Source organism: Carcharodon carcharias, chromosome 19 (genome assembly GCF_017639515.1).
Source record: "Carcharodon carcharias isolate sCarCar2 chromosome 19, sCarCar2.pri, whole genome shotgun sequence".
Taxonomy (NCBI): Eukaryota; Metazoa; Chordata; class Chondrichthyes; order Lamniformes; family Lamnidae; genus Carcharodon; species Carcharodon carcharias.
In genome coordinates, this window is record NC_054485.1 from 60,869,322 (window position 1) to 60,940,294 (window position 70,973).

Sequence of the window (70,973 nt, forward strand, 5' to 3'; positions counted from 1 at the left end):
CCAAGTTAGTGCTGTTATGTCGACTTTCACTTCCCAGGACGAACGCATACAGGCTTCACTGCTGACTTCCCAGAGATCATGGCCTGATGAATCCTGAGTGTTGAGGTGCGAGTCTAAATGCAGAACTTGCCGTCGATGTGACTGGTTATAAATCCCTTAATGCGCAAAGTGACAGGAGGGATGTGGCTGTCTCCCACTGTCTGCACCTTACTCCTTCTGGAAACTTGTGGCTACCAATGTGTCACGGGCACATCTTCCACATTGTGCTTCTCCCATGGCTTCATCATGTGGAAGTTGACCCTCATCTCCCAATGGTCCCCTTGATTATGGACCGTGTCGAGCTATGCACCGTGTTATATCTTTCCTCCAAGGAACCCTGAGGATTTCATGAGCCACCGTTTGAGCAGGTACCCCTTATCCCCAAGCAGCCAGCCCTGTACTCACTGAGGCCCTTCGAATATGTGAGGCACCCAGGAGTGATTCATGATGCATGAGTCATGGCAACTCTCAGGGTACCTGGCATAAACGTGAATGATGTGCTTCCGATGATCACACACCAGTTGAACATTTATGGAGTGGAACACTTTCCTTTTAATGAACACCAGGGGCTGCTGCCATGGAGCTCTCAAAGCTATAAGGGTGCAGTCGATTGCATTCTGCACTCTCAGGAAGCCTGAGATAGCTGCAAACCCATTAAATCTAGCAGCCTGGCCATCCTCATCAACTGTGAACCTCACCATAATGATGAGCCTTACTGTCAAGGCACCTGTCGCCTCCTTGATGTATCGATGTGCTGAGGGCTGTGAGATGCTGCGCATGTCCCCTGTAAATTTCTGGAACAATCTACAGGCAAAGAAATTGAGCATGGCAGTGACCTTCAGGGACACTGGCAGGGGATAGTCTCTGACTCCACAAGGCATTAGATCCTCCTGCACAATGTGTTGGGTGTGATCCACCAGAGCTCTGGACAAGTTTAGATGTACACCTCATTGTCTCTCACCCATTTGCAGACCCTGGGTCTAGCGAGTTGCCTCCATGGTCTGGGCCTATCCTCCTCATCCTCTGGTTGTTGCTGTGGCTGCCCTGAACCCTGAACCTCAGGTGGGGCTTCCTCCTGAAGCTGTGCTTGGCAGCGCTAGGCCCTTCTCCTCCTCTATTCCACACGCACCATCAAAAAGGCAATATTGAGCCCAGGATCCATTCTTGTATCCTCCTCCTTTCTGTGGAATGACAGAGTAATAAATAATGGGGAAATATAGTCAAGCTTCCAGTTGCAAACAACATGCCACTTTCATCACATCTAGCTGCAGTTGCACTTCTAGCCTTGTCGCTGATATAACCTTGTAGCAGAGGCGCAAACTCAGAGTGTGGTGACCAGCATACCAACTCTGACACATAACATCTCAATCCCACAGAGTTTGGAAAAGGTTTGACATAATGACATGTGCCACCTTACCAAACTCACTCCTCCAATCTCAGAAGTGACATACTGATTAAAGGTTACTTGCACATGAGTTGTGACTGGATGCCCTTTGGCCCCTTATCCATGACAATTGGAGAAAGCCCATTCAAGGCTTTCGTTGAATATCTGCCATATCTGCAGCAGCTGTGCCTCCTGAATGGTTGCCTCTATTCCCAATTTTCACATCCCCGTGTGTTTAAGACTAAAATGGAGCGATTGCTTTGTGAGGCCAGTCAGTCCTTTAAAGCACTGCAAATAGCAATGGCTCCAATGGAACCTTCTCAAGGAGATTTTCAATTTTTACCTCAGCTCCGAATTCATTTTAATGTCTTGAGTTCAAGCAGGTAAGAGGCTGTCCCATAAAGTGGGGTCACTAGTGCAGCCCTGGGCTCCTCCCCCACTGGCTCCAACACCTCCTGTCCAAATTCTCTTACAGTTTTAATTTCTGACTGTGCCATAACTTCAATTGGACAAGACGGTGGTACTCAGATTCTATTTCGAAACTAGCTTCAACACTCCTTCTGTTACTGTCACTAACCCTCCAATCTTCCTGGAACGCCACGGTGTGCAGGTTAAGTTCCCTCCCGTTGTTCTCCAGCCTGCCCCCAGTAATCGTGGATCCCATTGTTATTGTGGCAGATATTCCAATCCTCCCACCTGAACCCATTACTGTAGATGTCCCAGTGTCCACTGTGGACCACACCTCACCCCATCTCAAGGCTGTGTGGATGGTCACATTCGGAGGAGAAGTCCCCCCCCACCCCCCCAGCCACAGGAAAGTTTCACATACCCTCCTCTATATTACCTCTTCCCCCTTTACTTGCTGCAGATGCTTTCCCTAACCCTGACCCTCCCATCTGCAGCCCAGTACCAAGACAGACATGACCATGGGCAGTAACATTAAAACCATGACCACACACAGCATACCAAGCTGTGTCTTTTCCCAATTGAGCACACAGGCCTTGTCCCTCCCTGGCTGAAATCATTTACAAGACTGGTGGATCGTATCAAACAGCATGTCCCAGCCGCTGTTTGCAACGGGCAGGGTACAGACCATACACAACCAGCCCGTGCTTGCAAAACTCAAAACAGTATCCAACATCAGATGTGATTCTGCGATTGGACAGCATTTGCTAAATAGTCCTCAGTGTGCTAAGAATTACGCTGACAACCAATTAAGATTGTCAGTTGGGCTCGCAGTGGCACATTTATGTGTACTGGAAGCGACATACATTAATACACAGAGCCCTTTGCAGACAGAAAGAATATTGTGCTGTTTCAGCTAAACCAAATAAGTGACAGCCTTTCGCTGACTCATTCCTCAGGGCAAAGTTCAGGGTAATGACCAATCAGGGTCAAGATGCCTGGTTTAAATTTCCAAACAATGCTTGGCAGTTAACTGTCAGTCACCATCAGTGGTACATTCTCCATGGCAGTGCCACTTGCCAACCAATCAGCACTCTCTTTACATACAGTATAAATTGTTGTTTTCCCCCTTATGTCAGTATTCTTGCGAGTGTCCTGATGAGTGCAAGACGAAAAGCCTAGAGTGTCTTTTTTCAGCAATACTCAAGTTCTGTACTATCAAAAGACTAAAATGCAAGTTCTTGTAGAATGATTAAATTATGTAAATAAGCATCAATTATTCAAAATAATAATCCTTTTAAGTAATTGAAGTAAAACTTTCAGCATTCTGCCAACCTATCATCAAAGCAGGTGAGGATAATCCTGTGGAATTTCCTTGTCCTTTGATGCTATGACCTAATTTACATTGGATGCTGTGCTCACCTTATTTACATTATTTAACACTTTAACACATCCTCCCCTTTAATCTCTCTCTAAACTACAATTTCAATCTTTCTTCAATCCCTTTGTATGTGGGATCGCTCTTGTGTTTACTGTAGGTCAATGGCAAGTAACATTTGTGCCACACTAGTGCCAGGCAATGACCATCTCCAACAAGAGAGAATCTAACCATTGCCTCTTAACATTCAATGGTATTACCATCACTGAATCCCCCACTGTCAACATCCTGGGGGTTACCATTGACCAGAAACTGAACTGGACTAGCCATATAAATACTGTGGCTACAAGAGCAGGTCAGAGGCTGGGAATCCTGCAGCAAGTAACTCATATCCTGACTCCTCAAAGCCTGTCCATCATCTACAAGACACAAGTCAGGAGTGTGATGGAATACTCCCCACTTGCCTGGATAAGTGCAGCTCCCACAACACTAAAGAAGTTCAGCACCATCCAGGACAAAGCAGCCCGCTAGACTGGCACGCTGTCCCTCACCTTGAACATCCTCTCCCTTTACAGAGTGGCAGCAGTTACATACCATCTACCAGATACGCTGCAGCAAATCACCAATCCTCCATCAACAGCATCATCTAAACCCAGGACATCTACCATGTTAGAAGGACAAGGGCAACAGGTGCATGGGAGCACCAGCATCTGCATGTTCCCCTCCAAGCCACACACCAACCTGACCATGTGCCTATATCACATGGACTGCAGCAGTTCAAGGTGGCAGCTCACCAACACCTTCTCAAGGGTAATTATGGATGGGCAATAAACACTGGCCTAGCCAGTAAAGGCCACATCCTGTGAAAGAATAAAACAGAAATGGCATGATAAGGTTGTGGATTCAAGGCTCAGTCCTGAGATTTGAGAACATAATCTAGGTTTGACAGCTTGGTGTAGCACTCAAGAGTACTGCACTGTTGGAGCTTTCAGATTGAATGTTCAGCTGAGGCCCTGCCTGCCCTCATAGCTGTTTAGCTCATATCTGTCTGTGGGATCTTGTTGTGCAAAAATTGGGAACACAATGCTGAAAAAATAATGGTAGAAGTGAAGATGGGAGAGGTAATGGGTGGGATCTTACACTGATGGGTTTTAAAGTCCCGCCGAAGTGAATGGAGTTTTGAACAGCTCGTCACATTTTACATTGTGCCCTTGCTGCGATGGGATCATAAAATTCCACCCAGTGGATATATGGAAAGGCCAAGTGGGCTGAGAAAGGATAAGTCGCTTGGTCCGGATGGCTTGCACCCCAAGGTTGCTAAGGGAAGCAGTGGTGGAGATAGCGAAGGGCTTGTCATAATCTTCCCAATTTCCTTAGATACAGCAGAGGTGCCACAGGATTGGAGAGCGGTAAATGTGACACAATTATTCAATAAAGAGTTTAAGGACAGTCCTAGTAACTACAGATCAGTCAGTTTAGAAACAATATTCAGGGGGAAAATATAACAGGCACTTGGAGAGGTTTGAGCTAATTAAGGATTCAGCATGGATTTGTAAAAGGCAGATCATGTTTGACTAAGCTAATTGAATTTTTTGATAAAATTACACAGAAGGTTGAAGAAGAGAATGTAGTGGATGGCACCAATATGGACTTTAAGAAAATGTTTGACAAGGTACCACATAAAAGGCTTGTTAACAAAATTGAGGCTATTGGAATAGGAGGTTTAGTGTCAGCTTGGATAAAGAATTGGCTTAAGGACAGAAAACAGCAAGTCATGGTAAACGTTATTTTTCAGGCTAGAAGATGGCAGTGGTGTTCCCTAATGGTCAGTGCTTGGACCACTGTTTTTTGATATATGTAAATGACTTGGATATTGGAACACAGAGTAAAATTACAAAATTTATTGATGATATGATCCCCGTGGAGACCAACGACCTGAAAGAACTGAATGTCCCAAATGACCCAACAAAAAAATGTTTAAACTTTTACTTTAACAATCTGACCAAAATCACCTTAAACTAAACAAGTTAACCGGCAAATTGTATTCAATAGAAACCATAAATTACCCTTTAAGTAGCTGATGCAACAAAGATAGATCTCAGATTTACTGGCAGTCCCCTTGGCAAAGATATGGCACCACACACAGTCCCAACTTCGCAACGTTATCTCCCTCCATTAGGGCTCTACTGCTCTTCAGTATATAGGGTTTAATCCTCAAGTTGCCTCTGACAACAGCTTTACTTTGAATTCCACAGGTACGGTTATCACCAAAAGTGTACACTTCTGCAGAACCTTTTTAGCTCAGTCCTGATGGCGTAGATTCCCAGAGTCACCTTCCTTCAACCTCTCAATAACACCTTGGTACATGGTAAGGTTGGTTCTAATAAAAACTGAAGCAGCAGTTTCACTATCCCAGCTGCCGAACCCAGTCTTCAGTTTTCATTCTTTTCAGCTGCCTCACACACACAGCTCTTACTGTACTGTTCTACCGGCTGAAATATGACATCTCAGCTTTCTGTTTTATTCCCCTGCGCACCCCCCCCCCCCCCCCCCCCCCCCCCCCCACCAGCTTATGTATCCTTAGCAACCTAAGCCACAGTCTGATGTCACAGTCAGGGATCCAGGGTTATATATCATACCACACAACTGCCATCTTTCCCAGAAACCTGAGATTTTGGGTTCTCTTTCAATTAGGGACTGTCTCAAAAAATACAGGCTTTGAAACCAAACCTAGTGCAGGGAACAGCTTGCACACATTTCTCACTGATCTCAAACTGGATTTCATCACAATACCAAACTTGAACGTGTGGCTGACAATGAAGATCAACTACAACAGGAGTTAGATAGGCTAGCACAATGGACAAATGACAAATGGAATACAGAGCAGAGTGAGATGATGCATTTTGGCAGAACGGATAGGGAGAGGCAACATAGGCTTAACAACACAGCTCTAAAAAGTGTGCAGGAGCAGGGGGACCCAAGAGCTCATGTGAGTGGATCTTTAAAGGTGGCAGGACACTGACAGAGCAGTTAGCAAAGCATATGGGACCTTGGGCTTCAGAAGCTTTGAGTACAAAAGCAGGGAAGTTATGCTGAACCCTTATAAAGATCTAATTAGACCAAACTAGAGTATTGCATCCAGTTCTGGAGCACACTTTAGGATGCGAAGGTCCTTGAGAGAGTGCAGAGATTTACCAGGATGGTTTTCAGGATGAGGGAATTTAGCTACAAGGTTAGGTTGGAGAAGTTGGGTTTTTTCTCCTAGGAGGAAAGGAGTTTGAGGGGAGATTTCTTGGAGGTATACAGGATTATAACAGGTTTAGAAAAGGTAAATAAAGAAAAGCTGTTCCATTAGCTGATGGTGCAAGGACTAGAGGATTCAGATTTAAGGTTTTGGGCAAAAGATGCAGGGGAATGCGAGGAAGAATTATTTTTTATGCAGCGACTGAGAATGACCTGGAGCTCCCTGCCTATGAGGGTGATGGAAGCGGTGACAATTAGTGATTTCAAAAGGAAATTGGATGGGCACTTGAAGGAAAGAATCTTACAGGGATACAGGTTGGGTGTGTGACTGACTGGATTGCTCTACACAGATGTGATGGTCCAAACAGCCTCCTTCTGTTCCATATTGAATCTATGATGACACAGGATAAGCACAAGTGATGATCAAATAGAGTTGCTGAGATTTGCAGAGTTCAACAATGTGAGGTCATGAAGCCGTAGGCTCTATCACCAAACATGGAGTTTGGGTGCACAAGTGTGTAGAGTGGAAGGTGGTTGTAGTGCTACACTGGGGTAGGTTGCAGAGGTGAATTCAATGCACTGGGGAGCCAATGGAGATTGGCAAAGTTAGGGATAATATAAGGACAGGAAAGGAAGCAGATGTCGGAGTTTAGCCTATGGTTGGGTTTATACAGGGTGAAACCCAGGTGGTCAATGAGGAGAGCTCAGGGTTAAGCAAAGCAGCAAGTCTGCGTGTCATTATTTCAGCCCGAATGCTGCATAAACACAGCTCCCTCAAGCTCGTCATGCGGGGACTGATCACAGGGTTCTACAACTGTGGTGGATCTTGAACAAAAACAAAAATACCTGGAAAAACTCAGCAGTGGTGGATCTTTGCTGCCCCAGTGACTGTGAGAGTTTGCATGGATCAGTTGTCTTCACCAGTGGAACCATTGGTACTAACTAATGGGTCAAATCCCTACCAGAGATGTTGGAAATCCAATGACCACAGATTTGTCTTCACATTATATCCTTATTATTGCTGTGGTGAACTTTCACTACCCAGTTAATTCATTCCGACTGTTGCTGAGAATGTTATTCCACTGGGTTTCTGCTGTGTTGCCCGAGTTTACCCTGGATTCCAACACAACATCCAAACGGATGCAACCTCCTAGACACTGAGGTAAATCGCTGCTCTGATCTGATCTTTGCGGTTCTATGATGTTCTATTGCTTGGGGGTGTCATGAAAATATATTATTGTGATAATATTGTGATTTATTGTAAAAGTGGGTTAATAGTGGGGTTTGGATAGTATTTGTGTTTACGTGTGGGATTTAATTGAAGTGGAGACAACTGGTCTGGAGTCTGAGTTATCAAAAAGAAGCTAAGTTTGAAATGCTAAATACGTAAACATGGCTGAAGTTTTAGAAGGTGAGGTGAGATGAAAATTAGTATTTATAGATAAATTAGGTTAGTTTAAATTTCAAAGTGATGTTAAGATGCTACACCCAGCCAGAAGAAGCTAAGCCAAACAGTGTGTTTATTTTTCCCAAAGGTTATTGATAAAATTAGTACTATGAAAATATTTATATTATGAGAAAGGTTAAAGTTCCAAGGACATGTCCGAACAATGGAATTTGCATTAAAAAAGAAACATGTATAAAGGAGATGAGGCTATGTGTAAGGAGAAAAGAATTCTAAGATCTAACAAATGTGAAAAGCCTCCAGCCTCTGTGCATCAAGTTGCTGCCTACAGGAACTGAAGCTGAGAAAATTCACTTTGAATTCTCCTGTCCAGGGTAATTGTGTTGCTTTGCCTGGATCTGTTTAAATCAATTTGTTTTTACTGTTGCCTTAACGGGGGTGTAACTGAGAGCCCAGATTAATTAGGGGTTTTTAGGAGTTATTATAGTAGTAATTTGTAAACCTATGTATGTGCTTGAAAACTTTCCTTTTGTTATTAGATGTTTAATTTAGTTTTCTAAAAACCTCAAGTTGTGGTAGTCTTATTACTTCTGAATTCAGGGCACGCATCTCAAAATAAAATACAAATTGCAAAACAGTTATGACCGTGTGATCAAGTTTCCTTTGTGGATTTGATCTGCCTGACACACATCATCTGCCAATCATAACAGTAGGAAATCAGAGAAAGAGCCAGACTGATGGCAATTACGGCTCAAGATTGAATGAGAGGTTACAGCAGGTCAGAGGGAGTCAGTAAGAGTTATCCAACTCCATCGATCTGGGGAAAATGAGCATCAGAAGAACCAGATTCGTTCATTGACATCAGAGGGCTGCAGTTTACTCATCTCAGGATGATCAATATGATTTGGTTTTCTTCAAGGAAGTTTTAAATAAAAACGCAAAGGAGTTTTAAAGAGATAAATATTTATTAATCTGACACTAGAGTTTCATTGCCTTCTCTTAAAATACAGTGTCTGTGCACAACACGTATACTCAGCCCAGCAGTGTATGCTCCACATGCACTTCTGATCACACTGCTGTACCTTCATTCACCTCCTTATTGATAGGCTGGGCTTTCTCTGCAGCTGCTGCTTTCTGCTTGTGTCGTTCAGCAGCACGTAGTTTCTGTACCTCTTGGAACACCTGAAACAAAGCAAAAGGCCACTGAGTGTGTGATTTTGTGGAAGTGTGCACATCTAGCCCGTCCTCTCTCCGACCTTTCACTCAGCTTTTAACTACATTGACTTCCACTATTTGCACTCTCGACTTGGACCAGTTCTGCTCCCCTTTTCGCTTCTGTCAGTCTAGATAGGATTTTCCTCATTGCCCAGATTGGTCCTGATGAATGATTTCCACTCAAAACACTAATCTGTTTCAATAAGAGCAAAAAAACACAACACAACATAGGAATGGAGGGCATCCGGTCCCTCGAGCTTGCTCTGCCATTCAATATGATTATGGCCAAACTGATCATGGCCTCAGCTCCACATTCCTGCCTGTTCCCCAGAATCCTCGACTCCCCTATGGTCGAAGAATTTGTCTACCTCAGCTGTGAATATATTCAATGACCCAGAATCCTAGTGCTCTCTGGAGTACAGAACTCTAAAGATTCACGATGCTCTGAGAGAAGAAATTCTTCCTCTCTATCTTAAATGACTATCCCTTATTCTGAAGCTGTGCCCTCACCCCCCAACCCAGTTCTGGAATCCCCCAGGGGTAGAAACATCCTCCCAATATCCACCCTGTGAAGTCCCCTCAGAATTTTTCATATTTCAATCGATCACCTCTCATTCTTCTAAATTCCGAAGAGTATAGGCACAACCTGCTCAACCTTTCCTTTCATCCCAGGGGTCTAATGAACATTCTCTGAACTGTTTCCAATGCAAGTACATCCTTCCTTAAATGAGGAAACTGCAACTGTACACAGTACTCTAGGTGCGGCCTCACCAACACCCTGCACAGTTGTGGGAAGACTTCCCTACTTGAATACTTCATTCTATTTGTAAAAAGTGAACATTCAATTTGCTTTCCCAGTTACCTATTCTGGCATGCTAACTTTATGATAGTCATGTACGAGGACACCCAGATCCCTCTGTGCTGCAGCATTCTGCAGTCTCTCTCTAAATAATATTCTGCTTCTCTATTCCTCCTTACAAAAGTGGATAATCTCTCAATTTCCCGCATTATACTCAATTTGCCAATTTTTTCCCCACTTCACTTCACCTGTCTATATCCCTTTGCAGGGATCTTGTGTCCTCCTCATAATTTGCTTTTCCACCTATATTTATGTCAGTCAATTTGGCTACAATACCGTTGGCCCCTTTATCCAAGTTATTAATATAGATTGTAAACAGACCTCAGCATTGATCCCTACGGCACCCCAATAATTACAGTTTGCCAACCTGAAAATGACCCACTTATCTCAACTGTTTTCTGTTAGTTAGCCAATCTTCCATTCATGCTAACATATCACCCCCAACACCACGAGCTCTTATCTTGTGTGTGGCACCTTTTCAAATGCCTTTTGGAAACCCAAATACACTTACATCTACTGGTTCCCCTTTACCCACCCTTCTTGTTGCATCCTTAAAGAATGCTAATAAATTTGTCAAACACGATTTTCCTTTCACAAAATCATGTTGACTCTGCCTGATTGTATTATGATTTTCTGTGTGTTCTGTTACTATTCCCTTAATGAATTTCAGCATTTTCTTAATAACAGATGTTACGCTAACTGGTTGTTGCCTGCTTTCTATCTCTCTCCTTTCCCGAATAGGAGTGTTACATTTGTGGTTTTCCAATGCATTGGGACATTTCCAGAACTTAGGGAAATTTGGAAGGTTAAAACACAGCCACTATCTCTGCAGCCACTTCTTTTAAGACCCTACGCCATCAGGTCCAGGAAATTTATCAGCCTCAAGTCCCACAAGTTTGTCCAGTACATTTTCTCTAGTGATTACGATCGATTCCTTCCCCCCTTTTGCTCCCTGATTTTCTACTATTATTGGGATGTTTTTAGTGTCCTCTACCATGAAGACAGATATAACATTTTGTTCAAAGTCTCTGCTATTTCCTTGTTTCTCATTAATTCCAGTCTCACCCTCTAAGGGACTAATGTTTACATTAATTCTTCTCTTCCTTTTTTACTGCCTGATTTTCCATTTCTTGCTAGTTTACTCATGCATTATTTTCTCCAAGTAATTCTTTGCTAGTTTCTAAAATTTACCAATATTTTGCCTTACCACTAATCAGTGCAGCATTATATACCTTTCCTTCAAATTTGATATCATCCTTATTTTTTTTAGTTACCCACAGATGGTTTATCATTTCTCAATTCTCAACAAAAATTATATTCCAATAAGAAATACTTAAAGTATGTGCCACTACTTATTTACTCTTATATTTTAATCTATTTTCCCAGTCCATTTTAGCCAGATTTGTCTTCATACTTAAGTAATTTTCTTTAATTAAATTTAAGAAAATACTTTCAGATTCAAGTTTCTCAGCCTCAAACAATGTGGAATCCTATCATGTTATGATCACTCTTCCCTAGAGAATCCTTTACCCTAAGAACGTTAATACATATTACAAGGTCTAAAAAGCTGCACCCTGGTTCATTTTACAACATATTGTTCTAAGAAACTAACCTGAACACACTCAATGAACTTATCCTCAAGACTACCTTTGACAATTTAATCCATCCAATTTATATGAAGAATTCAGGTCACCCATGAATATGGCAGTAGCTGTCTTACAAGGCCCCATTATTTCTTCATTTATCTTACAGTGTAGTGTTAGGGGAGTGGGGCTCTAGAGCGTTTCCACCAGTTGACTTCTTACATTTGATATTTCTTATCCTCGCCCAAACTGATTCTGCATCTTGATCTTCTGAGCCAAGATCATTTCTCAATGCTGTATTGATTTCACTCTTTATTAAGAGTGATACCCCACCTCCTTTTCCTTTCTGCCTTTTCTTCCAAAACATAAATTTTCCCTGACCCCAGCTATTAATTTAAAGCCTTATCTACAGCCCTAGTTACTAGATTATAGGACAGTAGTCTCAGTGTGATTCAAATGAATCCATCCCAACGGCTCAGCTCCCTCTTTCCCCAGTACTGGTGCCAGTGCTCCATGAATGGAGGCCCAATTCTCCCACACTAATTTTTGACGCTGTGCCAATTTGCTTGTGGTTCAGGTAGCAATCCAGGGATTGTATTTGTTTTATATTAGATTATATATTTCTTAAAAGAAGAGGGCCTTTTAATTTAGGCCCTCGCTGTTCATACTGTCTCAGCAGCACCTCTTTCGTAGTCATATGTGGACAAGGACAAATGGATCTTTTCCCTCCCACTCCAGATCTGCGGTGCATTGCCAACATTTCACCATACCTTTTCATCCTAAACTTTTCTAGCAAACACTCCTCCAAGATCTCATTAATTCCATTTTCTTTATTGGTGTGTTTAGTGATATGGAGAGATGGCAAATTATTCCAAATGAGCTCACCTTTATTCCTTTCTGTGTGCCCCATAATCAAAGTGTTTCAAAGTGCTGCAGCTCCATTAACACCAGATCTCACCCAAGTGACCATTCTTCATTCACAGGTCCGAAACAGTATCTCCAAGCTGGCTATTCAACTGTGGCGGCATCGTAGCCAAGTTTGATTCCTTCTGCACCCGATATCAAGATTTGTACTTTCCAGTGGGGGAAATGGGAGTAACTGCAGTTTCACTCTGGATAGAACTCGCAGGATGGGTTAACTGGCTTCTCTCCAGCTGTAACCATTCTGTGACATGATAGAATATATAACTCCTAGCCCCTCCAGTCTTTTCTCAACCAACTGCCTCACATCCTTGCAGTTTAACAGCATATTTCATTTATATAGCACTTTTAAATGTAGCAAAATGTCCAAAGGTGCTTCACAGGAGCAACCAACATTCGACATTGAGCCACACACAGATGTTAGACAGGTGACCAAAAGGCTGTTGAAACAGGGAGGTTTTAGGGACTGTCTTAAAGAAGCCAACAAGGGTTGAGAGGTTCAAGGATGGAATTCTAGAGTTTAAGGCAAAATTCTACAGCAGGAAGAGAGGGTTGAGGTAATACCAGGGATAAAGGTTTCAGAGATCATTATCAGTAAAACTGGGCTTAATCTGGAAAGCACCAATATTGCACAGCTACTGATATCTGTTCAGGTTTCTCATCAGTGTCAACTGATGGTGACAGGCTGTCCTCTGGGCAATAGCCATCCTCAGACCCAGAGTGTTAGTTCAGCCAGTGGTCACTAATGAGCTATTCTACCACAAAGTCATCACAACACAGCCCGCCCACACCTAACATCTACACAGGCATGGGATCAGAAGAGGGGCTCCCTGACTAATCTTTCTTTTCCTTGCCCAGAGAGCTGAGGCTAGTTGCAGCTCCCCAGATTGCATTTAATATTTACCCAGCCTCAACCTGTTCAGCAGTCACACTGAGTTCAACTGGTTAATCATCTTACCCTTATGCACAAAGCTTTCTTGGCAGCCCATCGCTGTGTCACCTTCCTGTAATACTCTGGAGGGAATGTGTACTGAATGCCCAGCTCGGTGCAAACGTTCTCAAACACCTCATAGCGCGTTCGCCGGAGATACTTCAACAGCTTCTTCCGTCTGTCGATTGCCATTAGCATGCGACGTTTGTTAGTTTTATCCTGTTTAAGAATAAACATGTCTGAGTACCATAGAAAGGTGTACTGGAGTAGGTAACTACTAGATGACCCAGTGAATCACATCATACCCCCGCTTCACAGCAGTCAGGCACCTAGTTGGGTAGATGGGCTGAGGGGAATCAAAGATCATGAAATTGCAGAGTGTAAGTAAATATACAAACTAATCACAAATACCAGTGTGTGATGGAAAGTTAACATATGACTTTATTAAAATGATTGTTAGAATATAGACACAATAACAAATGGCCATTAAAACCCAATCAATCACAAGATTAGATAAACACAAATAAAAGTATTAAAAAGGACATAAGGAAAGAACAGGAAAATGAGACTAGAGAATTCCTTTGAGGTTAGCACAGGCTGAAGAGTCTCTCCAATCTCTAGGTTCCTATGAGTTAGCACAATCTTTAAAACCCATCAGTACCATCAGCTTCTCCTCTTTCTAAAGTAAAGTTCTCTTTACACGGTCCCCTTCAAACACTCTCAGGACAGGTACAGCATGGGGTTAGATACAGAATAAAGCTCCCTCTACACTGTCCCCATTAAACACTTGTCTTATGAGAAAAGGCTGGACAGACTAGGCTTGTATCCGCAGGAGTTTAGAAGAGTAAGCAGCGATTTGATGTAAACATATAAGATCTGGAGGGGTCATGACAGGGTGGATGTGGAGAGGGTGTTTCCACTTGTGGGAGAGTCTAGAAATATGGATCACTGTTTAAAAATAAGGGCCGCCCATTTAAAATGGAGATGAGGTGAATTTTTTTCTCTCAGAGGGTCAAGTGTCTTTGGAACTCACTTCCTGAAAAGGTGGTGGAAGCAGAGTCTTTGAATATTTTTAGGGCAGAAGTGCACAGATTCTTGGTAAGCAAGGGGGTGATAAGTTATTGGGAGTAGATGGAATGCAGATTTGAGGTTACTATCAGGTCAGCCATGATCTTATTAAATGGCAGAGCAGGTTTGAAGGGCTGAATGGTCTACTCCTGCTCCTTGTTCATATGTACACTGTCCCCATCAAACACTCAGAGGAACAAGCAGGATTAGACGGTGGGATATTAAAGGATGTGAGGAGTGAACAGCAGGGTGGGACTGGAGTAGGTGAAGGGGGCTCAAATGATTGAAACTATACACTGGAGTTTTGGAATTGCCTCATTTACATCAGCCTTTACCCTGGCCTTCCTGCAGGCCATAAGGAGGCCACTTGAAAAATGGACCACACCTATCGCATGTCCCCATTGCTTCCCATGGGCCTAATGTGGATTGAAGGTACAGAATCTGTCAGACCCATGTGCAGAACCCAACACAGCCCTGCAAGTTTGTGGCAAGACAAAAGGCCTTCGCTCATACGGCATCTTTCATGACCGTAGGACATCTCAAAGCACTTTTCAGCCAATGAAGTACTATGTTGAAGCTAAGCCAATATTGTAATGTGGGAAATACAGTAATCAATTTGCACACAGCAAGCTCCCAAAAATAGCAAAGTGATAATGATCAACAATGTTGTTTGAGGAGTAAATTTTGGACAGGAAATGTGGGATATCATCCCCACTTTTGTTTGAAATAATTCCCTGGTATCTTTTACCTTTACCATACAGGGTTTAACATCTCATCGTAATAGTGGCACCTCTGGCCATGCAGCATGCCTTCTGTACTGCACTGGAACATCAGCCTAAATTTTGTGCCCAAGTACTAAAGCGGGATGATTCCACAAGCCAACACATGCATGCTTCGGAATTTCAGTGAAGGGCAGACAGTAAGCCCTTGCAGTGCTGGGCAGGATGTGGTGGGTTTCATATTCAAAGTGCTATCAGCTGTACCAAAGCTGGCCCTGATTAAAAGAGAAACTATCAGCTAGAATTTGTGTAAATAATGCATTAAGATTCATATCTGGAAGAATGGAATTGAAAAGGATGTTAAATTTGTATTGAACCTTGATTAGGCCACACTTGACAGCTCCATGAACAGTTCTGGTCTTCATATCATGAAGAGGATATAGAAGCACAGAAGATGAAAATAATCATTCACAAGAATGAATCTAGAACTGAAAGATTGTAACTATTAGGAAAATTGGAACAAGATTCTCTAGAAAACAAAAGCTGGAGGTACTGACAGGATAGAGTTCTTTAAAATTATTCAAGGGTTTGATAAGGTAGATGTACAGAAGATTGTTCCAGTTGTTTAGGTGTAGGGTGGGGCAAGGCTTTTGTGAAGATAAACACCAGCATGGACCAAGAGGACTGAATGGTCTGTTTCTGTGTTGTAAAATTCTATGTAATACTATGGTGGCCTTAGTCTTTTTCAGAGAAAACAAGCAAGGTTATGTTCAATTGTAATCCCTGCCACAGCTAAATATCACATCCACACATGAAGAGTAAGCACCTGACAGTTGTGAGTATCACTACCACCTACAGAATCATATGGCAGCAAGGAACCAATGCTCCTCCTGAGGAGGGGGAAATTGGCAGAAAAGTAGTATTTCTTTCAAATATGTGGTGTAAATTGAGACAGAATCAGTGTGTCATACCCTTTCCCAATGTCCTGTCACAAGCCATGGATATGGAGCAAGCCTGTAGGAAACTGTTCATCCACCTGTATCCGTCAGTAAAAGGGACAAAATTGCATAGTGTCGTGAAGTAATGAAGAGGAACCAAAAACAGACTAACAATAGTTTAACATGCGTCTGGTATCAGTCCTGGTTCAATATTAGCTGTCTCCCTCGGGTCAGAGAGTTAAGTTTAAGTCCTCCTCCCAGATTCCATCACAATCTAGATTGATGCTTCAGTGCTTTACTGAGGGCCACCACACCCTAGCTCACACAGAAGTAGAGTTCCACAGGACTGGCCTCATGCAATGCCACATATGCATTAGCCAGCAGCAGTCACTGAACAGGGATCAATAATTGAGAACATAGCTCATTATTATTCGTTTACTAGGATGAGAGAGGCTGACCAACAGGGGAATCAAAGTTGGACTGTTTCTCACCTGTTGTGACTCAGTCTGATAAGCAGCAAACCCACCCACTGAGCAAGCACTGCTCACTTCACTAGACACAGGTCCAGCAGCTCTCTGAACTGAAAGCACTGACAGGATGCACCTCAACACTGAGCTCTTAATAATGCCCACTTTTCCCAGCACCTCTCTTCACACAGTCTTCAGTTGGGAATGGGGTGAGAGTCAACAATCTGGCAGTGTGAGGGGGCAAAGAGCATGGAGCGCAGCTAGACCTGGAATTGCAACTTGGAGAGATCTCAGAGATGTGTCTCAGTTGTACGCTGTCCCAGTACAGTGTTAAAATGTCAGTCATTGTGTGGGCAGCCCTTGCATTCTGTATCACTCACCTTCCTGTGTACCTGCAGGTGCTCTTGGTAATTCCGAATTTTTGCTGTTAAGATGGCAACTGAGAAGAGAGAGAGACACACTGTTAGGGTACAATAATTGAACACAGTCTGTACCTCCGTGCAGAACCATTTCATGTATCAGAGAGCTCCCAAAACATTCTTTACACCCATTTGCACAAATTGTAAAGAATCCGGTCTAATAATTTAGCAACAAAGGAGTCAAGCAAGGTGGTGGCGAGGTCGAGCTGGGGGTCATCAGGGCACATGTGAAAATGAACACTGTGCTTTCGGATGATACCTCTGAGGGGCGGCCTGTAGATGAGAAATAGGAGGGGGCCGAAGGTAGATCCAAACTAGCATGGCTTTCTTAAGGGAAAATCGTGTTTAATTAATTTGCTGGAGTTTTTTCAGAAAAGGTAACAGAGGGTTGATGAGGGCAATGTTGCTGATGGGGTGTACATGAATTTCCAAAAGGCATCTGATACAGCGCCACACAGCAGAGTTGAGAGCAAAGTTATAGTTCATGGAATAAAAGGGACAGTAGCAACAATGATACGGAATTGGCTGAGTGACAGGAAACGGAGAGTAGTGATTAATGGATGCTTTTCAAGTTGAAGGAAGGTTTGTAATGGAGTTCCCCAGGGGTTAGTGTTGGAATCCTTGCTTTTCCTGGTATATACTGACAATGATCTTGGTGTACAGAGCACAATTTCAAAATTACAGATTATACAAAACTCGGAAGCATTGTGAACTGTGAGATGGATAGTGTAAAACTTCGAAGGGACTTAGAGAAGTTGGTGGAGTGGGCAGATAGGTGGCAGATGAAGTTCAATGTGGAGAAATGTGAAGTGATTTATTTTGGTAGAACATGGAGAAACAATATAAAAAAGGGCTACAATTCTAAAGGGATGCAGAAGTGGAGGCATCTGGGTGTAAATGTGCATAAATCATTGAAGGAGGCAGGACAGGTTAAGAGAGCAGTTAATAAAGCATAGTGTACTAGGTTTTATTAATAGGGGCATAGAATACAAGAGCAAGGTTAGGTCGAACTTATATAAGTCACTAGTTCGACCTCAACTGCAGTACTGTGCCAGTTCTGGACACCGCACTTTAGGAAGGATGTGGAGGCATTGGAAAGAGTGCAGAAAAAATTCACAAGAATGGTTCCAGGAATAAGGAGCTTCTGATTTTAAGACAGGTTGGAGAAGTTTTCCTTGGAGAAAAGAAGGTTGAGAGGAGATTTGATGGAGGTATTCAAAATCATGAGGGATATGCACAGAGTAGATAGGGAGAAACTGTTCCCACTTGTGAAAGGATTGAGAATGAGAGGGCACAGATTTAAAGTAACTGGCAAAAGCAGAAACGAGATGAGAGAAACCTTTCACACAGCAAGTGGTTAAGGGCTGGAATGCACTGCCAAGACTGCGGTAGAGGCAGGTTCCATCGAAGCATTCAAAAGGGAATTAGACTGTTATATGGCATGAATTGCTTTTTCTAAGAGCCGGTACAGGCACGATGGGTTGAATGACCCATTTCTGTGCTGTAACAATTTTGAGATTCTGTGGAGGAGAGAGGTAAATGTGTGGGAGCAGGAAAGGAAGCCATGGCAAGTGATTCTCTGGCTACGATAAGATAGATAAGTGAAAGCAGTCCCATCCAGCGGGATTACAGTGAGGGTGCGTGGGAGGAGGATGGCGTGGTCAACCGTGTCAAAGGCTGCATACCAGTTGAAAAGAATAAATCATCATTTGTGAAAGAACTTCTGGATATTGAGAAAACACTTGCTGAAGATCTGTGTTCTCTAGAAGCCTACTTCAGAAAATGGAGACACCAACCAAACACTGCCAAGAATGTTGTTTCAGCCGTCCACCTGAACAGCTCAAAGATCAGGGAAGAACTTCTTGTCCGGCTCTGTGATCGACCACTCACCCACAACCCAACACCAGGAATTTTAATTTCCATACAAAGGGCATTTGATAGAGCTCCTGCATCGATGTCAGTGATGCAACTTCCTGTATTGACACTCTTATGTGGGTGCACACAATTCAGGTTCAAAGAATGAGTTAAAGCAAGTTGTTCAATCTTTCTAACTTGCTTGAGGAAGAATTGAAGAGTTTTAGGCCTTTTCAATACCAATTTTAAGGAAACTAAAGGATTGACTAGAACCCAGGATTAATTCCTTGCTAAAGGAGCTGAACTTGGTGATAAAAACTATTAAAACGACTGAAGGTGTGCTGGGAAGTTTGACCAAATTCAAAAAGTGTTACACAGACTGTGCAGAAGGCTACAGAAAAGGAGGTATTGAGATGCTGTTGGAACTGTCATAAATATCAGGTCATAGTTGGTAGCATCAGTCTTTGTAACTTAGGGAGAGAAAGAAAAGTTGGTGGATGTAGATGTCAGCTAGAATGGTAGGGAATGGTGTCAGGTAGGGAGTTTCTGAATTTTTTTCAGCAACACTAAAGGGATGGTGAAATATGTCTAAGTCGGGAATGTGTGAGATTTGGAGGTGTTGTTTCTATGCATCTGCTGCCCTTGCCCTTCTAGCTGTTGGAGGTAGCAGGTTTAGGAAGTGCTGCCTTTGTTTCATCAATGCAGCAGCAAGAAATCAGGGGAGTGGTGGACAACCAGACACTCCACGGCCAGTGGGTATAATTCAACAAGTAAAGGAATTGCTTCTGCAGAGGAGATTTACCAGAATGGTTCCAGGGATGAGGATTTTAGCTACCAGGTTAGGTTGAAAATTCTGGGGCTGCTCTCCCTGCAACAAAGAAGGTTGGGGGAGATTTGATAGAGGTGTACAAGATTACGACAGGTTTGGGTGAGGCAGACAAAGAAAAAAAATGTTCCAATTAACTATTAGTAGTACAAGAGCAAACTTAAAGCTTTGGACAAGAGATGTGGGGCAAGAGTGGGAAGGAATGGGGAATGTGAGGAAGAACTTTTTCTTTTTTATGGAGTGAGTGGAAACAACCTGGAACTTGCTGCCCATGATGGTGGTGGAAGCAGAGATGATGAATGATTTCACAATGAAACTTGATGGGCACTTGAAGGAAATAAACTTGCAGAATTATGGGGACAGGGCGGGGAAATTGGACTGACTGGATTGCTTCATGGAGAACTGGATTAGACACAATGGGCCCAATTACCTCTTTCTGTGCCACAAACAACAGTTTATCACTTGGTAGAAGTGCTAGAAATCCAAGGGCAACAATTCAACACCACACAGGTCTCTGGCCAGCCTCCATCCAGACTGTGCCCTAGCTTTGGCTCCCCCGTGTGGTGAGTGATATAGTGACCTTGGAAAAATTCCAGTGGAGTGCAGCAAGAATAATTCCAAACTTCAAGAACCTCAGCTACTCTGATAGGCTCAAGGTCCTTCATTTACTGACTTTAGATCAGCACAGGCAGTGAGGTGGGTGACCCAAAAGAGGTCTATAAAACAAGTACTCCTTTTGATTCCAGTTTAACAGATTGGAGAGGACCAGGGACATGCATTTCAACTGTCCAAGGGTTGGAATTGATGGGTGTTGGGTTATTCTTCTTTTCCCCAGGTACCCGCAAAAGTCTCTGGAACATGTTAACAGCTCTCTGTACACCTTCAAGAGGGAGGTGGACTGGTGCTAGACTGGGGCAGAGATCACATCATATACAGGCTTACAGACTGTATAGAGAACACAGTCTATACTGTCCCCGTGATTGGTCTTGATTGCCTGATGGAGATGGAAAGAAATTAGTGTCCAGAGTATTTGTTCCCTTCTTGGCACTGGGTTTTCTCTCTGTTTTTCTCCTTTCCCAGTAGACTAGATGACTTCAGTGTAGGGGATGGAAGGAAGAGTTTAGTCATAATGCTCCAATCATCAGGATGTGGAGGAATCAGGTCTTTGCCCACCTGTCAATTATGCTACAAAACAGGCTCATTTTATAAAATATATAAATTCAGTTGCTTAACCCAGTAAGTAAAGATTATAGAGAATTGAGTAATTTTAATTAAACTCACTTTGCACTTCTGTGGAGCCAAGGTCACTGGGACTCCTCTGCACCTTCTCCACCAGCTGGCTAGTTTTCAGCTTCAGTTTCTCTTTCTGAAAGCAAGTCATTCACCGAGGTCAGTAAAGCATAAACATAAAGAAGGTCAATCCTAAGTTAACAGAGCAAGGGGACTTTCCCTTTCCAGTGTCTCACTAGAGGCTATTGAAAGCTTGGATTTATATTACAGAACAGGGAGGTTATTCAGCTTCTTGACACTATACCCAGACGTTCACACCCTCTAACTGACTCTGTTGCTCTGAAGTTTACATCTCTGTCATTTTCCAGTGGTTCATTCCTGACGTTACCAACTTATAAGCAGAAAATGGCAACTCACATGCTGGGCAGGGCAGGCACGGGGCTGCAACTTCTCTCCCTGGTCCCCATGTTAGCAACATTATCAATGGTTCTCTCTCTTCAGGCTCTGATGAAAGGTCACAGGCCTGAAATGTTAACTGTTTGTTTCTCTCTCAACGGACACTGCTTGACCTGAGTATTTCCAGCGTTTGCTGTTTTTCTCTCTCGCTCCTCTAAATCAACATTTATATAGCACCTGTAACAAAATGTCTCAGGGGGCTGAACAGGGGCATTATAAAATGGTCAAAGAGGTCGGTTGTAAGGAGTGCCTTAAAAGAGGAAAGGGAGGTGAGGGGGGAGAAAGAGGTGTACGGAGGTAATTCCAAAGTTCGGGGGCTAGGCAGCTGAAGGCATGGCCACCAATGGCAGAGCGATTATTTTTGGGAATGTACAAGAGGCCAGAATTAGGGGAGCATGAACATCTCTGGGGGTTGTGGAGCTGGAGAAGATTGCAAAGACAGGGAGGGGCAAGGCCATAGAGGGATTTGAAATCAAGAGTGAAAATTTGAAAATCAAGGCCTTGCTTGACCAGGAGCCAAAGTAGGGCATTGAGCACTGGGTGACAGAGAAACAAGACTTCTTTTTTATTCATTTTGCAAGATGTGGGTGTTGTTGGCTGGGCCAGCATTTATTGCCCATCCCTAGTTGCCCTTGAGAAGGTGGTGGTGAGCTGCCTTCTTGAGCCGCTGCTGTCCCTGTGGCGAAGGTACACCAATGGTGCTGTAGGGGGACAGCTCCAAGATTTTGACCCAGAAACAGTGATATATTTCCCAGTCAGGCTGATAAGTGACTTGGAGGGGAACTTCCAGGTGGTGGTGTTCCCATGTATCTGTTGCCTTGTCCTTCTAGATGGTAATGATTGTGGGTTCAGAAGCTGCTGCCTAAGGAACCTTGGTGAATTCCTGCAGTGCATCTTGTAGATGGTACACGCTGCTGCCACTGTGCTTCGGTGGTGGAGGGAGTGAATGTTTGTGGATGTGGTGCCAATCAAGTGGGCTGCTTTGTCCTGGATGGTTTGGAGTTTCTTGAGTGTTGTGGGAGCTGCACTCAGCCAGGCAAGTGGGGAGTATCCCATCACACTCTTGACTTGTGCCTTGTAGATGGTGGACAGGCTTTGGGGTGTCAGGGAGTGAGTTACTCGCCACAGGATTCCCAGTCTCTGACCACAGTACTTAAATGGCTAGACCAGTTCAGTTTCTGGTCAATGGTAACCCCCAGAATATAGTTAGTGGGAGACTCAGCAATGGTAACGCCACTGACTGTCAAGCGGCGATGGTTAGATTCTCTCTCTTGCTGGAGATGGTCATTGCCTGGCACTCGTGTGGCACAAATGTTACTAGCCACTTGTCAGTCCAAGCATGGATACTGTCTGGGTCTTGCTGCATTTGGACATGGACTGCTTCAGTATCTGAGGAGTCGTGAAGGGTGCTGAACATTGTGCAATCATCAGCGAACATCCCCACTTCTGGCTTTATGATAGAAGGAAGGTCATTGATGAAGCAGCTGAAGATAGTTGGGCCTAGGGCACTACTCCCTAGGAACACCTGAAGTAATGTCTTGGAACTGGGATGATTGGCCTCCAACAACCACAACCATCTTTCTTTGTGCTAGGTATGACTACTGTTCATAAAATTGACATCATCCAAAACTTTTCTGCCAATGTCCTAGCTTGTACCAAGTTCAGTTCACATATTGTCATTGTGCTCGCTGACTTACATTGGCTCCCAGCCAAACAACATCTCAACTTTAAAATTTCTCATTCTTGTTTTCAAATCTCTCCATGGCCCCTCTCTATCTGTGATCTCCTCCAGTCCCACAATCCTCTGAGATCTCTGCGCTCCTCTAATTCTGTCCTCTTAAGCAAAATTTTAATCACACCATCATTGGTGGCTGTGCCTTCAGTTACAAAGACCTTAAGCTCTGGAATTCACTCCCTAAATGTCTGTCTCTCTCTACCTCTCTGGTCTTCAAGAGGTTCTTTAAAACGTATCTCACTGACCAAGCTTTTGGCCATCTGCCACAATACTGCCTTGTGTGGCTCAGTATCAAATTTTGCTTTGCTACACTCCTGTGAAGGGGCCTTAGGATAGTTCATTACATTAAAGCATCTGGAACTAGATATAGTTTTAATAAATTATATTTGTATTCGTGGGTGTTAGGAACAAGATATAGCTTTAAGTTTAATTTACACTTTTTAAAATTTGTGTTAAGAAAGGTGAAACCTGGGTTTGATTTCATTTTCGAGTATTTTGAGATGGAGCTGGGAAGTCTCCAGGCCCTTTTTGTATATGTGAATTTTTAATAAAGTTTTATGACTCTTTAAAGTGAAGAGGTGGGTTACCAGGGGTTAGCAGTTTAGGGAAGAGAAAATAAACACAAACTGTAGGGAAAAACTGTGCTGTTGCCTAGCAACAAGGGATCAGAGAGAGAGAGACCCACCGAGACACAGGCAGAAAGGCAGATTTTAGTTCAGTTGGTATGTGTATACCACAGCGTGATGACAGAAAAGGTCTAAGACTCCCTCTGGCTGGAAATGATGCCATACTGCTGAGGAAATTAGTTTAAGGAACTCATATGTATCACTCTAAAGTTAAAGCGATAGTGAATTTAGAGTGAGTTTTCTGAATATCTCAAGGGAGATCCAACTGTGGAAGGACTTCGAATGAATGTTCAGAAGTCTACTGGGAAAGAAACCTCTCTGCATCTGAACCAGCCCTAGCCTTTGTATGGAAATAGTAGTACCTCTTCACTGGGATTGCTGGGTCTGTAAGAAAGAATATTGCTGGGATAAAATGGTAGCATGAGTTTGAATCATTTTTTCCCTTGGTGTCTGTGTCGAAATCTTTCCAACCTTTTTGTTGTTTAGTATAATTTAGTTGGCGTTTCTTGTTTAACAAATATTTCATCTTTTTGTTAAAAAGTAAACAGCAGACTGTGAATCTGTTTCAGTAAGTCCCCTCCATGGTTTAAAAAATTAGTCAAAAAAATTATGGTCTATCAAGCCAGGTTTCAGTCTAGGATCTGACTTGTCCAGTAATAACATCAGCTGAGATCAAAACAAAAGGCACTATATAAATAGAAATATAAGTTGTTGTAACCTCACAAGAGGCTCTGCCTTTCTCTGAGGCTCTGGAGGGGAGGGTTAGAAAGGGAGAGCATCAGTGCAGAAATAAAATAGGAGTTGAATACAATATCAGGAAAAAATATGCTGTTGGAAAGCCTGAGGGCCCCAGAATGTTTTTCTTAAATAAACTGAGATCAGAAGGAGTTTCTTCACTTAAAGGGTGGTGAATCGTTAGACTTCTCTGCCCCAGAAGGCTGTGGACGATCAGTCATTGAGTATGTTCAAGGCTGAGATCAATAGATTTCTACATATTAAAAACATCAAGGGATACGGGGATAGAGCAGGAAAATGATGTTGAAGTAGAAGATCTCATTGAATGGCAGAGCTGGCTCAAAGGGCTGAATGGCCTACTCCTGCTCTTATTTCTTATGTTATGTAAAACCCAATCTGAAAAAGGGAATGACTTACATGTGTTGCCATTTCCAGTGACAGCAGCCTTCGAACCACATCATTGGTCCTGTAAAAAAATCATATCACAAGCCAGATTCTCAAGAGCACGTAGGATATATGTGATATAAGTGGGAATGTTCAATGACAATTGCACAACGTTCAGTACAATTTGCGACTCCTTAGCTATCGCAGCTGTGTCATTATACTGCAAGGCCTGAATAAACATTTAGGCTTGGGCTGATAAGTGCCAAGTAACAGACTTGACGCACAAATGCCAGGCAATGACCCATCTCTAACCAGAGAGAATCTAACCATCGACCCTTGACATTCAATAGCATTACCATCACTGAATCCCCCACTATCAACATCCTGGGGGTTACCATTGACCAGAAACTGAGCTGGAGCGGCCATATAAATACTGCGGCTACAAGAGAAGGTCAGAGTCTGAGGATTCTGCAGCGAGCAACTCACCTCCTAACTCCTCGAAGTCTGTCCACCATCTACAAGGCACAAGTCGGGAGTGTGATGGAATACTCCCCACCTGCCTGGATGAGTGCAGCTCCAGCAACACTCAAAAAGCTTAAAACCATCCAGCACAAAGCTGCCCATTTCATTGGCACCCTATCCACCACTGATGCAAAATGACAGCAGTGTGTAACATCTGAACAATGCATTGCAACAACTTGCCAAACCACCTTAGAAATCACCTTCCAAACCACAGCAGCTCCCATCTAGAAGGACAAGGGCAGCAGATACATTGGAGCAACACCACCTGCAAGTTCTCCAAACCACTCACCATCTTGACTTGGAAATATATCGTTGTTCCTTCACTGTCACTGGGTCAAAATCCTGGAACTCTCTCCCTAACAGCATTGTGGGTGAACCTACACCACATGGACTGCAGTGGTTCAAGATTACCACCACCTTCTCAAGGGCAATTAGGGATTGGCAATAAATGCTAGCCTCGTGAGCAACATATACAGCCCATGAAAGAATGAAAAAAAAAACAAACAGGTAATTCAGCCCAACCAGTCCATTCTGGTGTTTATGCTCCACTCAAGCCCCCTTTTGTCTTTACTCATTTAAATCTACCATTGTAGCCTGCTGCTCCCTTTTCCCTCATCTGCTTGTCTAGCTTTCCCTTAAATGCATCTATACAACGACTTCAACCACTCCCTGTGGTAGCAAGTTCCACATTCTCATCACACTCTGGGTAAAGAAGTTTCTTCTGAATTCCCCATCGGATTTCTTGGTGACAATCTCATATTGACAATTTCTAGTTCTGCTCTTCCCCACAAGAGGAAACATTCTCTCTGTATCCACTTGATCAAAACGTTTCAGAATTCTCAAGATCTCTATTGGGTCACCCCTCAGCCTCTTTTCTTAACAACATACAGCCTTGGTTCAAACATGGACAAAAGAGCTGAAACTTTTGAGGTGAGGCGAGAATGACTGTCCTTGATACTAAGGCAGCATTTGACAGAGTGAGGCATCAAGGAGCCCTAGCAAAACTGGAGTCAATGGGAATCAGGGGGAACGCTCTCCGCTGGTTGGAGTCACACTGAGCACAAAGGAACATATGGTTGTTGGAGGTCAATCATCTCAGTTCCAGGGCATCACTGCAGGAGTTCTTCAGGGTAGCGCCCTAGGCCCAACCATCTTCAGCAGCTTCATCAATAACTTTGCTTCCACCATAAGTGGGGATGTTTGCTGATGATTGCGCAATGTTCAACATCATTCTCCACTCCTCAGATACTGAAGCAGTCTATGTCCAAATGCAGCAAGTCCTGGACAATATCCAGGCTTAGGCTGACAGGTAGCAAGTAACATTCGCGCCACATAAGTGTCAGGCAATGACCATCTCCAAAAAGAGAGAATCTAAACATCGCCCCTTAATCTTCAATGGCATTACCATCACTGAATCCCCCACTATCAACATCCTGGGAGTTACCATTGACCAGAAACTGAACTGGACTAGCCATGTAAATACTGTGGCTACAAGAGCAGGTCAGAGGCTGGGAATCCTGCAATGAGTAACTCACCTTCTGACTCCAGAAAGCCTGTCGACCATCTACAAAGCACAAATCAGGAATGTGATGGAATACTCCCCACTTGCCTGGATAAGTGCAGCTCCCACAACACTAAAGAAGCTCAACACCATCCAGGGCAAAGCAGCCCACTTGACTGGCACCACATCCACATTCGCTCCCTCCACCACCAACGCACAGTAGCAGCAGTGTGTACCATCTACAAGATGCACTGCAGGAATTCACCAAGACTCCTTAGGCAGCACCTTCCAAACCCATGACCACTACCATCTAGAAGGACAAGGGCAGCCGACACATGGGAACACCACCACCTGGAAGTTCCCCTCCAAGCCACTCACCATCCTGACTTGGAAATATATCGCCGTTCCTTCACTGTCGCTGGGTCAAAATCCTGGAACTCCCCCCTAACAGCACTGTGGATGTACCTACACCTCATGGACTGCAGCAGTTCAAGAAGGCAGCTCACCACCACCTTCTCAAGGGCAACTAGGGATGGGCAATAAATGATGGCCCAGCCAGCGAAGCCCACATCCGAATTGAATTTTAAAAAAATCCTTTCCTGATATGTATACTCAGGCATTTCTGGTATCATCTTTGTAAAATCTTCTCTGCACCCTCTCCAGTGCCTCTATATTCTTTTTATAATAAGGGAACCAGAGCTGCACGCAGTGCTCTCAGTGTGATCTAACCAAGGTTCAATACAGGTTTGGTATAACTTCCCTACTTTTCAATTCTATCCTCTAGAAATAAAACCTAGTGGCTGATTTGACTTTTTACAGCCTTGTTAACCTGTGGGACAACTTTTAGTGATTAATGTGTTTGTACTCCGACATCCCTCTTTCCTGTACCCCACCTACACTCTCACCTTCCAAGTAATAAGTGACCTCCTTATTCTTCCCATCAAACTGTACTACCTCACATTTATCTGTGTTGAACTTCATTTGCCAATTATTTATCCATTCTGCAAGTTTATTAATCTCCTCCTGCAATTTGCTGCAGAGCTCCTCAGTATTGACCACCCCTCAAACTGGTGTCATCCACAAAATGAGAAATTGCTTTTTGATTCCACAGTCCAAGTGATTAATGTAAATTGTGAACAGCAGTGATCCCAGCACTGACATGTGTATGTTCTCTCCCATCGTCACCCTGCACCTGCTGGCCAGCCTAACCAATCATCTCAAATAAGTGCTGGGAGGTTACTGCACAGGTCAAGACACTAAATACCCTTCATGGGAAACTAACAACCACCACCACCATCACTGCCGCCGCTGCCGCCACCCTCCACCCCCACCCCCGACCCACCCACCACCACCACCCCACCAACCCCCCACCCCCACCCCCACCACCCCAACCCCCTCAATATACTCCCCACACCTCTCTCTTACCGAAAACTCATTCCCATGGGTAACCAATCAGCTCTCCAACCCCCATTCTCACTCTCCCCATACACTGGGGGATCAGCCTGGTTGGAGTCATACCTAGCACAAAGGAAGACGGTTGTGGTTGTTGGAGGTCAATCAGCTCAGTTCCAAGACATCACTGCAAGAGTTCCTCAGGGTAGTGTCCTAGGCCCATCTTCAGCTGCTTCATCAATGACCTTCCTTCCATCATAAGGTCAGAAGTGGAGATGTTCGTTGATGATTGCACAATGTTCAGCACCATTTGCGACTCCTCAAATACTAAAGCATTCCATGCCCAAATGCAGCAAGACCTGGATTACCAGTCCAGTGACATTTCCATGACACCACCGTCGTGCCAGACAAGTGTCAGGCAATGACCATCTCCAACGAGAGAATCTAACCATCACCCTTGATACTCAATGGCATTACCATCGCTGAACCCCACTAGGGGGCTATCAATGACGAGAAACTGAACTGGACTAGCCATATAAATACTGTGGCTACAAGAGCAGGTCAGAGGTGAGGAATGCAGCAATGAGTAACTCGCCTCCTGACTCCCCAAAGCCAGTCCACCATCTACAAGGCACAAGTCAGGAGTGTGATGGAATCCTCTCCACTTGCCTGGATGAGTGCAGGTCCAACAACACTCAAGAATCTTGACACCATCCAAGACAAAGCAGCCCATTTGATTGGCACCACATCCACAAACATTCACTCCCTCCACCACCAACACACAGTGGCAGCAATGTGTACCATCTACAAGATGCACTGCAGAAACTCACCAAGGCTCCCTAGACAGCACCTTCCAAGCCAATGGCCTTTACCATGTAGAAGGACAAGGGCAGCAGATTCGTGGGAACACCACCACCTGGAAGTTCCCCTCCAAGCCACGTACCATCCTGACTTGGAAATATATCGCCGTTCCTTCACTGTCGCTGGGTCAAAATCCTGGAACTCCCTCCCTAACAGCACTGTGGGTGTACCTACACCACATGGATTGCAGTGGTTCAAGAAAGCAGCTCACCACCACCTTCTCAAGGGCAATTAAAGATGGGGCAATAAATGCTGACCCAGCCAGTGACGCCCACATCCTGTAAATGAATAAAATCCTATGCCTTTTTGTCGTCATACGTCCAATCTCCAACAATCCGGAGATTGGAAGACCTGGGCTAACGTGCCGAAGAAGAGGTTGTCAAACTGTGGGCCATGAGCCCCAGTGGGTTGTTGGGCAAGCAATTGGGGTTGCGAGCTCTGAGGCAGCAATGAAGACTCAGGTGCTCTGAAGACTCTTAAGATTGACTGCGAGGCTGTTTGAACATGCACATGTTTTTTTTGCCGGTGGGTGTGGCCTAATGAAATAAGCTTTTAGGCCCAATTGCTGCCGCCGAAAGAACCTGCAAAAAGGTGGGTATCGGAGTTTTCACTGCGTGCCAGCATCCCTGCTGTTTGAGTTCCCCTCCCCTGTGCCAGCATCCCTGCTTTTGAGTTCCCCTCCGCTGTGCCTGCATCCCTGCCGTTTGAGTTCCTCTCCCCTGTGCCTGCATCCCTGCTGTTTGAGTTCCCCTCCCCTGTGCCTGCATCCCTGCCGTTTGAGTTCCTCTCCCCTGTGCCTGCATCCCTGCTGTTTGAGTTCCCCTCCACCTTGCCAATTTCCACCCTTTGCACCAAGTGTGAAGTATTAAAATGGGGTCACAGCAGGAATAATTTGGAAAGCACTGTTCTAGAACTAACAAGGGCCATATTAGATTTTGTAGTGAATAAATGCCCCAGATTTAGTTAATAGCCTTCTGGTCCATAAACATAATACGACTGAGCTCAACATCGTGTTTGAAAGGGAGAAATAAAGCTACTAGGATTCTAGATTTAGACAAGGACAATGAGACAGACACAGTTCACAATAAACTGGGCAACCTGTAAATGGATAAAATGAGAAACGAGCAAGAGGAGATGTTCAAAGAAGAATTGCATCTGATATCGAACCAAGTTAGACCCCTAAGGGGCAAGAGCTCGACTACCCAAAAACAACCAGACAGCAGCTCACCATCACCTTCTCAAAGACAATTAAGGATAGGCATTTGTATTAGCACCAAAGCACTAAACAGGCAATGAAGTATTTTGAAAGTATAGTCACTGCTGTTGTACAGGAAACATGGTAGCCGATTCATGCGCAGCAAACTCCCACTAACAGCAATAGGATAATGATCAGATAATCTTCTTTTCATGATGCTGATTGGGGGATAAATACTGGCTCCAGGACACTGGGAATAACTTCCCCATTTTTCTTCAAAATAGTGTCATGGGGTCTTTTACATCCACCCAACAGGACAGAGAGGTTTCTGGTTTCATAAAATCATATGGAACAGGAGCAGGGACAGGCCATTCTGCCCACTGAGCCTGCTCCAGCATTCAATAAGATCATGCTTGATCTGACTGTGGCCTTAACTTCACTTTCTTGCCTGTCCCCCATGACCCTTGCCTCCACTGTAGATCAAAAATCTGTCTAATTTAGCCTTGAATATATTCAGTAACCCAGTCTCCACTGCTCTCTGGAAAGAGAATTCCACAGGCCAACAACCATCAGAGAAGAAATTCCTCCTCATCTTCATCTTAAATGGGACATATTTTTAAACTGTTCCCCTTGATTCTAGATTCCCTCCTTGAGAGGAAACACCCTCAAAGCATCTGGCCTGTCAAATCCCCTCAGGATCTTATATATATCAATAAGATCATCTCTCATTCTTCTAAACTCCAATGTAAATAGGTCCAACCTGCTCAACCTTTCTTCTTAAGACAGCCCTTTTATCCCAGGAAATCAGCTTAGTGAACCTTCCCTGAAATGCTTCCAATGCAGGTATATCCTTCCTTAAGTGAGGAGGCCAAAACAGTAGAGTACTCCAGGCACAGTCTCACCAATGTCCTGTGCCTCCAGTACACTGCAAGGACCAATTGGATATTCAAGAAATCCAAACTCAAACTATGTGTATTCAATACCAATGGCTTAATCCAAGTCTTCACGAGAGGCAAGAGATTTGTATTGAGGCTGACTCCTCTGCAAAGGGCTCACTTACAGAATACTGGAGCTCAGTAGCCTAACTTGTACCTTCCACCAACCCTTCCTCTTCTAGAGCAGGAGCTCAGTAGAGAAACAGAAATTGGATAGGTGGCAGGTGGGGGATTAATGAAGCTCCAGCATTTGAATCAGGAAACTCTGGATACATACTTATTCATTAACTCTAAGTCTTTGTAGTCTTTCTTCAGCATGGTCGGTGACAGATCATCCAGCTGGCTGGGAAATTCTGTAATGAGGAAATAAAACATTTATAAATGTGATGCCATTGGGATGTCATAGAATCATACAGCAGAGAAGGCCTTTCAGCCCATCCTGCCTGCATCAGCTTTTTGAGAGCTACCCACTAACCTGCCCCTTCCCCGTTTCCTCTTCACGAATTTATCCAAATCCCTTTTAAAAGTAACTACTGAATCTGTTTCCACCCCCTTCTAGGCATTGCACTCAAGATTTCCAATCGACATCTCTGACTTTCCTGCAAGATTCCTGCTGGGATGGAGCTCCACTCACTGGCTGTTCTCTGACAGAGCACCCACATAGCCACTCCTTACAGGAGAGTGTCCAGTCCAGCTCTAGCCTAGTCTTCGTACTGCTCCCAGGTCCTATATATACTTTCCATTGTGAGGAGTCACAGGGAGTGTGGTTTATTGCGTAGTGATTATATAATGACACCAGGGGCCAGTTTTCTCTCTTGAATAGAGCCTGAGGAAAGGTTTTTAACGCAACTGGGCTAGGACCCACAATGGAAAGTATATATAGGACCTGGAAGCAGTACGAAGACTGGGCTAGAGCTGGACTGGACTGGACTGGACACTCTCCTGTAAGGAGTGGCTATGTGGGTGCTCTGTCAGAGAACAGCCAGTGAGTGGAGCTCCACCCCAGCAGGAGTCTTTTAAGCTATCCCCTGGTTCTAGGCACTCAACTTGATTCCTCTAACACCCAGTTTCTGTATTGGTTCAATTATCAACATGTTTCTGTAGCTGCACGCATTATTATTCTGTACGACTAGTGCACAGATTCCCTCTGGCTACATGCACTGTCCATTCGGCGTTCCATACATACCTCGAGTTTTCCTTGACAGACTGGCATAATTGTACACGATCTGCACTAAACTGGCACCTATAGGAAGACACAGTGAACAGTCAACAAAGACCAAAAATGGGTTAGATGCCTCCTCTCCTTCCATTAGGCAAGGCTAACCTGGATGGAAAATGCAGGTTGCTTGCCACAGTAAGGTCAAATTTTTATCAGCCTATGTTTTAACAGTTGTATATAAACACTACAAATACAACACAAATATGTATATAATTACTACGGATATGATGCAATCGAAGCACAGTTATACAGCCTTTATATATAACACAGTCAGGTAGGTTAGCTTTTCATACACACAGCCTGTACAGCCTAGTCTGTGTTTGCTCGACTTTTGTGAAAAATATCAGTAACAGCAGGTGCTGCAAGGGCAGCTTTGTGTTTAATAGTTCCTTGGTGTTCTTTCATAGGTTTCTGCCTCCACTCAAAATGGAAAATACTGACTGGCACTGGGCTGATTCCTGGAATGAAAGGCTAAACACGTTGGGCTAATACTCGGGGGGAGGGCACACAGCACCCAGGGGTGTACCATCGGGGGGGGCACACAGCACCCTGGGGTGTACCCTGGGGGGGGGCACACAGCACCCAGGGGTGTAGCCTCGGGGGGGGCACACAGCACCCAGGAGTGTAGCCTCGGGGGGGGGGGGGGGGGGGGTGGGCACACAGCACCAAGGGGTGTACCTTCAGTAATCGGGGCCGAGCGCACAGCTCCCGCCCGGTCGCCCTCCCCGCCGCCGTGAGCTGCAGTCATGCCTCGGCCGGCCGGCTGCCCCAAGCTGGGCTTCACTCTCAGTCCCCCCCCATCCCCGCTCACCAGGCCGCCTCGGAGCTGTTTCTGCCGCCCGGCTCCCGGGCACGAACAGGCCCCTAGCCCCGGGGACCAGCAAGCTGCAAACCGCCCGGCGCAGCATCACCATCATCAACCCGCGACAAACTCACATCATCACAGAGCGACCATAGGAAGGAAGAAGCAGATCCTTAGCAACAAGGACATCCCATAATAACAGCAACAACCCAACCCTAGCGGATTGAGCTGGGGGAGAGTCAGGGGTCTGGAATGGGGGGAGGAGGAGGGGTCTGGAAAGGGGGGAGGGGGATGGGGAGGTAGTGGTGGTGGTGGGGGGAAATTGAGGGAGGTGGGGGGGGAGATGGGTGAGGTGGGTGGGGAGATGGGGGAGATGGGAGGGGGGGAGATGGGGGAGATGGGAGGGGGGGAGATGGGGGAGATGGGAGATGGGGGAGATGGGGGGGGGGAGATGGGGGAGGTTGGTGGGGGGGAGATGGGGAGGCGGAGATGGGGGAGGTTGGGGGGGGGAGATGGGGGAGGCGGAGATGGGGGAGGTTGGGGGGGGCAGATGGGGGAGGTTGGGGGGGGCAGATGGGGGAGGTTGGGGGGGCAGATGGGGGAGGTTGGGGGGGGCAGATGGGGGAGGTTGGGGGGGGCAGATGGGGGAGGTTGGGGGGGGCAGATGGGGGAGGTTGGGGGGGCAGATGGGGGAGGTTGAGGGGGGGAGATGGGGGAGGTTGGGGGGGGAGGTGGGGGGGGGAGATGGGGGAGGTGGGAGGGGGGGAGATGGGGGAGGTGGGATGGGGGAGGGGGGAGATGGGGGAGGTTGGGGGGAGATGCGGGAGGTGGGGGGGAGGTGAGGGGGGGAGATGGGGGAGGTGAAGGGGGGGAGGTGGGGGAGGTGGGTTGGGGGGGAGGAGGGGGAGAGAGAGAGAGGGGGAGAGAGAGAGAGGGAGAGAGAGGGAGGGAGGGAGAGAGAGGGAGAGGGAGAGGGAGAGAGAGTGAGAGGGAGAGAGTGAGAGGGAGAGAGAGGGAGGGAGGGAGAGAGAGGGAGAGGGAGAGAGAGTGAGAGGGAGAGAGTGAGAGGGAGAGAGAGGGAGGGAGAGAGAGGGAGAGAGAGAGCGAGACCAGGGGAGAGAGAGGGAGAGAGAGAGCGAGACCAGGGGAGAGAGAGGGGGAGAGAGAGCGCGACCAGGGGAGAGAGAGAGGGGGAGAGAGAGGGAGAGAGAGAGAGAGAGAGAGGGAGGGAGAGAGAGAGTGAGAGGGCGAGAGAGAGAGGGAGAGAGAGCGAGAGAGAGGGAGGGAGAGCGAGAGAGAGAGAGCGAGAGAGAGAGAGGGAGAGAGAGAGAGAGAGGGAGAGAGAGGGAGGGAGAGCGAGAGAGAGAGAGAGAAAGAGAAAGGGAGAGAGAGAGAGAGAGGGGGAGAGGGAGGGAAACAGGAAAAGACAGTGAAACAGAGGCAGGGGCTTGGGGCTCAGGAAGAGACACAGGGTCTGGGGGGGGGTGGGGTGGGGGTTTAGGGGAGGGGGTCTCCAGTGTGGAGTCAGTGCCCAGCTCCCGGTCTCTGCAGAAAAGCCTCAGTCACACCCGCCTGGGGGACGCCTGGTTTGTAAAAATCGATGCTGGGACGGAGATTTCAAAAAGTCTCACCCAGGAAGCAGCAGCTTGTTCCCGGTTTGAAGAGAGAGAGTTTAGGCCTTTCTGGGGATGTGTCCAGACTCAGAGCACACACGGTGCCCAGGGGGGTGGGGGGAGAGACGGGGAAGAGGGAGGGTTACAGCAGGCATGAAGCTGGGGAAGGAAATGTGTCTCCCTGTTCCCATCCGGATAGCATCACATTGCTGCCTGTGGGATCCCCCTGTGCAGAAACGGCCTGCAGCTTTTCCTGAACTGCAACAGGGACCACACGACGTTAAAGAGAAACCAGTTCATTGACTGTCATTCAAACGGAAAAAGCCCTGATCCTGGGTCAAGGCTTGTTCTAAACTCCAGGATTGTCTTTGTGGGAGTTTGAGGGTTTCTGGGGGAGGGGGTGGAATTTCCCTGTCTCTGTCACTCCAGCTTTCTCTCTCCCTCTCTCTTTCCAGACATTTCTTTCTCTGCTTCATCTTGTAGTAAACTGACAGGGAAGTCCCAATGTGAGTTGTCATTATTTGAATTGAGGGTGGTTGGGGGGGAGGTTAAGGGGAAGTGGGTCCCATTTCCCTCTCACTCCTTCCAGCCCTGTCTGGGAGGTTTGCGCTGAGCTGTGGAGGGAGAGCAATGTTCTGTTAGACTGGGGCCTGTTCCTGTCCCTGAGCGTTAATGCAGCCTCTGTGACTAGGCCCAATTCACGGCCTCATTTCAGGCCCCCTCAGGAGGGGCTGTGCATTGTCTGAAGTCCCCAATAAGGCCCGTGTTTCAGGCCATGAATGTGGCGGAGAAACAAAATGTGCAGCAGCCTCTTGAATTCATTTGATTGAGGATGTGATTGTGCGTTTTCCTGCTGTCTCTCTCTCGATTGTGAGTTATCAGGGAGGGAGGGAGAGAGAAAGGGGAGAGGGAGGGAAACAGGGAGAGAGAGGGGCAGGGAGGGAAGAGACGAGGATCTGGGGGTCTCCGGCGTGCAGTCACTGCCCAGCTCCCAGCCTCTGGAGAAAGTCCCTCACTCCCAGCCTCCCAGAAGTTTGGATTGGTGAAAAGAAACTGTGTCACCGAGGGGCCAATCTGTGCCAGTTTGTTTCCAGATATTTCCCTGCCTTTGCCTTTTCATCAATTCTCAGTCTAAACCAATTTGATCTGACTGTGAGCGCACTGTAGTGTGTGGGATCTTTCTGTGCGCAAATACCAAACAGGGTTTCCCTGAATGAGCAGCAGGGAGCACACTTTGTAAATTAATTCCCCGACTGGTGAAGCAGGTGGGAGGGGCCTGAAGTGAAACTGGTTCACGTGAGGCTGTTTCCCTGAATAATGCTGCTGTTTTAGACACTGCGATGAACTGAGGCTTGAATGAAATGTGCGGGAACCATTTTGAATTGAGTTTATTGAGGCCCTGACTGTGGTTTTCTCTCTCTCTCTCGCTCTCTCTCTCTCTGCCTCTCCATATTCTGGCATGTGAGAAACAGAGAGAGAGGGAGGGAGAGGTGGGAAAGAGGGGAGATTGAGGGAAATATTGAGTGGGGAGGTAAGAGATGGAAGGAGGGGCGGTTATGAGGGAGACACAGGATGTGGGGTTTCACCAGTGTGGCGTTGTCCCTCGTGGGGCTGTTTGTGGGATCCTGCTGTGCACTGCAATTGTAAACATTGATGTATTGATTCTCTAATGTTTGAGCCCCTTGAATTGAATGTCTAAATGTGACGCTGTGCTTGTTAGTTTGATATTGTTTAGAGGTAGATTAGCCTTTTCTGGGGGTGAGGAGGGGCGAAGGATACCTGGCTAACATCGCCAGGCTTGTGGGATCTTGCTGTGCTTGTCTGGCCTGCAGCCTGCAACCATGGTTACCCTCCCCGAGTTCAGTTTACTGACGGGCTGATTGAGGAATGTTCCCATTTCCCCTCCTCACCCCATTTCTCTCAGTAAATCATGGATAAATATAAAAGATGGCCACAGTGCATCATTATTGCAAATGGTCAGACAGAAACTGTTCAGAGGGCCTTTCAATCAAGTTCCATCCTGAGGAAGGGAAATGAACAGAGATAGCAACAGATTATCAAGCGGGAGAGAGAGAGAGAGAGGGAAAGATGGGCAAGGATGGGGTGGGCTAGATAGGTACAGAGGGAGGGGGAGAGAGCAGGGATGGGGTGGGCTAGATAGGTACAGAGGGACGGGGAGAGAGCAGGGATGGGGTGGGCTAGATAGGTACAGAGGGAGGGGGAGAGAGCAGGGATGTGGTGGACTAGATAGGTACAGAGGGAGGGGGAGAGAGCAGGGATGGGGAGGGCTAGATAGGTACAGAGGGAGGGGGAGAGAGCAGGGATGGGGTTGGGCTAGATAGGTACAGAGGGAGGGGGAGAGAGCAGGGATGGGGTGGGCTAGATAGGTACAGAAGGAGGGGGAGAGAGCAGGGATGGGGTGGGCTAGATAGATACAGAGGGATGGGGAGAGAGCAGGGATGGGGTGGGCTAGATAGGTACAGAGGGACGGGGAGAGAGCAGGGATGGGGTGGGCTAGATAGGTACAGAGGGAGGGGGAGAGAGCAGGATGTGGTGCGAGAGGAGGGGGAGAGAGCAGGGATGGGGTGGGCTAGATAGGTAAAGAGGGAGGGGGAGAGAGCAGGGATGGGGTGGGCTAGATAGGTACAGAGGGAGGGGGAGAGAGCAGGGATGGGGTGGGCTAGATAGGTACAGAGGGAGGGGGAGAGAGCAGGGATGGGGTGGGCTAGATAGGTAGAGAGGGAGGGGGAGAGAAACAGAACGAGAAAGGGAGAGAGAGAGGTGACAGTGTTAGAAGTGGTTTTGTGCAACGTGAATATTTAGTCTCCAAACAGCAACAGCCCTGGTGGGAGCAGGTAGAGGGGGTGGGGGACAGTGAATGGGAGAGGGACGGTGAGGGGGGAATGATCAGTGTTTGTGTGTTATGTACAATCAGGCAGTAAAGCAGCTGGAGCTGGCAGGTTAAACACAGAGGGACAGGGCTGGTCACGAGGCATTTACACCCTCATCTCATTTCAAATCTGTTCCCATTGTCTGTGTTTAATAACAGGGGATGTGTTTATTAAATGGTGCCTCTACCCCCACTCCACCACCCCTCTGAGATTGTGGAGGTAAGTGAGTGAGAAGAGCCATGGGATCTTGCTGTGTATTTTTTTGTTTCAGTAAGCTTTGCTTTATTTTAATCAATTTGCATTTCTCTCTCTCCCCCAAGGAGAATGGATTTGGAAGCTGCAGCCCTGAGGATGCAGAGAGAGAAACGATTTGCTGCGAGGAATCCTCGGGCAGGAGCTATAACCGGAGAGAAAGACAATAATAAAAACATATCCATGTCTTTGTCCCTCATTCTTCTACCCGGAGGAGTGACGTGTGGAACGTTCACACCGGCGATTGGGGTCAGTGTCGGGGGGTTGGGGAATGGGGGTGTTACTCAGGGGGATCCAGGGTGAGACACGGTTCTGCAGAGAGTCCAATATAATCCCATCGAGTCCAATCCCTCCACCTCTTCCTGCCCCTCTATCTCTGCTCCTCCCTCCATGTTCCTCACTCTATCCCCACATCTTTATTTCCACCCCCATCTCTCCGTGTCCTTTGTATCTCGGCCTCTCTGAATTGTGACAAGTTTCCCTTTTTATCTCTCCCGACAACTCTCTCTGTATCTTTCCCTCTGAAACTTTGTCACTCTGTTCTTTCCAATCTCCCATTCACCCCCCCCCCACCCCACCCACCCTCAGCACCTCTATTGTTCTGCACATCTCACTTTGTCTCTCAGCCTCTTCCTGTCTCTGCCCGTCTCTCTCTCTCTCTCTCTCTGTGTGTGGAGGGATGTGTAAAGGGAGCAGCCATTGCCAAGCACCCAGGCTGCACCATGACACTGAGTCTAGTTCCAGCCCAGTGACATCTCTCCCTCACTGGGGGGTGGACTTGTGATAGAGAGGCCAGTAAAATACAGGGGACTGCTCGGGGCAATGAGACAGAGAGAGGGGATTACAGAGGAGGGGGAGTTAGACAGAAGGGGAAATGACAGAGACAGAGGGGGAGGATTAGAGAGAGGGTGGATTAGAGAGAGAGAGAGAGAGATTAGACAGGGGGAATTATAGAGAGGGGGGAGTTAGACAGAGGGGGAAATGACAGACACAGGGGGGTTAGTGAGAGGGGGGATTAGAAAGCGAGAAAGAGAGGAGATTAGACAGGGGGAATTAGACAGAGAGGGGGAAATGACAGAGGCAGAGGGGGGATTAGAGAGAGGGAGGATTAGAGAGTCAGTTGAATTGGACAGAGGGGGAAATTAGAGAGAGGGGGATTAGACAGAGAGGGAGAGAGGGGAAAATTTAGAAAGAGAGGGGGGGGAATTAGAGAGAGAGAGGGATTAGACAGAGAGGGGTAATTAGAGAGAGACGGGTGGAATTAAAAAGGGAGAGGAGTAATTAAAGAGAGGGGGAAATTAAAGAGAGAGGGGGAATTAGAGAGAGAGGGGTAATTAGAGCGAGGGGGGAATTAGAAAGAGAGAGGGGTAATTAAAGAAAGGAAATTAGACATTGGAAATTAGACAGAGAGGAGGGGGAGAAGGACTGGAAGAGAGAGACAGAGGAGAGAGGGAGGAATGAGACAGAGCGAGGGGGGAATTAGACAGAAGGAGAGAGGGAATTAGACAGAGGGAGAGAGGGAATTAGACAGAGAGGGAATTAGAGAGAGGGGGTAATTAGAGAGAGAGAGGGGTAATTAAAGAGAGGGAGGAATTAGAAAGAGAGGGGGAATTAAAGAGAGGAAATTAGACATTGGAAATTAGACAGAGAGGAGGGGGAAGAAGGACTGGTAGAGACAGGGAGAGGAGAGAGGGGGGAATTAGACATAGAGAGAGGGGAATTAGAGAGAGGGGGTAATTAGAGAGAGGGAGGGGTAATTAGAGAGAGGGGAGGAATTACTCCCTCAGTACTGACCGTGCGACAGTTTTGCACTCCCTCAGTACTGACCGTGCGACAGTGTTGCACTCCCTCAGTACTGTCCGTGCGACAGTGTTGCACTCCCTCAGTACTGTCCGTGCGACAGTGTTGCACTCCCTCAGTACTGACCGTGCGACAGTGTTGCTCTCCCTCAGTACTGACCGTGCGACAGGGTTGCACTCACTCAGTACTGACCATGCGATTGTGTTGCACTTCCTCAGTACTGACCGTGCGACAGTGTTGCACTTCCTCATTAAAGAGAGGAAATTAGACATTGGAAATTAGACAGATGAGGGGGAGAAGGATTGGAAGAGAGAGGCAGAGGAGAGAGGGAGGAATTAAGACAGAGCGAGGGGGGGAAATTAGACAGAGATGGGGAGGGAATTAGACAGAGAGATGGGGGAGGTGGGGGGAGGGAGATGGGGGAGGAGGGAGGTGGGGTGGTGGTGGGATGGGGTGGGGGGTTGGGGAGGGGGGGTGGTGGGATGGGGTGGGGGGGATGGGAAGGGGGGAATGGGGTGGGGATGGGGGGACTGGGGCGGGGTGAGGGATGGGGAGGGGGGGACGGGGTGGGGGGGATGGGGTGGCGTGGGGGGATCGGGCAGGGCGGGGTGGGGGGGATGGGGTGGGGGTGGGGTCTAGGGTCTGGAATGGGGAGGGGAGAAGTCTAGGGTCTGAAATGGGGTGGGGAGAGGTCTAGGGTCTGGAATGGGGTGAGGAGGGGTCCAGGGTCTGGAGTGGGTTGTGGGAGGGGTCTGGAATGGGGTGTGGGAGGGGTCTGGAATGGGGTGGGTGAGGGTTCTGGAATGGGGTGGGTGAGGGGTCTGTGATGGGGTGGGCGAGGCGTCTCGGATGGGATGGGGAGGGGTCTAGGGTCTGGAATGGGGAGGGGAGAGGTCTAGGGTCTGGAATGGGGAGGGGGAGGGGTCTAGGGTCTGGGATGGGCTGGGGAAGGGGTCTAGGGTCTGGAATGGGGTGGGGAGGGGCCTAGGGTCTGGAATGGGGTGGGGAAGAGGACTGGAATGGGATGGGGGAGGGTTCTGGAATGGGGTGGGTGAGGGATCTGTGATGGGGTGGGCGAGGCGTCTCGGATGGGATGGGGAGGGGTCTAGGGTCTGGAATGGGGAGGGGAGAGGTCTAGGGTCTGGAATGGGGAGGGGGAGGGGTCTAGGGTCTGGGATGGGTTGGGGAAGGGGTCTAGGGTCTGGAATGGTGTGGGGGAGTGGTCTAGGGTCTGGAATGGGTAGGCGCAGGGTCTAGGGTCTGGAATGGGGTGGAGGTATGGTCTAGGGTCTGGAATGGGGTGGGGGAGGGGTCTAGGGTCTGGAATGGGGAGGGGTCTAGGGTCTGCAATGGGCCAGGGAAGGGGTCTGGAACGGGGTGGGAGTGGAGTCTAGGGTTTGGAATGGGATGGGGAGGAGTCTAAGGTTTGGAATAGGCTGGGGGATGGGTCTAGGGTCTGGAATGGTGTGGGGAAGGAGTCTGGAATGGGGTGAGGAGGGTTCTAGGGTCTGGAGTGGGTTGTGGGAGGGGTCTGGAATGGGGTGTGGGAGAGGTCTGGAATGGGGTGTGGGAGAGGTCTGGAATGGGGTGTGGGAGGGGTCTGGAATGGGGTGGGTGAGGGGTCTGTGATGGGATGGGCGAGGCGTCTCGGATGGGATGGGGAGGGGTCTAGGGTTTGGAATGGGGAGGGGAGAGGTCTAGGGTCTGGAATGGGGAGGGGGAGGGGTCTAGGGTCTGGGATGGGTTGGGGAAGGGGTCTAGGGTCTGAAATGGGGTGGGGAGGGGCCTAGGGTCTGGAATGGGGTGGGGAAGGGGACTGGAATGGGTTGGGGGAGGGTTCTGGAATGGGGTGGGTGAGGGGTCTGTGATGGGGTGGGCGAGGCGTCTCGGATGGGATGGGGAGGGGTCTAGGGTCTGGAATGGGGAGGGGAGAGGTCTAGGGTCTGGAATGGGGAGGGGGAGGGGTCTAGGGTCTGGGATGAGTTGGGGAAGGGGTCTAGGGTCTGGAATGGTGTGGGGGAGTGGTCTAGGGTCTGGAATGGGTAGGGGCAGGGTCTAGGGTCTGGAATGGGGTGGAGGTATGGTCTAGGGTCTGGAATGGGGTGGGGGAGGTGTCTAGTCTGGAATGGTGTGGGGTGGGGGGTGGGGAAGGGTCAGTGGTCTGCAATGGGATGGGGAAGGGGTCTGGAATGGGGTGTGGGAGGGGTCTAGGGTCTGGAATGGGGTGGGGGAGGGGTCTAGGGTCTGGAATGGGGAGGGGTCTAGGGTCTGCAATGGGCCAGGGAAGGGGTCTGGAACGGGGTGCGAGTGGAGTCTAGGGTTTGGAATGGGATGGGGAGGAGTCTAAGGTTTGGAATGGGCTGGGGGATGGGTCTAGGGTCTGGAATGGGGTGGGGAAGGGGTCTGGAATGGGGTGGGGGGAGGGGTCTAGGGTCTGGAATTGGGCGGGGAAGGGGACTGGAATGGGGTGGGGAGGGGTCTAGGGACTGGAATGGGGTGGGGAAGGGGACTGGAATGGGGTGGGGGAGTGGTCTAGGTCCTGGAATGGTTTGGGGAAAGGGTCTGGAATGGGGTGTGGGAGGGGTCTGGAATGGGGTGGGAGAGGAGTCTGGGATGGGGTGGTTGAGGGGTCTGGGATGGAATGGGGAGGGGTGTGGGATGGGGTGGGGGAGGGGTCTAGGGTCTGGAATGGGGAGGGGAGAGGTCTAGGGTCTGGAATCAGGTGGGGAGGGGTCATGGATCTGGAATGGGGTAGGGAGGGGTCTAGGGTCTGAAATGGGGTGGGGAGGGGTCTAGGGACTGGAATGGGGTGGGGAATGGGTCTGGAATGGGGTGGGGGAGGTGTCTCGGGTCTGGAATGGGGTGTGGGAGTGGTCTAGGGTCTGGAATGGGGTTGGGGAGTGGTCTAGGATCTGCCATGGGGCAGGGAAGGGGCCTGGAATGGGGTGTGGGCTGGGTCTGGAATTTGGTGGGGAAGGAGTCTAGAGTTTGGAATGGGATGGGGGAAGGGTCTAGGGTCTGGAATGGGGTGGGGTGGGGAGGAAGGGGTGGTGTGGGGGTGGGGGGATGGGGCAAGGTGGGGGGGATGGGGTCGGGGTAGAGTCTAGGGTCTGGAATGGGGAGGGGAGAGGTCTAGGGTCTGGGATGGGGAGGGGTGTGGGATGGGGTGGGGGAGGGGCCTAGGGTCTGGAATGGGGTGGGGAGGGGTCTACGAACTGGAATGGGGTTGGGAAGGGATCTAGGGTATGGAATGTGGTGGGGAGGGGTCTAGGGTCTCGAATGGGGTAGGGAGGGGTCTAGGGTCTGAAATGGGATGGGGAGGGGTCTAGGTCCTGGAATGGTTTGGGGAAGGGGTCTGGAATAGGATGGGGGAGGGGTCTAGGTTCTGAAATGGGATAGGGGAGTGGTCTAGGGTCTGGAATGGGGTGGAGGAGTGGTCTAGTCTCTGGAATGGGTTGGGGAGTGGTCTAGGCTCTGCAATTGGCTGGGGAAGGGGCCTGGAATGGGGTGGGGGAGGGGTCTGGAATGGGATGGGGAAGGAGTCTAGGGTTTGGAATGGGATGGGGGAGGGGTCTAGGGTCTGGAATGGGGTGGGGTGGGGGGAATGGGGCCAGATGGGGGGGAAGGGGCGGTGTGGGGTGTTGGGGCGGGGTGGGGGGATGGGTGGGGGTAGAGTCTAGGGTCTGGAATAGGGAGGGGAGAGGTCTAGGGCCTGGAATGGGGTGGGGAAGGGTCTAGGCTCTGGAATGGGGTGTGGGAGGGGTCTGGAGCGGGGTGGGAGAAGAGTCTGGGATGGGGTGGTTGAGGGATCTGGGATAGGATGGGGAGGGGTGTGAGATGGGGTGGGGGAGGGGTCTAGGGTCTGGAATGGGGAGGGGAGAGGTCTAGGGTCTGGAATCAGGTGGGGAGGGGGACTGGAATGGGGTGGGGAAGGGATCTAGGGTATGGAATGTGGTGGGGAGGGGTCTAGGGTCTGGAATGGGGTAGGGAGGGGTCTAGGGTCTGAAATGGGATGGGGAGGGGTCTAGGGACTGGAATGGGGTGGGGGAGGGGTCTGGAATGGGGTGGGGAAGGAGTCTAGGGTTTGGAATGGGATGGGAGAGGGGTCTAGCGTCTGAATTGGGGTGGGGTGGGGGGAATGGGGCCGGTTGGGGGGGGAAGGGGCGGTATGGGGGTGGGGGCGATGGGTGGGGTGGGGTGTTGGGGCGGGGTGGGGGGGATGGGGTTGGGGTAGAGTCTAGGGTCTGGAATGGGGAGGGGAGAGGTCTAGGGTCAGGAATAGGGTGGGGAAGGGTCTAGGCTCTGGAATGGGGTGGGGAAGGGTCTAGGCTCTGGAATGGGGTGTGGGAGGGGTCTGGAATGAGCTGGGGGGGTTTCTGGAATGGGGTGGGAGAGGAGTCTGGGATGGGGTGGTTGAGGGGTCTGGGATGGAATTGGGAGGGGTGTGGGATGGGGTGGGGGAGGGGTCTATGGCCTGTAATGGGTTCGGGGAGGGTTCTAGTATCTGGAATGGGGTAGGGGAGTGGTCTAGTGTCTGGAATGGGGTGGGGGAATAGTCTAGGGTCTGAAATGGGCCAGGGAAGGGGCCTGGAATGGGGTGGGGGACGGGTCTGGAATGGGGTGGGGAAGGAGTCTAGGGTTTGGAATGGAATGGGGAGGGGTCTACGGTCTGGAATGGGGTGGGAAAGGGGTCTACGGTCTGGAATGGGGTGAAGGAGGGGGTCTAGGGTCTGCAATGGGGTGGGGGTGGAGTCAGGCCTGGAATGGGGTGGGGAAGGGGTCTACGGTCTGGAATGGGGTGAAGGAGGGGGTCTAGGGTCTGCAATGGGGTGGGGGTGGAGTCAGGCCTGGAATGGGGTGGGGAAGGGGTCTACGGTCTGGAATGGGGTGAAGGAGAGGGTCTAGGGTCTGCAATGGGGTGGGGTTGGAGTCAGGCCTGGAATGTGGTGGGGGAGGGGTCTAGGGTCTGCAATGGGCTGGAGAAGGTGTCTGGAATGGGGAGGGTTCTAGGGCCTGGAATGGGGTGGGGGAGGGGTCTACGGTCTGCAATGGGGTGGGGAAGGGGTCTACGGTCTGGAATGGGGTGAAGGAGAGGTCTAGGGTCTGGAATGGGGTGGGGAAGTGGTCTGGAATGGGGTTGGGGTGGAGTCTAGGGTCTGGAACGGGGTGGGGGCGCGTCAGTGGTCTGGAATGGGTGGTGGAGTGTCAGGGGTCTCGAATGGGGTAGAGGTGGGGGAGGGGTCTAAGATCTGGAATGGGGTGGGAAAGGGGTCTAGGGTCTGGAATGGGGTGGGGAAGGGGTCTAGGGTCTGGAATGGGGTGGGGGTGGAGTCAGGCTTGGAATCAGGTGGGGTAGCGGTCTAGGGTCTGGAATGGGGTGGGGAAGGGGTCTAGGGTCTGGACAGGGGTGGGAAGGGGTCTAGGGTCTGGAATGGGGTGGGGGTGGAGTCAGGCCTGGAATGGGGTGGGGGAGGGGTCTAGGGTCTAGAATGGGGTGGGGAAGAGAACTGGAATAGGGTGCAGGAGGGTTCTAGGGTCTGGGATGGGGTGGAGGAGAGGTCTAGGATCTGGAATGGGGTGGGGGAGGGTTCTAGGGTCTGGAATGGGACGGGGTCTAGGGTCTGGAATGGGGTGGGGAAGTGGTCTGGAATGGGCTTGGGGAGGAGTCTAGAGTCTGGAACGGGGTGGGGGCGCGTCAGTGGTCTGGAATGGGTGGTGGAGTGCCAGGGTTCTGGAATGGGGTGGAGGTGGGGGAGGGGTCTAGGGTCTGGAATGGGGGAGGGGTCTAGGATCTGGAATGGGGCGGGGTCTAGGATCTGGAATGGGGTGGAGAAGTGGTCTGGAATGGGGTGGGGGAGGAGTCCAGGCTCTGGAATGGGGTGGGGGAGTGGTTTAGGGTCTGGAATGGGGTGGGGGAGGGGTCTAGGGTCTGGAATGGGTTGGGGGAGGGGTCTAGGGTCTGGAATGGTATGGGGAAGGGGTCAGGAGTGGAGTGGGTGAGTGGTCTAGGGTCTGGAATGGGGTGGGGGAGGGGTCTAGTGTTTGGAATGGGGCAGGGGAGGGGTATAGGGTCTGGAATGGAGTGGGGTGGGTCTAGGGTCTGGAATGGGATGGGGGAGGGGTCTAGGGTCTGGAATGGGGTGGGGGAGGGGTCTAGCATCTGGAATGGGGTGGGGGAGGGGTCTAGCATCTGGAATGGGGTGGAGTGGGGTATGGTCAGTGGTCTGGAATGGGCTGGCGGAGGGGTCTAGGGTCTGGAATGGGGTGGGGGAGGGGTCTAGGGTCTGGAATGGGGTGGGGGAGGGTCATGGGTCTGTAATGGGGTAGGGAAGGCGTCTGGAATGGGGTGTGGGAGGGGTCTAAGTTCTGGAATGGATGGGGGATGTGTTGAGAGTCTGGAATGAGGTTTAGGAGGGGTCTAGTGTCTGGAATGGAGTGGGGGAGGGGTCTAGGGTCTGGAATGAGGTGAGTGGGTGTAGTAAGTGTAGCTTTAAGGAATGTAGTGGCTTTAGCTTTGACTTGAGCCTGCACATAGATTACATCAGTCCTTTTCTAGGCACCATGTTCATACTAATAATTGATGCGTATTCCAAATGGCTAGACGTCTACGAGGTTAGGTCACCAACGTCAGGCACGACTATAGAAAAGTTACACCAAAGCTTTCTATCCATGAATTGCCAGAAATAATCATTTCAGACAATGTTACTGTGTTTACTAGCACTGAATTTCAAAGATTTGTGAGCCTAAATGGCATCAAACTAAAGTTGGCACTGTACGATCCATCATCTAATGGATTAGCTGAGAGAGCAGTACAGACTTTTAAAGCTGGGATGGAAAAATTATAAGGAGGATCATCATTGGAAACTAATGGGGAGGTGATGGCGTAGTGGTATTGTCACTGGACTAATAATCCAGTGACCCAGGGTAATTCTCTGGGGGCCGGATTCAAATCCCACCATGGTAGATGGGGGAATTTGAATTCAATAAGGATTTGAAATTAAAAGTCCAATGGTGACCATAAAACCATTGTTAATTGTTGTAAATACCCATCTGGTTCACTAATTCCCTTTAGAGAAAGAAATCTGCTGTCCTTATCTGGCCTGACCTACATGAGACTCATGACCCATATCCTCTTAAATGGCCCCTGAACTAGGGATGGGTAATAAATGCTGGCCTGGCCAGCAATGCCCACATCACATGAATGAAAACTTTCATGTTTCCTGTTTCACTATAGAACAACCTCCCACACTACTACAGGTTCAACACCTTCACAGTTACTTATGAAGCAACCCCTTCGAACAAGATTAAGTCTGACACTTTCCAATTTGGAGGGAAAGGTGGAGAAAAGTCAAGGGAATCAAAAAGCACTCCATGATTTGCATAGCTGTGAAACAGTATGATGGATCGAATTGATTACCTGGTGTAGTAGTTTCTGTGATCAGACCCTTGTCATATCACGTAGAAGAGGAGGGCTGGATCATCCATAAACATTTGGATCATTTGAGAAGAAGGGAGATACCCCAAAAAAATGATGTTCCACCTTAACCTTTGTAGAACCCTGTTGACATTGTTCATACCAGATGTTTCTGTGGGAGTAGATAATACTGAACAGCCTGTGCCTAAAGAGATTCAATGAAGAGTGCAGGAGGGCATGCCAGGAGCAGCACCAGGCATACCAAAAAATGAGGTGTCAACCTGGTGAAGCTATAACACAGGACTACTTGTGTACCAATCAGTATAAGCAGCAAGTGTTAGACAGGGCTAAGCGATAATCAATGGATCACATCTAAGCTCTGCAGTCCTGCCACATCCAGTCATGAATGGTGGTGGACATTTAAACAACTCACTGGAGGAGGAGGCTCCACAAATATCCCCATCCTCAATGATGGAGGAGCCCAGCACAGCAGTACAAAAAATAAGGCTGAATCATTCACAACAATCTTCAGCCAGAAGTGCTGAGCGGATGATCCATCTTGGCCTCCTCTGCAGGTCCCCAGCATCACACATGCCAGTCTTCAGCCAATTTGATTCACTCCACGTGATATCAAGAAATGGCTGAAGGCACTGGATACTGTAAAGGCTATGGGCCCTGACAATATTCTGGCAATAGTACTAAAGACTTGAGCTCCAGAACTTGCCATGTCCCTAGCCAAGCTGTTCCAGTACAGTTACAACACTGGCATCTACCCAGCCATATGAAAAATTGCCCAGGCATGTCCTGTACACAAAAAGCAGGATAAATCCAACCCGGTCAATTACTGTCCCATCAGTCTACTATCTATCATCAGTAAAGTAATGGAAGGGGTCATCAACAGTGCAATCAAGCGGCTCTTGCTTCACAATAACCTGCTCACTGATGCCCAGTTAGGTTCCGCCAGGGCCACTCAGCTCCTGAGCTCATCACAGCCTTGTTTCAAACATGGACAAACAGCTGAACTCCTGAGGTGAGGTGAGAGTGACTGCCCTTGACATCAACGCAACATTTGACAGAGTGTGACATCAAGGAACCCTAGCAAAAGTGGTGTCAATGGGACTCAGAGGGAAAATGCTCCACTGATTGGAGTCATACCTAACACAAAGGAAAATGGTTGTTGTTGTTGGAGGTCAGTCATCTCAGCTCCAGGACATCAATGAGTTCCTCAGGGTAGTGTCCTTGGACCAACCATCTTCAGCTGCTTCATCAATGACCTTCCTTCCATCATAAGTGGGGATGTTTGCTGATGATTGCACAATGTTTTAAAATTAGGGGACACTCTATTAGGATGACCCTCATAGGTTGCGACTCCTCAGATACTGAAGCAGTTTATGTCCAAATGCAGCAAGTAGCAAGTAACATTCTCACCACACAAGTGTCAGGCAATGACCATCTCCAACAAGAGAGAATCCAACCATCGCCTCTTGATGTTCAATGGCATTGGCATTACTGAATCCCCCACTATCAACATCCTGGGGGTTACCATTGACCGGAAACTGAACTGGAGAGAAAAATGCTGTGGCTACAAGAACAGGTCAAAGGCTAGGAATAGAGGGACAAGTAACCCACCTCCTGACTCACCAAAGCCTGTCCACCACCTAGAAGGCACAAGTCAGGAGTGTGATGGAAAACTCCCCACTTCCCTGGATGAGTGCAGCTCCACAACACTCAAGAAGCTCGACACCATCCAGGACAAAGCAGCCCACTTTATTGGCACCACATCAGAAACATTTACTCCCTCCACCACTGACACACAATAGTTCTAATATTATATTGATCAACTGTTTTCCATATAGCTGCATTTAAACACATTGACTCCCACTGAATGATTAGTGCTTTCAACTTTCTTTTATCTAGTCCTACCAATTTGTTTCTTTACCTCACACTTTCTCATTCTCACAGAAGGCTACATAGACATCTTAATCTCCCTGATAAAAACAAAAAATTGCGGATGCTGGAAAACCAAAACAAAAACAGAATTACCTGGAAAAACTCAGCAGGTCTGGCAGCATCGGCAGAGAAGAAAAGAGTTGACGTTTCGAGTCCTCATGACCCTTCGACAGAACTAAATAGAAATAGAAAAGGAGTGAAATATAAGCTGGTTTAAGGTGTGGGTGTGTGTGTGTGGTGGGGTGGGGGGGTGGGTTGGGGGGGAGAGAAGTGGAGGGGGTTGGTGTGGTTGTAGGGACAAGCAAGCAGTGATGGAAGCAGATCATCAAAAGATGTCACAGACAACGGAACAAAAGAACACATAGGTGTTGAAGTTGGTGATATATATCTAAACAAATGTGCTAATTAAGAATGGATGGTAGGGCATTCAAGGTATAGCTCTAATGGGTGTGGGGGGAGCATAAATGATTTTAAAATATTTTAAAATAATGGAAATAGGTGGGAAAAAGAAAAATTTATATAATTTATTGGGGAAAAAAAGAAAAGGAAGGGGGAAGAAACAGAAAGGGGGTGGGGATGGAGGAGAGAGGTCAAGACCTAAAGTTGTTGAATTCAATATTCAGTCCGGAAGGCTGTAAAGTGCCTAGTCGGAAGATGAGGTGCTGTTCCTCCAATTTGCGTTGGGCTTCACTGGAACAATGCAGCAAGCCAAGGACAGACATGTGGGCAAGAGAGCAGGGTGGAGTGTTGAAATGGCAAGCGACAGGGAGGTTTGGGTCATTCTTGCGGACAGACCGCAGGTGTTCTGCAAAGCAGTCGCCCAGTTTACATTTGGTCTCTCCAAAGTAGAGGAGACCGCATTGGGAGCAACGAATGCAGTAGACTTAAGTTGGGGGAAATGCAAGTGAAATGTTGCTTTACTTGAAAGGAGTGTTTGGGCCCTTGGACGGTGAGGAGAGAGGAAGTGAAGGGGCAGGTGTTACATCTTTTGTGTGGGCATGGGGTGGTGCCATAGGTGGGGGTTGAGGAGTAGGGGGTGATGGAGGAGTGGACCAGGGTGTCCCGAAAGGGAACGATCCCTACGGAATGCCGACAGGGGTGGGGGTGAAGGGAAGATGTGTTTGGTAGTGGCATCATGCTGGAGTTGGCGGAAATGGCGGAGGATGATCCTTTGAATGCGGAGGCTGGTGGGATGATAAGTGAGGACAAGGGGGACCCTATCATGTTTCTGGGAGGGAGGAGAAGGCGTGAGGGCGGATGTGCGGGAGGTGGGCCGGACATGGTTGAGGGCCCTGTCAACCACCGTGGGTGGAAAACCTCGGTTAAGGAAAAAGGAGGACATGTCAGAGGAACTGTTTTTGAAGGTAGCATCATCGGAACAGATGCGACAGAGGCGAAGGAACTGAGAGAATGGGATGGAGTCCTTACAGGAAGCGGGGTGTGAGGAGCTGTAGTCAAGGTAGCTGTGGGAGTCGGTAGGCTTGTAATGGGTATTGGTGGACATTCGATCACCAGAGATTGAGACAGCGAGGTCAAGGAAGGGAAGGGAAGTGTCAGAAATGGGCCATGTGAAAATGATGGAGGGGTGGAGATTGGAAGCAAAATTAATAAATTTTTCCAAGTCCCGACGAAAGCATGAAGCAGCACCGAAGTAATCATCGATGTACCGGAGAAAGTGTTGTGGAAGGGGGCCGGAGTAGGACTGGAAAAATGAATGTTCCACATACCCCATAAAGAGAGAGGCATAGCTGGGGCCCATGCGGGCACCCATAGCCACACCTTTTATTTGGAGGAAGTAAGAGGAGTTGAAGGAGAAATTGTTCAGTGTGAGAACAAGTTCAGCCAGACGGAGGAGAGTAGCGGTGGATGGGGATTGTTCGGGCCTCTGTTCGAGGAAGAAGCTAAGGGCCCTCAGACCATCCTGGTGGGGGATGGAGGTGTAGAGGGATAGGACGTCTATGGTGAAGAGGAAGCGGTTGGGGCCAGGGAACTGGAAATTGTTGATGTGACGTAAGGTGTCAGAGGAATCATGGATGTAGGTGGGAAGGGACTGGACAAGGGGAGAGAGAAGGGAGTCAAGATAACGAGAAATGACTTCCGTGGGGCAGGAGCAAGCTGACACGATAGGTCTACGGGGCCAGTTCTGTTTGTGGATTTTGGGTAGGAGGTAGAAGCGGGCCGTCCGAGGTTGGGCGACTATCTGGTTGGAAGCTGTGGGAGGAAGATCCCCAGAGGAGATGAGGTCAGTGACAGTCCTGGAAACAATGGCTTGATGTTCAGTGGTGGGCTCATGGTCTAGGGAGAGGTAGGAGGAAGTGTCTGCGAGTTGACGCTCAGCCTCCGCGAGGTAGAGTTCAGTGCGCCAGACAACAACAGCACCACCCTTGTCAGCGGGTTTGATGACGATGACAGGGTTGGACCTGAGAGAATGGGGTGCAGTAAGTTCAGAGAGAGAGAGATTAGAATGGGTGAGAGGAGCAGAGAAATTGAGACGACTAATGTCACACCGACAGTTTTCAATGAAAAAATCAAGAGAAGGTAAGAATCCAGAGGGAGGGGTCCAGGTGGAGGGAGAATATTGGAGGTGGGTGAAAGGATCCGTTGAACGGGGAGAGGACTCCTGTCCAAAGAAGTGAGCCCAGAGACAAAGACGGCGGAAGAAGAGTTCAGCATCATGCTGAGCCCGAAATTCATTAAGTCGAGGACGTAGGGGTATGAAATTAAATCCTTTGCTGAGCACTGAACGTTCAGCATCGGAGAGGGGAAGGTCAGGGGGTATAGTGAATACACGGCTGGGGCTGGGATTGGAAGATGGGGTGGGGACGGAGGGACAGGCAGGGGTGGAGGGTCCTAGATGGGTGTTGGTGTCAATGAGTTGCTGGAGCTTGCGTTCCTTAGCACTTGAGAGAAAGAGAAAAAGTTTCTTGTTGAGGCGTCGGATGAGACGAAGAATAAAATGAAACTGGGGGCACGCGCAGCTTTGAAAAAGGGTACAGCGGTGCTGCTGGAGGGAGAGGTCTCCACCCCTCCATCATTTTCACATGATCCATCTCTGACACTTCCCTTCCCTTCCTTGACCTCGCTGTCTCAATCTCTGGTGATAGACTGTCCACCAATATCCATTACAAGCCTACCGACTCCCACAGCTACCTTGACTACAGTTCCTCACACCCCGCTTCCTGTAAGGACTCCATCCCATTCTCTCAGTTCCTTCGCCTCCGTTTCATCTGTTCCGATGATGCTACCTTCAAAAACAGTTCCTCTGACATGTCCTCCTTCTTCCTTAACCGAGGTTTTCCACCCACGGTGGTTGACAGGGCCCTCAACCGTATCGGGCCCACCTCCCGCGCATTCGCCCTCACGCCTTCTCCTCCCTCCCAGAAACATGATAGGGTCCCCCTTGTCCTCACTTATCACCCCACCAGCCTCCGCATTCAAAGGTTCATCCTCCGCCATTTCCGCCAACTCCAGCATGATGCCACCACCAAGCACATCTTCCCTTCACCCCTCGTGTCGGCATTCCGTAAGGATCGTTCCCTTTCAGGACACCCTGGTCCACTCCTCCATCACCCCCTACTCCTCAACCCCCACCTATGGCACCACCCCATGCCCACGCAAAAGATGTAATACCTGCCCCTTCACTTCCTCTCTCCTTACTGTCCAAGGGCCCAAACACTCCTTTCAAGTGAAGCAACATTTCACTTGCATTTCCCCCAACTTAGTCTACTGCATTCGTTGCTCCCAATGCGGTCTCCTCTACATTGGAGAGACCAAATGTAAACTGGGCGACTGCTTTGCAGAACACCTGCGGTCTGTCCGCAAGAATGACCCAAACCTCCCTGTCGCTTGCCATTTCAACACTCCACCCTGCTCTCTTGCCCACATGTCTGTCCTTGGCTTGCTGCATTGTTCCAGTGAAGCCCAACGCAAATTGGAGGAACAGCACCTCATCTTTCGACTAGGCACTTTACAGCCTTCCGGACTGAATGTTGAATTCAACAACTTTAGGTTGACCTCTCTCCTCCATCCCCACCCACTTTCTGTTTCTTCCCCCTTCCTTTTCTTTTTTTCCCCAATAAATTATATAAATTTTTCTTTTTCCCACCTATCTCCATTATTTTAAAATATTTTAAAATCATTTATGCTCCCCCCACACCCATTAGAGCTATACCTTGAATGCCCTACCATCCATTCTTAATTAGCACATTTGTTTAGATATATATCACCAACTTCAACACCTATGTGTTCTTTTGTTCCGTTGTCTGTGACATCTTTTGATGATCTGCTTCTATCACTGCTTGCTTGTCCCTACAACCACACCCCCCCCTCCACTTCTCTCCCCCCCAACCACCTCCCCCCCCACCCCACCCCCCCCACCCCCCCCCCCCACCACCACACACACACACACACACACACACACACACCTTAAACCAGCTTATATTTCACTCCTTTCCTATTTCTACTTAGTTCTGTCGAAGGGTCATGAGGACTCGAAACGTCAACTATTTTCTTCTCCGCCGATGCTGCCAGACCTGCTGAGTTTTTCCAGGTAATTCTGTTTTTATCTTAATCACCCTTATTACTGTATCGTGGCTGATGAACAGGCTGTGACTTCCAAAATAATCCCAGATATTGATAGTCACTGTAATGAACAGCTCCTGCCAGGAGGTGACACCTCTGCACCTAGGTTATGGTTTATAACACTGATAACTGGGCTGAGTCTGTCCATTTCTTGCATGAATTTTAAAAAGAAACAAAAGCAGGCAAAGTTAACTCATGCAGCTTGCATCTATGCAATTGTAGACAGTGAGGGGGTAAAGCTGTCTTCCCAGTTGGGCCACACAATAGCTGTTGAAATTTAATAGACAAGTGTGATGTGCTGCGATGCCTGTACTTCAATGATGTTGAACTAGTTAAGGATGAAGCTGAAAGGGACAATTGGGAATTTGAGTAGTCCAAGCAATGTACGGCAACAATCAACAAAGTCAATAAGATGCTGACCTACAATAGCTAGAATCCTTTAAACTTTGTCCTTGGTTTTACAGCTGACCTGACTTAGGAGCTGTGCTTGATTTATCCCCTATTTTGTTAATTTAGTTTAATTGTTTTAACTCCAAAAGAGTTACAATAGCTAGAATAGGAGAGTGTGAGATGGAGGTGTAGGTCAAACCATATAAGGCTCTGGTTAGATCACATTGTACTTTGAGCACTGGGTCAGTTTCCTGCCATCAGGAAACAAGAGACACTTAAGAGTTGGGAGCAATGCAAGGAGGAGGCACATAGCTGACTACAGTGTTAAAGGTCTGGGTTAGGGAGAGAGACTGGAGAGACTTGGGCTTTTCAGCCCAGTGATAGGGTACCTGACAACAGACCTTATGGAGAGTTAGAAGATTGTAAATGGTATAGAAAAGGTCCATTGGAATTAGCTTCAAATTGAAGTGTGAGAGTCAAACCAGGGGATCTGGGTTCAAACTAGAGAAAGGGAATTCTAGAACTAATATCAGGAAATTCTCAACATGTTGAATAAACTCCCAGAGGAATGAGTGGTGGCAAAATCCCTGGAAACATCTGATAAATATTTGTTGCAATAGAGGGATGTTAGCATATGTCTGAGGGGATGAACTGAGGTTCTACCAATACCTTGTGACCCTTCTGTCCACTCTGACTTGATCTAGCAAACTTCTACCCCTAAATGAGACTAGAATTTTTACTCAGTGGATTGTCAGAGAATCAGAACAGACTGAGGGTGAAGGCTCTTCCCAGTAACTCACTGGGGAATCAGCATACATCAGGGATGAGGACATTTAGCCAGTTAACCATCGGGGAATCAGCACAGACCAGGGAGCAGAACCTTTACACATAATTTTGCTACCTTCCAACTTGACTACTTCCAGTTCTGGCCCAGCAGCCTTCCATATTGTATCCCATGTTTATGCTCTGTGTAAACTTGAGCTCATCGAAAAATCTGCTGCCCATACTTACTTTGTGTCAGATCCCAGTCACCCATCACCCTTGTGCTCTCTGACCTACATTCGCTCCTAATCTTCCAACTCCGCAAAGATAAAATTCTCAGTCATGTATTTAAATTCTTCCATGATCTTCCCTCTCTCTAACTCTGTAACTTCCTTAAGTCTCACAGTCCTCCCCTTCATTCTTTTTACTCCATCATTGCTGCCAATAAACCTTCAGTTGCTTGAGTCATTTCTTCCCAAGATCTCTCTGCCTCACTCTCCTCTGAATTGCTCATTAAAACTAACCACTTTGACCAAGCTTCTAGTTACCTGTGCTAAAACCTCCTCAGCTGCCTATTTTATCTGTACATAGATGAATTTTTTCCATGTTTTCAATAAATGCAAGTTGTTGTTGAAGTGCAGTTGTCATTTTTATGTCGGGAAGCAGCAGCCATTTTGCAGAGGGCAGTTCCCAGAAAGAGCAATGAGATAAATGACCAGGTCATCTTATTTTAGTGATGCTGACTGAAATAAATATTGGAAACTGGGGAGAACTCCTCTACTCCCATAAAGCGAAATCTTGATATCAATCTTGCTGCTCTGGGTACAGATCAGGTAAAGTTGGACAATTGGTAGGAGGATCAGAAAAGTGCAGGAAGCATTAACCTTATTATTGGGGTCTCTCCACTCATTGATGGCAAGCATAGAGGAAGGGAGATCACTGAGGCTGAGCTTAATCACCATATAGAGGCAGATAGGGCCTGAGAGGAAGCAGTGAGGGACGGGAGAGGAGAGACTGACCCTGAGAGTGAGGGTCAGGGAGAAGGTAGACTGACCCTGAGAGAAGGCAGTGAGGATCGAGGAGAAGGCAGACTGACCCCAAGAGTGAGGGTTGGGGAGAAGGTAGGCTGACCCTGAGAGTGAGGGTCAAGGGGAAGATAGACTGACTCCAAGAGTGAGTTTCGGTGAGAAGGCAGACTGACCCTGAGAGTGAGGGTCGGGGAGAAGGCAGACTAACTCTGAGAGGTGGCAGTGAGGATCAAGGAGAAGGTAGACTGACCCCGAAAGTGAGGGTTGGGGAAAAGGTAGACTGACCCCGAAAGTGAGGGTCGGGGAGAAGGTAAACTGACCCTGAGAGTGAGGGTCAGGGAGAATGCAGACTGACCCTGAGAGTGAGGGTCAGTGAGAAGGTAGACTGACCCTGAATGTGAGGGTTGCGGGAAGATAGACTGAGCCTGAGAGTGAGGGTCAGGAAGTAGGGAGACTGAATCCAAGAGTGAGGGACGTGGAGAAGGTAGACGGACCCTGAGCGTAAGGGTCAAGGGGAAGATAGACTGACCCCGAGAGTGAGGGTTGGGGAGAAGGTATGCTGACCCTGAGAGTGAGGGTCGGTGAGACGATAGACTGACCCCGAGAATGAGGGTCAAGGGTAAGATTGACTGACCCCAAGAGTGAGGGTCGGGGAGAAGGTAGGCTGACCCTGAGAGTGAGGGTCAAGGGGAAGATAGACTGATCCCGAGTGAGGGTCGGGGAGAAGGTAGGCTGACCCTGAGAGTATGAGTCAAGGAGAAGTAGACTGACCCCGAGAAGAGGGTCGGTGAGAAGGCAGACTGACTCTGAGAGGTGGCAGTGAGGATCAAGGAGAAGGTAGACTGACCCCAAAAGTGAGGGTCGGGGAGAAGGTAGAATGACCCTGAGTGTGAGGGTCGGGGGAAAATAGACTGAGCCTGAGAGTAAGGGTCAGGGAGAATGTAGACTGACCCAGAGAGTGAGGGACGTGAGAAGGTAGACTGAACCCCAGAGTGAGGGTCGGGGAGAATGTAGACTGACCCTGAGAGTGAGGGTCAGGGAGAATGCAGACTGACACGGAGAGTGAGGGTTAGGGAGAAGGTAGACTGACCGTGCAAGTGATGGTCAGGGAGAAGGTAGACTGACCCCGAGAGTGAGGATCGGGGAGAAGGTAGACTGACCCCGAGAGTGAGGGTCAGGGAGAAGGTAGATGGACCCTGTGAGTGAGGGAAGGAGAGAAGGTAGACTGACCCTGAGAGTGAGGGTCGGGAAGAAGGTAGACTGACCCGGAGAGTGAGGGTCAGGGAGAAGGTAGGCTGACCCTGAGAGTGAGGGATGGTGAGAAGGTAGATTGACCCCGAGAGTGAGGGTACTGCCCCTGAGCCTGAGTTTTGTGGAGAAGGCAGACTGAACCCGAGAGTAAGGGTCAGGGAGAAGGCAGACTGAATCTGAGAGTGAGGGTCAGGGAGGAGGTAGTCTGACTCCGAGAGTGAGGGTCGGGATGAAGGTAGAATAGCCCTGAGAGTGAGGGCTGGAGAGAAGGTAGACTGACCTTCAGAGTGAAGGTCGGGGAGAAAGTAGGCTGGCCCTGACAGTGAGGGTTGGGGAGAGGGTAGACTGTCCGTGAGCGGAAGCAGTGAGGGTCGGGGAGAAGGCAGACTGACTCTGAGAGTGAGGGTCGAGGAGAAGGTGGACTGAGAGTGAGAGTGAGGGTCGGGGAGAAGGTAGACTGAACCTGAGAGGAAGCAGTGGGGGTCGGAGAGAAGGCAGACTGACTCTGAGAGTGAGGGTCGGGGAGAAGGTGGACTGACCCTGAGAATGAGGTTGGCGGAGAAGGTAGACTGAACCTCAGAGTGAGGATCGGGGAGAAGGTAGACTGACCATGAGAGTGAGGGCCGGAGAGTAGGTAGACTGAACCTGAGAGTGAGGCTCAGGGAGAAGGCAGACTGAATCTGAGAGTGAGGGTCGGGGAGAAGGAGGACTGACCCCGAGAGTGAGGGTCGGGGAGAAGGTGGACTGACCCTGAGAGTGAGGGTCAGAGAGAATGCAAACTGACACTAAGTGTGAGGGTAGGGCAGAAGGTAGACTGACCCTGAGAGTGAGGGACATGGAGAAGGCAGATTGAACCCGAGTGTGAGGGTCAAGGAGAAGGTAGACTGACCTCGAGATTGAGGGTCGGGGAGAAGGTAGACTGACCCTGAGAGTGAGGGTCAGGGAGAATGCAGACTGACCCTGAGAGTGAGGGTCAGTGAGAAGGTAGACTGACACTGAGAGGAAGAAGTGAGGGACAGGGAGAAGGCAGACTCACTCTGAGAGTGAGGGTCGGGGAGAAGGTGGACTGACCCTGAGAGTGAGGGTCGACGAGAAGGTAGTCTGACCCCGAGAGTGAGGGTCGGGGAGAAGGTAGACTGACCCTGAGAGTGAGGGTCGGGGAGAAGGTAGTCTGACCCCGAGAGTGAGGGTCAGGGAGAAGGTAGGCTGACCCTGAGAGTGAAGGCTGGAGAGAAGGTAGACTGACCCTGAGAGCGAAACTCGGGAAGAAGGCAGACTGAATCTGAGTGAGGGTAAGAAAGGAGGTGGACTGACCACGAGAGTGAGGGTCAGGGAGAAGGTAGACTAACTCTGAGAGTGAGGGAAGGACAGAAGATAGACTGACCCCGAGAGTGAGGGTCAGGGAGAAGGTAGACTGACCCTGTGAGTGAGGGAAGGAGAGAAGGTGGACTGACCCGGAGAGTGAGGGTCGGGGAGAAGGTAGACTGACCCGGAGAGTGAGGGTCAGGGAGAAGGTAGACTGATCCGAGAGTGAGGGACGTGGAGATGGTAGGCTGACCCTGAGAGTGAGGGTTGGTGAGAAGGTAAATTGAACCCGAGAGTGAGGGTCAAGGGGAAGATAGACTGACTCTGAGAGGAGGCAGTGAGAATCAAGGAAAGGCGGACTGACCCTGAGAGTGAGGGTCGGGGAGAAGGTAGACTGACCCTGAGAGTGAGGGTCGGGGACAAGGTAGACTGACACTGAGCGAGAGGTTCAAGGGGAAGATAAACTGACCCCGAGAGTGAGTGTCGGGGAGAAGGTAGGCTGAACCTTAGAGTTAGGGTCGGTGAGAAGATAGAGTGACCCCGAGAGTGAGAGTGAAGGGGAAGATAGACTCACTCCAAGAGTGAGGGTCGGGGAGAAGGTAGGCTGACCCTGAGAGTGAGGGTCAAGGGGAAGATAGACTGACCCTGAGAGTGAGGGTCGGGGAGAAGGTAGGCTGACCCTGAGAGTGAGAGTCAGGGAGAAGTAGACTGACCCCGAGAGTGAGGTCAGGGAGAAGGCAGACTGACTCTGAGAGTTGGCAGTGAGGATCAAGGTAAAGGTTGACTGACCCCAAAAGTGTCGGTAGGGGAGAAGCTTGACTGACCCTGAGTGTGTGGGTCGGGGGAAGATAGACTGAGCCTGAAAGTGAGGGTCAGGGAAAAGGTAGTCTGACACTGAGAGCGAGGGACTTGGAGAAGGTAGACTGACTCTGAGAGTGAGGGTCGAGGAGAAGGTGGAATGACCCTGAGAGTGAGGGTCGGGGAGAGGGTAGACTGAACCTGAGAGGAAGCAGTGGGGGTCGGAGAGAAGGCAGACTGACTCTGAGAGTGAGGGTCGTGGAGAAGGTGGACTGAACCTGAGAATGAGGTTGGCGGAGAAGGTAGACTGAACCTGAGAGTGAGGATCGGGGAGAAGGTAGACTGACCATGAGAGTGAGGGACGGAGAGAAGGTAGACTGACCCTAAGTGTGAGGGTCGGGCAGAAGGTTGACTGACCCTGAGAGTGAGGGACGTGGAGAAGGCAGATTGAACCCGAGAGTGAGGGTCAAGGAGAAGGTAGACTGACCTCGAGATTGAGGGACATGCAGAACGCAGACTGACCCCGAGAGTGAGGGTCGGGGAGAAGGTAGACTGACCCTGAGAGTGAGGGTCAAGGGGAAGATAGACCGATCCCGAGAGTGAGGGTCGGGGAGAAGGTAGGCTGACCCTGAGAGTGTGGGTCAGGGAGAAGTAGACTGATCCCGAGAGAGACGGTCGGTGAGAAGGCAGACTGACCCTGAGAGTGAGGGTCGGGAAGAATGAAGACTGACTCTGAGAGGTGGCAGTGAGGATCAAGGTAAAGGTTGACTGACCCCAAAAGTGTCGGTAGGGGAGAAGCTTGACTGACCCTGAGTGTGTGGGTCGGGGGAAGATAGACTGAGCCTGAAAGTGAGGGTCAGGGAAAAGGTAGTCTGACACTGAGAGCGAGGGACTTGGAGAAGGTAGACTGACTCTGAGAGTGAGGGTCGAGGAGAAGGTGGAATGACCCTGAGAGTGAGGGTCGGGGAGAGGGTAGACTGAACCTGAGAGGAAGCAGTGGGGGTCGGAGAGAAGGCAGACTGACTCTGAGAGTGAGGGTCGTGGAGAAGGTGGACTGAACCTGAGAATGAGGTTGGCGGAGAAGGTAGACTGAACCTGAGAGTGAGGATCGGGGAGAAGGTAGACTGACCATGAGAGTGAGGGACGGAGAGAAGGTAGACTGACCCTAAGTGTGAGGGTCGGGCAGAAGGTTGACTGACCCTGAGAGTGAGGGACGTGGAGAAGGCAGATTGAACCCGAGAGTGAGGGTCAAGGAGAAGGTAGACTGACCTCGAGATTGAGGGACATGCAGAACGCAGACTGACCCCGAGAGTGAGGGTCGGGGAGAAGGTAGACTGACCCTGAGAGTGAGGGTCAAGGGGAAGATAGACCGATCCCGAGAGTGAGGGTCGGGGAGAAGGTAGGCTGACCCTGAGAGTGTGGGTCAGGGAGAAGTAGACTGATCCCGAGAGAGACGGTCGGTGAGAAGGCAGACTGACCCTGAGAGTGAGGGTCGGGAAGAATGAAGACTGACTCTGAGAGGTGGCAGTGAGGATCAAGGAGAAGGTTGACTGACCCCAAAAGTGAGGGTCGGGGAGAAGGTAGAATGACCCTGAGTGTGAGGGTCGGGGGAAAATAGACTGAGCCTGTGAGTAAGGGTCAGGGAGAATGTAGACTGACCCAGAGAGTGAGGGACGTGAGAAGGTAGACTGAACCCCAGAGTGAGGGTCGGGGAGAATGTAGACTGACTCTGAGAGTGAGGGTCAGGGAAAATGCAGACTGACATGGAGAGTGAGGGTTAGGGAGAAGGTAGACTGACCGTGCAAGTGATGGTCAGGGAGAAGGTAGACTGACCCCGAGAGTGAGGATCAGGGAGAAGGTAGACTGACCCCGAGAGTGAGGGTCAGGGAGAAGGTAGACGGACCCTGTGAGTGAGGGAAGGAGAGAAGGTAGACTGACCCTGAGAGTGAGGGTCGGGAAGAAGGTAGACTGACCCGGAGAGTGAGGGTCAGGGATGAGGTAGGCTGACACTGAGAGTGAGGGTTGGTGAGAAGGTAGATTGACCCCGAGAGTGAGGGTCAAGGGGAAGATAGACTGACTCTGAGAGGAGGCAGTGAGAATCAAGGAAAGGCAGACTGACCCCGAGAGTGAGAGTCGGGGAGAAGGTAGGCTGAACCTTAGAGTGAGGGTCGGTGAGAAGATAGAGTGACCCCGAGAGTGAGAGTGAAGAGGAAGATAGACTCACCCCAAAAGTGAGGGTCGGGGAGAAGTTAGACTGACCCTGAGCGTGAGGGTCAAGGGGAAGATAGACTGACCCTGAGAGTGAGGGTCGGGGAGAAGGTAGGCTGACCCTGAGAGTGAGAGTCAGGGAGAAGTAGACTGAGGCCGAGAGTGAGGTCAGGGAGAAAGCATACTGACTCTGAGAGGTGGCAGTGAGGATCAAGGAGAAGGTTGACTGACCCCGAAAGTGTGGGTCGGGGAGAAGGTAGACTGACCCTGAGTGTGAGGGTCGGGGGAAGATAGACTGAGCCTGAAAGAGAGGGTCAGGGAAAAGGTAGTCTGACCCTGAGAGTGAGGGACGTGGAGAAGGTAGACTGACCCTGAGAGTGAGGGTCGGGGAGAAGGTAGACTGAATCCAAACGTGAGGGTTAGGGAGAAGGTAGACTCACCCTGAGAGTGAGTGTCAAGGAGAAGGCAGACTGACCCTGAGAGTGAGGGTCGGGGAGAAGTTAGACTGACTCAGGGAGTGAGGGTCGGGGAGAAGGTAGACTGACCCTGAGAGTGAGGGTAAGGGAGAAGGCAGAGTGAATCTGAGTGAGCGTCGGGGAGACTGCGTACTGACCCTGAGCCTGAGTTTTGTGGAGAAGGCAGACTGAACCCGAGAGTAAGGGTCAGGGAGAAGGCAGACTGAATCTGAGAGTGAGGGTCAGGGAGGAGGTAGTCTGACTCCGAGAGTGAGGGTCGGGATGAAGGTAGAATAGCCCTGAGAGTGAGGGCTGGAGAGAAGGTAGACTGACCTTCAGAGTGAGGGTCGGGGAGAAAGTAGGCTGGCCCTGACAGTGAGGGTTGGGGAGAGGGTAGACTGTCCGTGAGCGGAAGCAGTGAGGGTCGGGGAGAAGGCAGACTGACTCTGAGAGTGAGGGTCGAGGAGAAGGTGGACTGAGAGTGAGAGTGAGGGTCGGGGAGAAGGTAGACTGAACCTGAGAGGAAGCAGTGGGGGTCGGAGAGAAGGCAGACTGACTCTGAGAGTGAGGGTCGGGGAGAAGGTGGACTGACCCTGAGAATGAGGTTGGCGGAGAAGGTAGACTGAACCTCAGAGTGAGGATCGGGGAGAAGGTAGACTGACCATGAGAGTGAGGGCCGGAGAGTAGGTAGACTGAACCTGAGAGTGAGGCTCAGGGAGAAGGCAGATTGAATCTGAGAGTGAGGGTCGGGGAGAAGGTGGACTGACCCCGAGAGTGAGGGTCGGGGAGAAGGTGGACTGACCCTGAGAGTGAGGGTCAGAGAGAATGCAAACTGACACTAAGTGTGAGGGTCGGGCAGAAGGTAGACTGACCCTGAGAGTGAGGGAGGTGGAGAAGGCAGATTGAACCCGAGTGTGAGGGTCAAGGAGAAGGTAGACTGACCTCGAGATTGAGGGTCGGGGAGAAGGTAGACTGACCCTGAGAGTGCGGGTCAGGGAGAATGCAGACTGACCCTGAGAGTGAGGGTCAGTGAGAAGGTAGACTGACCCTGAGAGGAAGCAGTGAGGGACAGGGAGAAGGCAGACTCACTCTGAGAGTGAGGGTCGGGGAGAAGGTGGACTGACCCTGAGAGTGAGGGTCGGGGTGAAGGCAGACTGACTGAGAGTGAGGGTCGACGAGAAGGTAGTCTGACCCCGAGAGTGAGGGTCGGGGAGAAGGTAGACTGACACTGAGAGTGAGGGTCGGGGAGAAGGTAGTCTGACCCCGAGAGTGAGGGTCAGGGAGAAGGTAGGCTGACCCTGAGAGTGAGGGCTGGAGAGAAGGTAGACTGACCCTGAGAGCGAAACTCGGGACGAAGGCAGACTGAATCTGAGTGAGGGTCAGAAAGATGGTGGACTGACCACGAGAGTGAGGGTCAGGGAGAAGGTAGACTAACTCTGAGAGTGAGGGAAGGACAGAAGGTAGACTGACCCCGAGAGTGAGGGTCAGGGAGAAGGTAGACTGACCCTGTGAGTGAGGGAAGGAGAGAAGGTGGACTGACCCGGAGAGTGAGGGTCGGGGAGAAGGTAGACTGACCCGGAGAGTGAGGGTCAGGGAGAAGGTAGACTGATCCGAGAGTGAGGGACGTGGAGATGGTAGGCTGACCCTGAGAGTGAGGGTTGGTGAGAAGGTAGATTGAACCCGAGAGTGAGGGTCAAGGGGAAGATAGACTGACTCTGAGAGGAGGCAGTGAGAATCAAGGAAAGGCAGACTGACCCTGAGAGTGAGGGTCGGGGAGAAGGTAGACTGACCCTGAGAGTGAGGGTCGGGGACAAGTTAGACTGACACTGAGCGAGAGGGTCAAGGGGAAGATAAACTGACCCCGAGAGTGAGTGTCGGGGAGAAGGTAGGCTGAACCTTAGAGTTAGGGTCGGGGAGAAGGTAGGCTGACCCTGAGAGTGAGAGTCAGGGAGAAGTAGACTGACCCCGAGAGTGAGGTCAGGGAGAAGGCAGACTGACTCTGAGAGTTGGCAGTGAGGATCAAGGTAAAGGTTGACTGACCCCGAAAGTGTGGGTCGGGGAGAAGCTAGACTGACCCTGAGTGTGAGGGTCGGGGGAAGATAGACTGAGCCTGAAAGTGAGGGTCAGGGAAAAGGTAGTCTGACACTGAGAGCGAGGGACGTGGAGAAGGTAGACTGACCCTGAGAGTGAGGGTCAAGGGGAAGATAGACCGATCCCTAGAGTGAGGGTCGGGGAGAAGGTAGGCTGACCCTGAGAGTGAGGGTTAGGGAGAATGCAGACTGACCCTGAGAGTGAGGGTCAGTGAGAAGGTAGACTGACTCTGATTGTGAGGGTCAGGGAGAAGGTAGACTCACCCTGAGAGTGAGGGTCAAGGAGGAGGCAGACTGACCCTGAGAGTGAGGGTCGGGGAGAAGTTAGACTGACTCAGAGAGTGAGGGTAGGGGAGAAGGTAGACTGACCCTGAGAGTGAGGGTAAGGGAGAAGGCAGAGTGAATCTGAGTGAGCGTCGGGGAGACGGCGTACTGACACTGAGCCTGAGTTTTGTGGAGAAGGCAGACTGAACCCGAGAGTAAGGGTCAGGGAGAAGGCAGACTGAATCTGAGAGTGAGGGTCAGGGAGGAGGTAGTCTGACTCCGAGAATGAGGGTTGGGATGAAGGCAGAATAGCCGTGAGAGTGAGGGCAGGAGAGAAGGTAGACTGACCTTCAGAGTGAAGGTCGGGGAGAAAGTAGGCTGGCCCTGAGAGTGATGGTTGGGGAGAGGGTAGACTGTCCGTGAGTGGAAGCAGTGAGGGTCGGGGAGAAGGCAGACTGACTCTGAGAGTGAGGGTCGAGGAGAAGGTGGAATGACCCTGAGAGTGAGGGTCGGGGAGAGGGTAAACTGAACCTGAGAGGAAGCAGTGGGGGTCGGAGAGAAGGCAGACTGACTCTGAGAGTGAGGGTCGGGGAGAAGGTGGACTGACCCTGAGAATGAGGTTGGCGGAGAAGGTAGACTGAACCTGAGAGTGAGGATTGGGGAGAAGGTAGACTGACCATGAGAGTGAGGGTCGGGGAGAAGTTGGACTGACCCTGAGAGTGAGGTAACGGGGAGAAGGTGGACTGACCCTGAGAGTGATGGTCAGAGAGAATGCAAACTGACACTAAGTGTGAGGGTCGGGCAGAAGGTTGACTGACCCTGAGAGTGAGGGATGTGGAGAAGGCAGATTGAACCCGAGAGTGAGGGTCAAGGAGAAGGTAGACTGACCTCGAGATTGAGGAACGTGCAGAACGCAGACTGACCCCGAGAGTGAGGGTCGGGGAGAAGGTAGACTGACCCTGAGAGTGAGGGTCAAGGGGAAGATAGACCGATCCTGAGAGTGAGGGTCGGGGAGAAGGTAGGCTGACCCTGAGAGTGAGGGTCAGGGAGAAGGTAGACTGACCCTGTGAGTGAGGGTCGGGAAGAATGAAGACTGACTCTGAGAGGTGGCAGTGAGGATAAAGGAGAAGGTTGACTGAAACCAAAAGTGAGGGTCGGGGAGAAGGTAGACTGACCCTGAGTGTGAGGGTCTCGGGAAAATAGACTGAGACTGAGAGTGAGGGTCAGGGAGAATGTCGACAGACCCAGAGAGTGAGGGACGTGAGAAGGTAGACTGAACCCCAGAGTGAGGGTCAGGGAGAATGCAGACTGACACGGAGAGTGAGGGTTAGGGAGAAGGTAGACTGACCGTGCAAGTGATGGTCAGGGAGAAGGTAGACTGACCCTGAGAGCGAGGGTCGGGGAGAAGGTAGACTGACCCCGAGAGTGAGGGTCAGGGAGAAGGTAGACTGACCCTGTGAGTGAGGGAAGGAGAGAAGGTAGACTGACCCGGAGAGTGAGGGTCGTGGAGAAGGTAGACTGACCCGGAGAGTGAGGGTCAGGGATAAGGTAGACTGATCCGAGAGTGAGGGACGTGGAGATGGGAGGCTGACCCTGAGAGTGAGTGTTGGTGAGAAGGTAGATTGAACCTGAGAGTGAGGGTCAAGGGGAAGATAGACTGACTCTGTGAGGAGGCAGTGAGAATCAAGGAAAGGTAGACTGACGCTGAGAGTGAGGGTCGGGGACAAGGTAGACTGACACTGAGCGAGAGGGTCAAGGGGAAGAAAAACTGACCCCGACAGTGAGTGTCGGGGAGAAGGTAGGCTGAACCTTAGAGTTAGGGTCGGTGAGAAGATAGACTGACCCCGAGAGTGAGAGTGAAGGGGAAGATAGACTCACTCCAAGAGTGAGGGTCGGGGAGAAGGTAGGCTGACCCTGAGATTTAGAGTCAGGGAGAAGTAGACTGACCCCGAGAGTGAGGTCAGGGAGAAGGCAGACTGACTCTGAGAGTTGGCAGTGAGGATCAAGGTAAAGGTTGACTGACCCCGAAAGTGTGGGTCGGGGAGAAGCTTGACTGACCCTGAGTGTGAGGGTCGGGGGAAGATAGACTGAGCCTGAAAGTGAGGGTCAGGGAAAAGGTAGTCTGACACTGAGAGCGAGGGACGTGGAGAAGGTAGACTGACCCTGAGAGTGAGGGTCAAGGGGAAGATAGACCGATCCCTAGAGTGAGGGGCGGGGAGAAGGTAGGCTGACCCTGAGAGTGAGGGTTAGGGAGAATGCAGATTGACCCTGAGAGTGAGGGTCAGTGAGAAGGTAGACTGACTCTGATTGTGAGGGTAAGGGAGAAGGTAGACTCACCCTGAGAGTGAGGGTCAAGGAGAAGGCAGACTGACCCTGAGAGTGAGGGTCGGGGAGAAGTTAGACTGACTCAGAGAGTGAGGGTAGGGGAGAAGGTAGACTGACCCTGAGAGTGAGGGTAAGGGAGAAGGCAGAGTGAATCTGAGTGAGCGTCGGGGAGACGGCGTACTGACCCTGAGCCTGAGTTTTGTGGAGAAGGCAGACTGAACCCGAGAGTAAGGGTCAGGGAGAAGGCAGACTGAATCTGAGAGTGAGGGTCGGGGTGGAGGTAGTCTGACTCCGAGAGTGAGGGTTGGGATGAAGGCAGAATAGCCGTGAGAGTGAGGGCCGGAGAGAAGGTAGACTGACCTTCAGAGTGAAGGTCGGGGAGAAAGTAGGCTGGCCCTGAGAATGAGGGTTGGGGAGAGGGTAGACTGTCCGTGAGCGGAAGCAGTGAGGGTTGGTGAGAAGGTGGAATGACCCTGAGAGTGAGGGTCGGGGAGAGGGTAAACTGAACCTGAGAGGAAGCAGTGGGGGTCGGAGAGAAGGCAGACTGACTCTGAGAGTGAGGGTCGGGGAGAAGGTGGACTGACCCTGAGAATGAGGTTGGCGGAGAAGGTAGACTGAACCTGAGAGTGAGGATCGGGGAGAAGGTAGACTGACCATGAGAGTGAGGGCCGGAGAGAAGGTAGACTGACCCTGAGAGTGAGTCTCGGGGAGAAGGCAGACTTAATCTGAGAGTGAGGGTCGGGGAGAAGGTGGACTGACCCTGAGAGTGAGGGTCAGAGAGAATGCAAACTGACACTAAGTGTGAGGGTAGGGCAGAAGGTAGACTGACCCTGAGAGTGAGGGACGTTGGGAAGGCAGATTGAACCCGAGAGTGAGGGTCAAGGAGAAGGTAGACTGACCACGAGATTGAGGGACGTGCAGAACGCAGACTGACTCCAAGAGTGAGGGTCGGGGAGAAGGTAGACTGACCCTGAGAGTGAGGGTGAAGGGGAAGATAGACCGATCCCGAGATTGAGGGTCGGGGAGAAGGTAGGCTGACCCTGAGAGTGAGGGTTAGGTAGAATGCAGACTGACCCTGAGAGTGAGGGTCAGTGAGAAGGTAGACTGACTCTGATTGTGAGGGTCAGGGAGAAGGTAGACTCAACCTGAGAGTGAGGGTCAAGGAGAAGGCAGACTGACACTGAGAGTGAGGGTCGGGGAGAAGTTAGACTGACTCAAAGAGTGAGGGTGGGGGAGAAGGTAGACTGACCCTGAGAGTGAGGGTAAGGGAGAAGGCAGAGTGAATCTGAGTGAGCGGCGGGGAGACGGCGTACTGACACTGAGCCTGAGTTTTGTGGAGAAGGCAGACTGAACCCGAGAGTAATGGTCAGGGAGAAGGCAGACTGAATCTGAGAGTGAGGGTCGGGGAGGAGGTAGTCTGACTCCGAGAGTGAGGGTTGGGATGAAGGCAGAATAGCCGTGAGAGTGAGGGCCGGAGAGAAGGTAGACTGACCTTCAGAGTGAAGGTCGGGGAGAAAGTAGGCTGGCCCTGAGAGTGAGGGTTGGGGAGAGGGTAGACTGTCCGTGAGCTGAAGCAGTGAGGGTCGGGGAGAAGGCAGACTGACTCTGAGAGTGAGGGTCGAGGAGAAGGTGGACTGACCCTGAGAGTGAGGGTCGGGGAGAGGGTAGACTGAACCTGAGAGGAAGCAGTGGGGGTCGGAGAGAAGGCAGACTGACTCTGAGAGTGAGGGTCGGGGAGAAGGTGGACTGACCCTGAGAATGAGGTTGGCGGAGAAGGTAGACTGAACCTGAGAGTGAGGATCGGGGAGAAGGTAGACTGACCATGAGAGTGAGGGACGGAGAGAAGGTAGACTGACCCTGAGAGTGAGGGTCGGGGAGAAGGCAGACTTAATCTGAGAGTGAGGGTCGGGGAGAAGTTGGACTGACCCTGAGAGTGAGGGTTGGGGAGAAGGTGGACTGACCCTGAGAGTGAGGGTCAGAGAGAATGCAAACTGACACTAAGTGTGAGGGTCGGGCAGAAGGTTGACTGACCCTGAGAGTGAGGGACGTGGAGAAGGCAGATTGAACCCGAGAGTGAGGGTCAAGGAGAAGGTAGACTGACCTCGAGATTGGGGGACGTGCAGAACGCAGACTGACCCCGAGACTGAGGGTCGGGGTGAAGGTAGACTGACCCTGAGAGTGAGGGTCAAGGGGAAGATAGACCGATCCCGAGAGTGAGGGTCGGGGAGAAGGTAGGCTGACCCTGAGAGTGTGGGTCATGGAGAAGTAGACTGATCCCGAGAGAGACGGTCGGTGAGAAGGCAGACTGACCCTGAGAGTGAGGGTCGGGAAGAATGAAGACTGACTCTGAGAGGTGGCAGTGAGGATCAAGGAGAAGGTTGACTGACCCCAAAAGTGAGGGTCGGGGAGAAGGTAGACTGACCCTGAGTGTGAGGGTCTCGGGAAAATAGACTGAGACTGAGAGTGAGGGTCAGGGAGAATGTCGACTGACCCAGAGAGTGAGGGACGTGAGAAGGTAGACTGAACCCCAGAGTTAGGGTCAGGGAGAATGCAGACTGACACGGAGAGTGAGGGTTAGGGAGAAGGTAGACTGACCGTACAAGTGATGGTCAGGGAGAAGGCAGACTGACTCTGAGAGCGTGGGTCGGGGATTAGGTAGACTGACCCCGAGAGTGAGGGTCAGGGTGAAGGTAGACTGACCCTGTGAGTGAGGGAAGGAGAGAAGGTAGACTGACCCGGAGAGTGAGGGTCGGGGAGAAGGTAGACTGACCCGGAGAGTGAGGGTCAGGGAGAAGGTAGACTGATCCGAGAGTGAAGGACGTGGAGATGGTAGGCTGACCCTGAGAGTGAGGGTTGGTGAGAAGGTAGATTGAACCCGAGAGTGAGGGTCAAGGGGAAGATAGACTGACTCTGAGAGGAGGCAGTGAGAATCAAGGAAAGGCAGACTGACCCTGAGAGTGAGGGTCGGGGAGAAGGTAGACTGACCCTGAGAGTGAGGGTCGGGGACAAGGTAGACTTACACTGAGCGAGAGGGTCAAGGGGAAGATAAACTGAACCCGAGAGTGAGTGTCGGGGAGAAGGTAGGCTGAACCTTAGAGTTAGGTTCGGTGAGAAGATAGAGTGACCCCGAGAGTGAGAGTGAAGGGGAAGATAGACTCACTCCAAGAGTGAGGGTCGGGGAGAAGGTAGGCTGACCCTGAGAGTGAGAGTCAGGGAGAAGTAGACTGACCCCGAGAGTGAGGTCAGGGAGAAGGCAGACTGAATCTGAGAGTTGGCAGTGAGGATCAAGGTAAAGGTTGACTGACCCCGAAAGTGTGGGTCGGGGAGAAGCTAGACTGACCCTGAGTGTGAGGGTCGGGGGAAGATAGACTGAGCCTGAAAGTGAGGGTCAGGGAAAAGGTAGTCTGACACTGAGAGCGAGGGACGTGGAGAAGGTAGACTGACCCTGAGAGTGAGGGTCAAGGGGAAGATAGACCGATCCCTAGAGTGAGGGTCGGGGAGAAGGTAGGCTGACCCTGAGAGTGAGGGTTAGGGAGAATGCAGACTGACCCTGAGAGTGAGGGTCAGTGAGAAGGTAGACTGACTCTGATTGTGAGGGTCAGGGAGAAGGTAGACTCACCCTGAGAGTGAGGGTCAGTGAGAAGGCAGACTGACCCTGAGAGTGACGTTCGGGGAGAAGTTAGACTGACTCAGAGAGTGAGGGTTGGGGAGAGGGTAGACTGACCCTGAGAGTGAGGGTAAGGGAGAAGGCAGAGTGAATCTGAGTGAGCGTCGGGGAGACGGCGTACTGACCCTGAGCCTGAGTTTTGTGGAGAAGGCAGACTGAACCCGAGAATAAGGGTCAGGGAGAAGGCAGACTGAATCTGAGAGTGAGGGTTGGGGAGGAGGTAGTCTGACACCGAGAGTGAGGGTTGGGATGAAGGCAGAATAGCCATGAGAGTGAGGGCCGGAGCGAAGGTAGACTGACCTTCAGAGTGAAGGTCTGGGAGAAAGTAGGCTGGCCCTGAGAATGAGGGTTGGGGAGAGGGTAGACTGTCCGTGAGCAGAAACAGTGAGGGTTGGGGAGAAGGCAGACTGACCCTGAGAGTGAGGGTCGGGGAAAAGGTAGACTGAACCTGAGAGGAAGCAGTGGGGGTCGGAGAGAAGGCAGACTGACTCTGAGAGTGAGGGTCGGGGAGAAGGTGGACTGACCCTGAGAATGAGGTTGGCGGAGAAGGTAGACTGAACCTGAGAGTGAGGATCGGGGAGAAGGTAGATTGACCATGAGAGTGAGGGCCGGAGAGAAGGTAGACTGACCCTGAGAGTGAGGGTCGGGGAGAAGGCAGACTTCATCTGAGAGTGAGGGTCAG

At 49.7% G+C, this 70,973-nt stretch overlaps 1 protein-coding gene across 1 annotated transcript; it reads right to left on the reverse strand.

Moving 5' to 3' along the window:
- Positions 1 to 8,800: 8,800 nt before the first annotated feature.
- mrps15 (mitochondrial ribosomal protein S15) lies at positions 8,801 to 33,376 on the reverse strand. The gene is made up of 8 exons (XM_041212102.1): positions 33,257 to 33,376; positions 32,413 to 32,469; positions 31,504 to 31,579; positions 24,854 to 24,902; positions 20,936 to 21,020; positions 16,936 to 16,994; positions 13,391 to 13,582; positions 8,801 to 9,036 (listed from the first exon to the last, which is right to left on the reverse strand). Exons 1-8 carry the CDS (start codon positions 33,360 to 33,362, stop codon positions 8,923 to 8,925), a joined length of 738 nt encoding a protein of 245 aa, XP_041068036.1. The 5' UTR covers positions 33,363 to 33,376; the 3' UTR covers positions 8,801 to 8,922.
- Between the last annotated feature and the right edge of the window lie 37,597 nt (positions 33,377 to 70,973).

What these genes read in the sequence shown, in the direction of transcription:
- mrps15 (XM_041212102.1), bottom strand. Translation starts at nt 33,362, where the DNA reads ATGATGGTGATGCTGCGCCGGGCGGTTTGCAGCTTGCTGGTCCCCGGG. An exon ending in TCTGTCAAGGAAAACTCGAG is followed by an intron (nt 31,580 to 32,412) that starts GTATGTATGGAA and finishes TCCTCATTACAG; the next exon opens with AATTTCCCAGCCAGCTGGAT. An exon ending in AGAAAGCTTTGTGCATAAGG is followed by an intron (nt 9,037 to 13,390) that starts GTAAGATGATTA and finishes GCTTTGTTTCAG; the next exon opens with GTGTTCCAAGAGGTACAGAA.